Raw genomic sequence first — 72,089 nt, 5'->3', positions numbered from 1 at the left:
TATACTTACTTTATATCATGTAACCTGGTTTCGTTCCTTTATTAGTTCCTGCAGATTTTTGTAGTTTCTTAACTATGCAACTATGTAAAGGACACATAAAGGCCATTTTCTTTCTTCCTACATAGTCTTTATTTCTTACTGATTGCACTGGCTTAAACCATCCACAAATGTGGGAAAATATACTGAGAGCAGACATCACTAGCTCGTTCCTAAGTCTACGAAAAAGATGCTCAACCTCTCATCAAGTATAATAGTCACCTGGAGGTATTTCATAACAATTGCGATCGGATCGAGGAAGCTTCTTTCTACTCCTAGTTAGGTGAGATGTTGTATCAAGAATTGGTACTGAATTTTATCATAGAATTTTTGTCTATCTCTTAAGATTATCATGTCATTTTCCTATTTTAATCTGAATGTGGCAATTTATGTGAAATGATTTGTATTATGATACCAACCTTGCATTTCTAGGATGACTCCCTTTTGGTCATGCCTTAATTTTATTTTCAAATATCGCTCTTTGTTTTGTTAACATCTTGTCAATGATGTTTGTTCCTATGATCATGAGGGATACTGGTCTGCAATTCCCTTTTCTCATAATGTCTTTCTCAGGGTTTGATATGAATCGTACTGCCTTCAAGAAATAAGCTGGTAAATAATACTCCTCTTCTGTATTCTGAAATACATGACATATGGTTAATTTCGGTTCTCCAATAGTCCTTAAATATTTGGTAGAATTGACCAGTGAAGTCATCTGGGCATCAAGTTTTTCTGAAAGGCTTTTTATTCCAAATTCACTTTCTTTAAGAAATAGAAGTCCAGTCAGATGTTTTGTTTCTTCTTGGGTCAGTTTAGTATGTTTTGTCTTACAAAGAATTTACCCATTGATCTAATTGGCCAACTGATTAATTTTTTAACATTATTTTCAAGCCTCTAGTATGCTCCCTGTGCAATTCTTGATATTGGTTGTTTGTATTACATCTTTTTTATTTCTTGATCAAGGGATGATCGATTTTACTATATTTTTCCAAGACCCAAATTCACCTGTATTAATTTTCTCTATCATTTCTCTATCTGCTATTTCATTGACTTCTACTCTTTATTTCTTCTTGTTTTCTACTTTAATTTTCTCTTCGTTTTCATGGTTTTTAATGGGGTAGTTTAAGGCATTGATTTCAACCTTTCTTCTTTTCAAAGAAAGTTATAATGATATAAATTTCCTTTGAAATAGTCTTCACTATATTTAACAATTTTTATATGATGAGTGTTCATTATTATTTATTAAAAATAAATGCTCATTTCTCATGTGATTTCTTCAAGACCATGCATCAAAAATGCATTTCACTTTTTTTTAAGGAATACTTTAACTGGACATAAAATGATAGGTTGAGAGGGTTATTTTCTTTCAACACTTTAAAAATGTCATTCCATTGCCTTCTTGATGCAATGCTCAATTAGATATCAGACTTCCATGTTACATTTTTCTTCTCTATGGAATCTGCCTTTTTTCTTTAGCTACTTAAGATTTTATTATTATTATTATTATTGGTTTTTAGCAATCTGACTATGATGTGGTTGTGTATCATGTGTTTTTTCTTCAAACCTTTTGGCTATCTTTGACCTTTAGTACCTGATTGATATTTTCCACTATATTTGGAAACATGGGTGCTGTGAGTCCAAAGAATTCTTGAAAGAGTTTGGAGGTGAAGGAGAGATATCGTAGGAGAGCTGGAGCAGTATGTGAGAGCCAAGTACAGATATTTTTAATGGGAGAATCTTTAACATGTTTAAAATCTAAAGGGAAGATTCAGTGAGAGGTAGAGACTGAAGTTACAAACTAGTCTATTATTAATACAGAAATTTCTGGGACACCTTTTCCTACACCACTATGTTTTCTGGAAATGAACCTGCGCTTATACAGAGATTTAAAAATCAAGCGACATGCTGTTTCTAGTGCTCTGGACCATCTCTCAAAGAAAGAACAGAAAGATGGTATTCAAAATACAAGTGGAAGGATTGGCCATTGAGGAAAGGAAATATCTAAGCTGGAAATGATCAATGTAGAGGCCTATTGCACTGGGAGAAGAACAACATGAAGGGCCAGAATCCAACTGTCCCGGAAGCCAGGTGACCTGTGGATTATTCAGTTGAAGGAGAAATAAATTTCATCTTTGCTTTAAGTTCTTTGGAGCAGATATTCTAACATTTGTAAACTAATTCAGGAAAAAAATTATAGCAGAAATGCTTAATCTGATGCTATCTCATCATTCCCAGGCCTTGTCCCTAACTGACCTGGCAGGAGTCAGTCTCAGAGCTATAAAACTGACATGGAAAAATTTCACAAATTCAAATTGCTTTAAAATTCTCATCACAGAAAATGTGAGCTTAGAATGTGTATCCCAATTCCATTTTGTAGTCATTTTGAGAAATCCAGATTCCATTTATAGGATTACTAGAATAACCAGCAGGGGAGCAATTTGATGCAATCTGCTTTGATTATAGGTCTTGGCTAGCTGAACTCATAAATGCATTAGAAATCTGGTACAAACACGTATGGCCGTATCTGAAGAATGCGGCTGGGATTCTAGTCTTTACTGATTTTAGTGCCTGGCTTGGGAATAATTGGAGTCATCTTGCTCTTTCCTTTTTACGAAAGTGATGGGATTGTATGAGTAAAGGCTTGGTTTTGAATTTGAAACTTACTCGGTAATTGAATGTCTGTGAGCAAAATTACTGCAGCATCCACCTTATTCCGTAGAATCACTCCCCCCACATGGAAGTCTTGGCACAACCAATGCAAATCACAAATATGATTCCACCTGTGGATTCTTAGTGCAGTGACCCTAGTTCTATAGAGTGTATGTAACTCCATGTTTGAGGGAAGCTTATAATCAAACTTTATCCAACCGTTTATAATCTCGTAAAAAAGTGTAAAACCTCCAAAACAGCCATGTGCCAAACTTTTTTTAACTAGAAAATTGATGTTATCTTATGGTTATGGAGAAGGAAAAATAAAAATTCTATCTCACTTTTTGTATATATGAAAGAATCATTGTGAAAATCGGGCCCGCCTTCAACAATCCTTTTCCTCAGTGATCTGAAACAACCAAATAAGCCTCCTTATTCCTTCTTTACAATACTGTTAATGTGCAGGCACTTCCTTGACAATTAGACACGTGGTTTCAGCAGGAAGGTTTCAACTTCCTGAGAAAAGTGTTTCCATGATTATACTTGGTTTTCTGAATCAGAGGCAGATCTTAATATTCCGTCCTAAGGTAATGCATTCATGGGGAAAAAATGCTCTAAAACATGTTTTAGGCATTTACCTAGTAATCAGCAACTGTCTTTGAGAGATGGTCCAGAGCACTAGAAACAGCATGTCGCTTGATTTTTAAATCTCTGTATAAGCGCAGGTTCATTTCCAGAAAACATAGTGGTGTAGGAAAAGGTGTCCCAGAAATTTCTGGATTGATCAAAGAAATAAGATCAGCATGAGCCAAGATGTCATCCCGAATGGCCCACATTCTATAAACTAGACTGAGGCAAACCTCCAGGAGCTGACTCTCTGCCTCCTCGCTGTGAATACATGATGGTGCCGTGCAGAGCTGGAGCAGGTCTTCCTCTGGGCTACTGACTCCTCCAGGCACATCCACGGGCATTTCAGCTCCCGAAGATTAAAGGGATCTCCCCATAGGCGACACTATTTGGGTGATGGAAATGTATCCTACCAGATAGGACTTCTTAGTCTAAACTGGTATAGTCATTTTTAAAATTTACATTTAAACTTGATGTGATACTTTTAATAGGAAGCACTTACTTTCTTTGTAGGACTAAAACTAAATGTAGAAATTTGCACTATTTGACAGATGAAATTATCGATAGGAAGGATGGCAATAAAAATAGTGGAGGACTTGGAGGATGACTATGGAGTTGGCCAGAGCAAGGAGAGATAGAAAAAGATAAAGAAAAAGAAAAAACACGATTCGGGGAAGGTAGAGAAAAAGAGAGAGCAAGAAGGTATTACAGAAGCCTTGGGTAAAAGTGTGCAGTAAGTAAAATTCAACACTCATTCTTGACAAAACTCAGATAACTGGTATTTTGAGGAAAATTCCTTAACATAACTGTGGCAGACAGACCCAAGGATGACCTGATAATGTCTGCCTATGGGTGTTCTCCCCTTTCATAATCCCTTTCCCTTGAGAGTGGACAGGATTTGTCACTTGCTTGTAGCCATTAGAATATGACAGATGGAAAGGAATTTTGCAGATATCATTAATTCAGTTTGTTTTGAACTAATCAAAAGAATTGTTCTGGGTGAGCCTGATTGAATTAGGTGAAAACCCTTAAAAGTAGCCTGAGCCCTCTCTGGAGTGAGAGGTGCTGCTGGCTGGCTTTATGAAGCGAGCAGCGGTACTGAGTGGGCCCACACGGCCAAGTGCTGTGAATGGCCTTGCCATAGACTCAGTGCTTGTGCCTCCCTCACCCAAAGTCATGTTAAATGCTGATGTCCAGTGTGATGGTATTTGGAAGTGGGCCTTTGGATGATCATAGGTCATGAGGATGAAGCCCTCAGAAATGGGAATAGTGTCCTTATAAAAGAGGATTGAGAGCGATCTCTTGCCTCTCTGCCATGTGCCACAGGAAGAAGACCGGACTTCATAAACTGGGAAGTGGGCCGTCACCGTACACTTAGTCTACCACTGCCTTGATCTGAGGCTTCCTCGATGCTAGAACTGTGAGAACTAAATTTCTGTTGTATATGAGTCTATAAAATTTTGTTACAGCAGCTCGATCGGACTAAGATGAACCTCATAGGAACTGTAGGCCATCTCTAGGACCTGAGGGCAGCCTCCGACTGAGAGCCAACAAATTACTGGGAAAGTAAATACATGGTCATACAGTCACGAGGAAATAAATTCTGCAAACAAACTAAATGAGCTTCGAAGCAGATTCTTCCCCATTCGAGCCTCCAAACGACAATGCAGCCCAGCCGACACCTTGACAGCAGCTTTGTGAGACCCTGAGCAAAGGACCCAGCTAAGCCATGCCCAAATTCCTGATCCTGAGCAAAGGACCCAGCTAAGCCATGACCAAATTGTGACATAATGGGTGTGGTTTTAAGATGTTAATTTGGTGGGATTCTGTTACGCAGCAATAGAAAACTAATACACTAATCAAGGACATCTGCTTAAAAAAACACACACACTATTTACATAATTAGAAAAATATACTGCTTCCCCTTTGCAATTTCAACAAGACATGGATATCCACCATCCCTGCTAATATTCAATAACATTCTTGCAATAAGAAAGAAAAAGAAATGAAAACTCAAGGAATTGGAAAGTGGAAAACAAAATCATCACTATGTATAAATTATATGTATATACTGGTAAAAATTCCAAAAGAATCTGCAGATAAAACAATAGAGTAAGAAAAAATATGAGAGTTTATTAGGCAAGATACCGAATTCAAGCTCAAAATGCAAAATATCGATGTTATTTCTATAAGGTAGCAACAAGCAGGAAATGAAATTAATTTTAAAATTAACATTTATAATAAGATAAAAACATTTATAATAAGATCCTTGCCTATGAAGGATATTACTGAGACAACTAGAAAAATCTGAAGAAGGTTCATGGGTGAAATATGAATACTGAACCAATTTTCATTTCCTGATTTTGACAGTTATACTATAGTAATGTAAGATTTTCTTTTTCTTGGGAAATAAAAACTAAACTAAAGCATTTATGAGTAAAGAAGTATCACGTCTATAACTTATAAATGGTTCATATATAATATGTATGTATTATATACCTACACTCTATTTATCTAGAAAGAGAGAAGGACAAAAGCATAAAGAAAATATAGTAAAATGTTAACTTTTAGAGAATGAGATCCAGGAATTCCTCGTACCATTCTTGCAACTTTTCTGGAAGTCTGAAATTGCCGAAACAGTCTATTTGTAAAAGAAAAATAAACTTTTTTAAATGATATTAACAAATTATGATCCATTGGATAAAATAAACAATGAATCCATACTTATAAATAAGTAAATAAATCAAAAGATTGATGAGGAACGGAGATATTCAAATGTTCTCAAAGTACTTCCCTGTAAAACACTAATTAATTAAGCAGGGAAAAGGGCACATTACAGAGAGAAAACCAGCAGAAACTACCTTCAGTGGTCAAGGTTAACATCACCACTACTGGGTACACCTGAAACTGATATCATGTTGTACACCACCAGTACTTAAAAAATTTTTTTAATGTTAAAAAAAGAAAAAGAACATTACCAATAATGGGACATATCAAAATTGTTGGTCACATCACAGGCCCACTTCTGTGACACTGCTGCTAAAAACATGATCTGTATCTTATAAGTAAATGTCAGAAAAACCCACTTTGAAAGACATTCTACGTGACTGGAATTTACTCTTCAAGGTCAGGAAAGACTGAGAAACTGTCCCAGACTGAAGGAGACGAAGGGACACGACAACTACGTACAATCCATGGACTTGAGCAGGGTCTTTTGCTGTGAAAGATACTGTAGACAAGGAGAAAGACTTGGAAAAAACGTGAAGATTAAATGATGAAATGGTTTAGTGTTAATTTTCTGACTGTGTAGGTGGCATGGTAGTTAAGGGGAAGGTACTGACACATAGGAAATAAAACATTTAGGGATGATGGCGTAGTGTCAGCTATTTACTCTCAAGTGGTTCTGGGAGAAAAAGTTGTCTTAAAAGTGGAACTTTTCTCTCATCTTAAGACTGTTCTCAAAAAAATAAATCAAAAATTAATCAATATATAGAAAAGGTGAGAAGCCTCAGGCAAATCTTATTTTCCATGAGGATGGACCTATGAATCAGTGTTTAAAATTACATATAATACATTTTATGGTACTATAACAATTATAATACATCCAAACGTTGATGGTAGCCGTCGCTGCAGATATCAAAATGTTGTCTGTCTAAATCTTTAGTTTCACATATGGTGATAAAAATTGGAAAATACAAAAAAGCTGTCCATGTACGCCCCTAAAGTATTCATGGCAACTTGGTTGTTGGGTGTTGTTTAAACAGCTGGTATTTGGTAGTTTGAGCATGTAAAACTGAATAGTGCTCATTTTCATTCCCAAAATCTGCTGGATGGAGTTAGCTAGATGCTAAAAAAACATAATTAAAGTACCACATAAATTTGCATTATCCACATGTGATACACAAATAGTTTTCTTTAATAAAGATTTTTGCACGGTATGGGGTTAATGGGAAACAATTAAACAATATACAAACAGCCCAGTAAATAAATTTTTACTCTTTATGTTTCAGATCATATAATTTTTCTTCAAAATCTGTACATATTTTTGTGACATTTTCAAAACTAAATCTTGATACAGGCTTAAGTCATCAATAGATCATACAAGAGAAGAGAGTCTACAGGATTCAAATTCAAGTTCAGCTTCAGCTGGAAAGAAAAAAATTATATTCTTTATCTAAAATACAACTAAGTATACGTGTTAAGAAGAATGAAAAAGTTTATATGTGACCACAATACACAATATGGCGTTACTAAAATATAATTTCCCAAGATTGCACACTGAATTAATTGCAATCATGGCTCAGTGTCAGTTTTTGGTTTTCTCCATCTTCATTCATCTATCCCACAACCATGTGCTAAGTTAGTATGGCAAGCACTAGAGTAACAAAATGAAGATGACACAGTCCACTTCTGAATAATTACATAGTATAAATGAAAAAATAAAAACAGATAAACAGGTAATCTCCATTTAGAGTCATATATACCATGACAAATATAAAACAGGACAGTACTGAAACACACAGATGAGACATCCGAGTTTTGTGTCGATATTGTACACTTTTTGGTGGTGGTAATATTGAAGATGATACCTGAATGACAAGGAAGAATTATGCCAGATAAAGGGAAGGAAAGATGCAAAGACAAGAGATGAGGAAAAACATTTGTGGAATTAGAAGTAGTCTAGTTTGGCTAGACGCTAGAGCAAAGGGGCAGAATAGAGTAAGGAGCAAGAGATATGGCCGAATTATTAGGCAAGAACTAAATTGATCTGGGTGTTTTTATTCCTGCAAAGGAATTAGGAGTTTCCCTCCTCAGGGCAAAAGGTAGACCAAGGACAAAGTCAATGACTAGAGATGGAAATGTCACCCAGCAGGTGACAGCTTTAGGAACTGTAATGGCTTGGCTCAGCATTACTAGATGGGTCTGGTTAATGGGTGTTATATCACTAGCAAGAACACGAGGAGTCGATGAAGCCCAGTTTCTGACAATAGTTTCAGTGTGCAGGCTGACAGTTCCATAAGGATGGCGGAGGAAAGGAAGGGGGGAGCCGGAAATGAAGAGAGATATGTGGACCTCTGAGATTTTTAACAAGCTGTGGAATAAATGAGGAGTAAATATATACTTTATCACGAATGCTTATGCTTTCACAGTTTTCATTCGGTATGTACAAGAAAATATTCAATGCAGTATCTATTATCCAAATGTTAAAGGGATGTCATTTACTATTTACAGCTTATCTCAAAAATCAATGTTATCTAAATTGAACTAATAAAATTTGGAAACATACCTTCTTTTAGTTCTCTAAGAATATTTTTTTCCAACTCCCGCTGCATCTGAAATATATCAAATATTATTTATAGTATTAAAGTTAAACAAGAGACAGTATTATAGGAATGATATACAATTTATGAAATGTGGCCTTTAAATAATACTTTTAGAGACTAGACCTAACTTGTAGATTGCATAAATACAAAGATAATCACATGCATAAAATAAAGTTCTACAAATTATAATTTTAGATATTGAATATATGTAATATATATGACTATTTAGATTAATCTGATAAAAAGTACATCTGATATTGCATATTGAATAAACATAATTTCAGAAGGATGATGTTTGATCTGAAAGGTACAAAGACTTAAACAAGTCATGTTTTACACTGAATGCATAATTTTGCAATTTTTAGAAAAACTGCCCTTTATAAAAGCTTAATCAGTTTTTCTTTCCTTTAATAGATTTTTTCTTAAAACGAGCTTTCCATTCTTACATGTTTAGAAAATTAAAATCTTAATGTTCTAGGCTATTAATTTTTCAGCACAGAAACTTAAAATGATGAAAGTGGTACTGCATTGTTATGTGAAAATGCTACTGGCAACAAAAATTAAAATATTTTGCTGCCTATATTATGAATGAAACATTTCTTTATTCATATCAACACAAAGATTTCATAAAATCTGCCTGAATGAAGGAGAAATATGGGCCAGAGCAAGTTTTCAAACTTACTTTCTGATTCGTGACTTTCAAGAATTAGAAACAACGAACACCATGAATAATCCTTGCATTGTAACTTGGTTTCCTTTCTAGCTATTAGGGCCATTTTTGAAACATTCAGCTAATTGTACTTATAGTCTACTTAGTTATGGAATGTGCACGAATGTTTCAAACTGTATTACAAGTGTCCCCATCTACAGTGGTCTTCTTTAAACCTTTCTTCTAAAAGGGACTCTCTCACTAAATGCCCAAAACACGGTTTAAAATAATATACTGAACATAATAAACACTGTGGTGATAATGATGTGATATCCAAGCCTTTACGATGTGAACTGTGAAGAGAAATTTGTTAACTAACATGCTTCCCAACAATTTCAGAGACTGTTTTCCATACCACGTTTCTGATACTGGCGTGAGAGACAGGCTTATGAAGCTTGCACAGCTTCAGGCTTCATCTCTCCTGTAGCTGGGCAGCTCCGTTTGTCTTTGTTTTATATAGTACAGTTTCATGCAACTTTTTCTTAAAGAACAATTCTAGTGTTTGAAAAAACTTTGTTATGAAAGTCATTGATTTAATCAGCCCTGAATTTTACAACAAAGGCTCAGAGAGATTATAGGATTGCATAAGGTCACAAAAACAATTAGCTGCAGGCCAAGAATGGACTTTGAGTCTTCTTACTGAGCCTCGGGTTCTATGCCAGCTACTCCTTCCTATTCAGGAAAAATACATCCATTTTTAAGTAGAACTCAGAGAAAGCGAATATGGAAAACTTGGACATATAGCTGATTATGTTTAGTCATAAGACACGAAAAGTAACTTTCTAACTAAATTACAAACTTTAAAGTCGGAATAAAAATAAAGGACCAGAAATTAAGACCGTTAATCTATTAGGAGCAGGAACTGTGCTGAATTTAGAAAGCGCGCATTTTTTTAAACCATAAGACAGGGAATTTGAAGGAGAAAAATCTTTAATTAAACCAAACAGGCTGAAATGGAGGAAATTCTTTCTTAAAAGAACTCTTCTTTTCCTCCAAATAAAACTTGGTTTACCAAAAGCAATCAACTAATGAGCCATCCATGTTGTGGGGTATCTGTAGCAAACTTTAAAACACAAAACGGATTCCTCTTTACCATCTACCATATTTCTGTCCAAGCTCACATCATCACCACTGTGGAAGGGGACTTTCCAGGCGTTCTGTAGTGATGCTGGAGACCTGTCTCTGCATCTGGACAGAGTGCTGCTCTTTTCTCTCTCTGATTCAGCCGGGCACGACTCGGCAACCAGTGCCCCACAAGGGAACTACGCATCCCTTGGAACTACAACATGAAGTTAAAATAAACTATTTTTCAGTTCGTCTAGAAAGACTAAATCATAAACACCTCTTTCCTACCAAACAAATTAACCGAAGGAAAAATTTCCACAAAAATCTTCTCTTGCATGGCTTCTGCATGTACATACGCTTTCGTCTTCACCTTGCAAAATGATATGTTATCTGAATATTCTACTGTGAACTAACAAGAACATTTTAAATGTGCATCATGCTTAACAGTTCATAGAAGTGTTGACATTCATTTTCTTTGGTACCCAGTAGTCCAGTTGCACCACTTCAAAGCGCTTAGGCCCTATTCGCCGAAAGCCCGTCTCAAAATCTTTACTTTGCTCTCCTATCATTTATTATAATAAAGCCAATTGAAGAAACAAGGTTGAAGCCTCATTTTGCCCAAGCCTATGTGATTTATCTCTGCAATAAAATGACCATAGAAACACCATCAAAATCATAAACAAGGTGCATTGATCGAAATGGATATTTTAGGGACTGACGTGAGCACCATGGCAAGTGCGACAACACCTTTGCACCTCCCATTAAATCTACAACTAGTCAGACACCCATAACCCAGCAAAGGTTCCTCTGCTCAGCACGCTAGGACGCCTAAAAGATCCCCACATCAGTACGTGGGAAGGTGGGCTTCCTGGAATGCGTAGGGGAGGTGGGCTGGGGGGAAGGACAGGGACAGGCCCATAACTGCAGTTCCAGGCAGACAAGGCTGCGGTTCCAACCAAGTCAGAAGTGGCGGAGGGGTGGTGGGTGAGAGGGGCAGCTGCAGCATCCACCCACTTTCCTAAAAATCCAGATCCCTCCCCAGCTGCAGCAGTGCTCTCACCACTAGAGAGACCAGTAGCAGCAGCTGACAGGTCTCCAGCCTCCAGTCCCCAGCACAGCTCTGCCGGTGGCCTTAGAGAACCAGGTAGCAGCTCTGGGTGAGGCACTACGGGGTGCTCACTTACCAGCTCCCCTACCCTGGCTACATCCTCCACCCCACTACCCATGGTGGTCATGGTGGTGATGGTAGTGGTGTTGGTGCCCCGAGACCCCAGGGACCTGGATACAGTGGCGACACCCGTCACCCTGGTCACACAGGCCGGGAATCATAAGCCCACAGCTAAGCCCCAAACCTGGACCCAGGAGGTTCAAGGAGCACAGGTGAGAGAAAACACAAACTGCTGAATTACTCCAATCGAGTTACCTAAATAAGAAAAGTGTTCATTCCTCTAATAGCTAGGAAAGTTAAGCATCTTCTCTTTATCTGTTGGCCATTTGTATGTCTTCTTGGGAGACGTGTCTCTCTAGGTCCTCTGCCTATTTTTTAATTGGATTTTTGTTGTTGTTGAGTTGCATGATTTCTTTGTATATTTTGGATATTGGCCCCTTGTTGCTCAACTTCTCTAGCTATTAGGAAAACACAGATCCAAACCACAATAACATACCACTGCACACCTCCTATTAAAATGGCTATTATCAACAAGAAAAGTTACAACAGCGTTGGAGAGGTTGTGGAGAAATAGTAAACCTCGCACACTGCTGGTGGGAATGTCAGTTGGTACAGTCACTATGGAAAACAGTTTGGAGGTTCTGAGTATTTATCCCAAAATTTGAAAAGATTTGTAACAACATGTGCACCCCGATGTTCACAGCAGCGTTAGTCATGGTGGCCAAGACGTGGAAACAACCGAAGTGCCCTTTAAATGGTCTCGTATGTCATTTAAGGTTGATGTTTTCTTACTGATTTTCTGTTTGATCAATCCATAGCTGACAGTGAGATATTTAAGTTGCCCAAATGATAACTGGGTTCTAGTGAGTTTCTCCCTTTAGCTCTCTTACTGGTTGCTTTCTATATTTTGGTGCTCCTGATTGGGAACATATGCATTGTATTGATAAATGTTATGTCTTCTTGATGTATCGTCCTCTTTATCATTATGAAGTGTCCATTCCTGTCTGTCCTTACCTTTTTTATCTTAAAGTCTGAGAAATTAATCTTTTGAGTGTTATGAGGTGACCTAGCTCATAAAAAGTATTGATCTCAGATTCATTTAAATACGAAAATTCATATATGGTTAAGTGTTTAAATGTCTATCATTCGCTGATGCTTAAGGGTGAAAAAACTGATATTTAGCAAACCTTTAAAATTGTTATAAACTATCCCAAACTAAAATCAAACAGAAAGGAAGCCAAGCATCACAAAGTATACAACTGATTACTAGGCAATAATATTTGATTTCTAATATCAAAATTGAAGGTGGCTTTTCAAAAAATTTAAAAGGTGTCAGTTTAGCTACAGTTATTCAATAATGTTAATGAGCAGTAGCATCTCTTGAACATGAGAGATTTAGGGATTTTATTCAATTCAAGGAAAAAAATTGAAAATTTTGTCTTATTTCTATATGAACACATGTAATTATGACTTTTACTTGGTGTGCATTAGTCAATGAAACAGCTCAAAATTTCAACAAATTAGAAACAAGAATTATAACAGAAAATCGAAACCCAAGGGAAAAAAGATAATAACTAACCTTGAACAAGTAAGTCTCCATGCTGTTATTTGAAGTCCATGGGATTGAAGTTGAAATTTCCAAGTTTTCTCTTTGAGCAGGATTTCTATTGAGCATGAAACTCTGAGTTGCAGGACAAGGTGGCTCCCGGGCCGGCCTCGTATTAAGAATGCTGAGTAAAGATTTGTACTGTTGTTCCATCACACGAAATTTGGTGCTCACCTCTGCTAGCCTTTCATTAGCCCTGTGAAGATGGTCAAAAAGCACATGCTCAGTGTTTCATTTTTCCCTACGTGACTTGCATTTTTGAGCTTGCCATAATTCCCCCATTAAACAGCATTTTATCAGTGAAAATATGTCGGAGCAGACCTACTATATACCAATGTAGGTTTACAAGTGTTCTAAAGAAGTACAATGTTTCTAGAGGGGATTCCTAACTAACAATCAATTCAAAGTAAGGAGGGGAGAGAAACAGTTCTCAGTGATGAGGACGGCTTATCAGGTGATACTTGGTGCCTTCAGGAACAGCTGTACTTAAAACACTCTTGAGGGCGCCATTAGGCATATTTAGTAAACCAGTTTAGAGTTTAAAAAAAAAATTCCTCAAAGACATTTCCAAGCACGTGCTTTCCTCACCCTTGTACCATACACTTGTTACCTTGAAGAAATTAACCTTTTGGCACTGGACATAATTTAGAGCAGCAACCTCTTGGGGAGACCAGATAGCCTAGCTGTTGATCAAAATGAACCAAAACAGCTCCAGAGGCAATTTGTTTATAATATTGTTACCAGGGCATTGCAAGTGGGATCTGCCTGTTCTGGCCTGCACACACCCCCTCAGGCAGATCACCTTGTTATTTTTTTGCCACTTTGTCGATTATAGGGCTCTTCACCCCCATCTTAATCTTTCCCAAATTAACATGAATGCGTTTATGTAGTTTAGAAAAACTGTAAAAAGGATTCATTTCTATGTGATTTTGGAAAAACCGTAAAAAGGATCAGTTGTCTCAAGGCGCCCCCTAGTGATAGTAACAAAGATCACAATCCAAAAAGTACATGTGTCAAGGGTCAGAAAGTGCAGAGCACTTTTAACCCTTTGAGTTTGAGTCGTTATCTTCAAAAATATAGTTTAACTCGTTAATATTTCTGTTTAGCAGAATACTGACAGAAAATTGTATACTGATATTGCCATCTAGATTATAAAGCTTTAAAACCACTTAGCTTAAATAATAGTAGGTCAAGTTAACTACATGAAAATATTAAGTGAGAAAAAATACAGTCATGCCAAACCAAAAATGAAGGAGAGATGCAAACTGTTCTGGACTAACATTGTAAAGGAAAGTTCATTTCCTGACATCATTTGGCAAAATTATACTGTTTCGTTAGCTTTCACTTCCTACTAATCTCATGAACCTTGCTTGATCAAAATTATTTTAATATTTGCCTTTAGAGGCAAATTCATGAGCTAAATCAATTTTCACTGATTGCATGTTTTGGCTTACTTGTTTAGCTTCTGTGTCAATGACGTTCTAACTTGTAATTCCTCTAGGTAGAGTTGTTTATATTTTTCCAAGTCTGTTTTATTAGAATCTACTTGAGAAGCTTTCACTTTGGAGAGTTCAGATTCCAGATCTTCAATTCTGAGTTCTATGTGACTTCTTATTGAAGCATTATCATTCTCTCGGAAATGCGGTAAGTTTTCCTGAGATGCTGCTTGTGCCTAAAGCAAATACAAAGGATACATTTTTGAGATAATTATAGCCTGAATAATTACACTATGTTTGTTTTCTTCAGTTATGAGTCAATGATACCATGAGAAACTATAAAATTTTAAAATTTTAAAAATTGAACAATAAAACATAATAATCTGAGAGGATGGTACAACTTTTAAATCACAAATGTTCCTTTCTTCCTAATAGTCTTGTTTTACATAGCTAGGTCTTAAAAATAAAATGATTCTCTAGGAAGAATCATTCTCAGGGAACCATTTGGTGTAATATGATGAAAACTGAAACATTTAAAAGAACAAGCAGATGCCATTTTCCTTCCTGAAATCTACAAAACAAATTACTAGTAAGGGAAGTAGACGAAACACATACAATGTACATATCCAGAATGTCATTTGCTGTGAAATGAATTAAAGAATATTAAAGATCAATAAATTAACCTGTAAAAATAGGTCTACTTCTTTTAACTTTTTGACTATTTCCTGTCTTCCTCTCTCTTCAGTCTCATGTTTATACTGCTCGACTTCATTGTATTCTACCATATTCATTTCTATGTGATTTTGGAGAATTACTAATTTTCCTTCCAAATTTTTATTTTTATTCTTCAGTTCATCACATTTTGCTTGTATTCCTTTCAAAGACAATAGCTGCTGTCGAAGAAACTGATTTTCTTCTTCCAGACGTAGACATTTGGAAGATACAGTTTCCAGTTTTGCCTTAGAATCAGTAATCTGCATGAAAAGAGAATAGAGTTTGGTGAAGAAGGAAGTCGACTGAGAAGAGCCTAACTCAAAACCAGTATCGACTTCTAAAATAAATTCAGTTGCAATAAAATGTTATCTGTACTGTGGTGGAGTCTTAGGATGTGGAAGCTCAAATTACCCAGAATCAAGAACACGGTTAAAACCACCAGGAGTCGCAAAAAGACATTCTCTGCCGTCATTGTCTTTGCCACAAACATCTGCATTGGATTCTATACACTTTCTTGTTTGACTATTTTATGTCTTTCCTCCATGAAATGATGATAAGTTACCTCCGAGTAGAAAGTCTCTAACCTCTTCCCCCATCTTAACTCTCCATAACATTTTTAAAAAGTTTTACGGATCTCATGTTGAGTTATTTAGGCCTCAGTTGATAAATGCCTCTCAAATAGGACTCTGAAACTGAGGTTCTAACTAATGAATCTTATAAATATGGCTTCTACTGCCATAAGCCCTTTACCAAACTACAAGTGTTTTAATGTAATTTGAATTGCATCCCACAAAGAAATCATTCCCAGAGTTAAGGAGAAATTACATCTCCCATTACAAAAGTTTAGTAAAAAGATTCCTACATATTGTTGAACACAAAAATGACTAAATTTAATCATGGTAAGTCAGAATCCTTTATTACATTCCACAAAATAAGAGAACATTCTAAAGAACAAAACCAACACCAACAAAAATCTTGTAGGGATTTCAATGATATGAGTTGAGAAGAACTACTTTCCTTTAGATACAATGATTATTTGAGAAGACAAGGTGAGTGAATGTGGTATTTTAAAAATATGTCTACAAATTCTTTATTTCTTCTCCATGACTTTCCCTCTCCTCAAATATGTGCTGGCTTTAGTAAGTAACTGGTTTCTAGAAACTAGAATTATGGCAGAACTGCTGTATGACTTCAATGTCTGGCTCAGAAAATGTGATACAGCTTCCATTTGCCTTTCTCTGACTAGGGAAGCTCAGCCTGAGAACCCAGCCACCATACTGTGAAGAATGAAGCAGCCCAAGACACACAGTACGTCCTCATTTAGACTTTCCAGCTCAGACGGCCTCAGCAAATGTCCTGATCAGAAGCCAGCTTCGGCTGCCAAACATGTGCATGACAAGACCTTAGGTGATCGTAGGTCCCAGCTCTAAGTCATCCCAGCTGATGCCAAGTGAGAAACAAATGAGCCGGCCTTACTGAGCCTCGCCTAACTGCAGGTTTGCGAAAAAAATAAATGCTGTTTTGAGCCGCTAGGTTATGAGGTGTGTTTTTCTCCTCTGAGCAGCAAGAAATGACATAGATACTAATATTAAATATGGAATTCTGCCACTTAGAAAAGAGAACTAAATTTGTAGGAGTGACTTTGAATTGGGAGGTAAGTGGAACCTGGAAAAACATAGAAAAGTGTGAGAATGCAAACCAAAAGGGCATCTGAGACAGGTATAGGAGGCCCAATGGACCCTGAAGAGGCTGACCGCAAGGGCTTCTGGGCAATTGAAGAAAATGACACCGGAACCTGGATGAGAGGGAACTCTTGCTATGAAGCAGCTAAAAGTCAAATTCAGGAGAAAGGTAAGTTTAAGAAAGACCATGAACTATTAAGGAACCAGGACTTATTGGGTTCTGATATCTGTTTCCTGTTTATAGCATCTCCCACATGTCCAATTGTCAAATCATGCTAAAGTAAAGAAATGGCTTCTGGGCTAAGAGCAAATCCACAATGCCACTAGGAAGATATGGTCTAAGGATGGAGACAAGACTGTGAAACCCTCTGTTAAGACCTTGGAAAGAGACAAGATGGTGCCTCAAATTCCTTTCAGGATCCGAAGACTATACGAATTTTTAAGGCATTGTCCTACAATAGCTCCAAGGAAACCCAAGGTGAAAAGAATATCTCACGATGAAATGCGGTGGTGGCTCTAGTACTGGCACGAACCCCAATAAAATTCACAGGCAACACAATGTTTTGAAGAGAATTGCAGTAGCAAAAAACCTGCTTCCGAGCTTGGACTAAAGGAGACTAAGACAGTACAAAAAGTGGCCTGTACGTCTTACACATTCCACACAAAAGAAGCTGACTGAAAATAGAGCTGCAAGTGCAGGGTATTTTTTTATCAAAAGAGCAGAGCAAAGTGCTCAGAGGGTACAGCAAAGGGCCATGGGGAAGCGTTCCCAAAGTTAGGACTTGGTCCTCACCAAAGCACTGGCAGCGCGCACCAGGCTGCATTTCAGGACTGCTGTGGACGCGTGTGCCTCCCGGTCCCCATTTCTGAATGCAAGTCTTTAGCCATTTAGCACAATGTTGGAAGTGTAAGTGATCAATAAACTTGTCTCTTTGCTTCTCAAGTCTTTGTATTGAAAGGAATTGTCCTCAAGGGGCTCGACTCCAGCAATCACACTCCAGGCACCTCATGTGCATCTACACCTGATTAAAATGGTAAAATCTTGGACTCAATCTTGACTTCATAGTAATTGAGACTTCTGGGGGTATTAGGTAGGGATCGGTGTATTTTTTTACGTGGGAGAAATATAAACAATTATGGCCAGAGGGTAGATGAAGCTGGTTGTTAAATGTGTCTGTATGTTTTGAAATATTCCTTCCATATACAAGGGAGAATATGGGTTAACCTTAGTGACTTGCTCCTAATGAAGAGAAGATGATGGAAGTGATGCTGTGTGAATTCCGAGGCTAGTTCAGGAAAAGCAACACTGCCCCAAGTGAAACAGGAGAACAGAGACAAGCTGGCCTAAATTTTCCTAAATTTTCCTAACTTTCAATTTGTGAACAAATGTCATTTACATAAACCACTAAACTTCGGGGAGTTCTTTAGGGAACAACAGGTAAACCTCTGGATTAAAAAAGAGATAATAAGAAACATAACTCATACTGCAGAAATTATTGACATACCTTGTTGTATTGCACTGTGCTTTATTGTGCTTCACACATATTGTGTGTTTTTACAAACTGAAGGCTTATGAAAACTTTGCATTCAGCAAATCTATTGGGGAACAATTTTTCCAACAGGCTCAGATGATGGTTAGCATTTTTGATCCATAAAGTGTGTTTAATTAAGGTATGTGCATTGTGTTTTTTAGACATAATGCTATTGCACACTTAACAGACTACAGTATAGTATACACATAACTTGTATATAGGCACTGGGCAACAAAAAATTCTTGCGACACGCTTTCTTGTGAAACTTGTTTTATGTCGACAGTCTGGATCCACACCCGCAATACCTTCGAGGTATGCTTTGCTTGTAAGTCTCCTTTAAAGTGGGATCTAATAAACGTTGAGATTAATTTATTGATAACAAACAATTCTAGTAGAAAGAATCAGATAACTGGAAGAAAGACATAAAAAGCTTTTCTAGGGTTCCCTTCTGTTACATCCAGGCAGGTATGTATTTTTAGAATTTTTCCTCAACTTAAGGAATAAGGAAGAGTGGCAAGGAGACATATGATTTAAAGAAGCAATCTCCAACCTTTTTGGCACTAGAGACCGGTGCTCCTATGAGAATCGAATGCCTGATGAGCTGAGGTAGAGCTGAGATGGTGATGCTAGCGCTGGGGAGCGGCTGCAAATACAGATGAAACTTTGCTCCCTGGCCCACCGCTCACCTCCCGCTGTGCAGCCTGATTCCTAACAGGCCATGGTCTGGTACCAGTCTGTGAGCTGGGGCTGGGGATCCCTGATTTAAAGTATAGTGGTTGAAAAGCTAGAAATAGTCAGTTTAACAACACAAATGAGACTTTTTACCTGATTTCAAGTCACTGAAATGCCTAAAGAGTTAGGAAGCTGTGAATATTTATTTATCAATCTAGTACTCAATCTGCATTTTCTTTTCCTCACAGAGGAAATAGCATTATAGAATCATTTTCATTCTCAGCAGTAAAAGTCATGTAAGGTTTTTAGACACTATTTAAATCCAATTTCTCCTTTTCCATACTTCCAGCTTGCTTGTATGAGAAGGTAAGACCATCTCATCTTTATGTCATACCACAATGCTTCACATCACATCAATTGGCTTTGAAATTTTGAAATTCAAATTACTAATCTATTATTTGTGTCTGATAAATTGAGTGAATACTACCTGGTTTTTAACAGCTATAATTTTGACTTTTTTTTTTCTTTAAATGGGATGAAACATTGATTCTGTAACTATGTATTAAGCTACAAAGTACAGCTGCATATCTCTATTAAAGTAAACTAAGTCGATACAGGGAACTGTGGTTTCTGAGAATGTAGGATCAATGCCAAGGGCAAGACTGGCACCAGTGTTACACTAAAGACCCAGGTCAAAAGCAGATCTACTTGCGAATTGCAAGATGATGGATTATAGAGATTTCTAAACAGGAAAGCGGACAGTCCAGATTTAATCTTCTCCTTCCCAGAAAGTGAAGTCTATGGAGGACTCTGCGGATTATGAGTGAAAAGCAATGAAGATATGGCCAACTAAGTCAGCAGATCCTGTTGCCAACACAGGATGGAAATGAGAGTGAAGTGGGAGGCGCAGGTTAGGAGACTAAATGTCTGAATGAAAGGTCTGACTGAAGGAAAATAGAAGGAGGAAGCTTCTTTGTAAGCCTACTTATTCTATCATGTCACAGAGTCAGCAAGGCATCAACTGGTCACAGACTCCTTCAAGAAGCAAATCAATTCTACAGAAGTGGAGTTAAAGACATTCCACTATACCAAATTTTTTTGATTACACAAAACAACTGGTAATATGCAAGATGACAGAGAAAGTGTTCTCATAAAATTTGATTTGGTATGAGCATAAGGACAGACATAGGGCAATAAATTAGAATTGAAAATCCAAAAATTAACCCTCAAATTTATGGCCAAGTGATTTTCAACAAGGATGCCGAACGGTTCAATAGGACATGAATAGTCTTTTTTAACCAATGATAATGGGACAACTGAATAGCCACATGCAAAAAAGTAAAATTAGACTTCTACCTCATACCATATATAAAAATTGACTCAAAATGCATAAGCTAAAACTATAAATCTTTTAGAAGACAACATAGGTGTATATCTTTATGACAGGATTCAGCAATTGTTTCTTAGATATGGCATCAAAAGATAAAAATTGATGAACTGGACTTGATTGAAATTAAAAAGTTCTGTGCTTTAAAAGACATCATCAAGACATAGACTAGGCAAGCTAATAAATGGGAGAAATATTTGAAAATCCTCTACCTGATAATGGAGTAGTATCTATGATATATAAAGAACACTGACAATTCAAATATAAAAGGATGATCCAATTTTGAATGGGCAAAGGAACTGAATAGACAGTTCTTCAAAGAAGATATACAAATGGCTAACACATACAAATGTGAAAAGATGTACAACATCATTAGTCATTAGAAAAATGCAAATCAAAACCACAATAAGATGCCACTACATATCACTAGGAAGGTTATAATCAAAAGTCAGGTAATAGCAAGTGGTAGTAACGGCCAGTGGAAAATTGTTAACACTCATATATTATGGACAGAAATGTAAAAATGGTGCAGCCACTTCTGAAAACAGTCTGGTAGTTTTTCAAAAGGTTAAAGATGTAATCCAGCAATTCTATTCATAAGTATATTCCATTCATAAGAAAAAACACACATGGCCACGCAAAAACATGGACATAAATGTTCATAGCAGCATTATTAATAACAGCCACAAAGTGGAAACAACCCAGAGGTTCATCAAATGATGAATAAAATTTTTAAAACTATAGTCTGGCCATACAGTGGAATGTCATTCAGTGATAAAGAGAAATGAAGAACTGATAGTACATGCTATAAAATAGATTTACCATAAAAACTTTATGCTAAATAAAAGAAGACAATCACAAAAGGCTGTCACATGTTGTGCAGTTCTATTGATATGAAATATCAGAATAGGCAACTCTAAAGACACTGAGAGTACAGCAGTGGTTCCCTATGGCTCATAAGAGAGGAGAAGGGAAACTGATACATGGGGAAGGCAAAACGGTATGGGGTTACTTTTTAGGGTGATGAAAATATTCTAAGATTGATTGTGATGACTATATAACTCCCTGAATAGAGTAAAAGCCACTGATTTGTGTAATTTAAATGAGCAAAATACATGGCTTCTTCATTATATCTCAGTAAATCTATTGCAAAAACATCAATTTGGTGCTACTCCTTGGGTCATATAATGGTGTGCTTCTTGGCTTTAGATGATCAGCCAGGGTTTAAGATAGAGGTATGCCTACTTTATAGAAAAATGATATAAAAAAGGCTGTCTTTCTCACGGTTATCAAGTCTATAAAATTGGAGAATAATCTATATTACACGGCTCAAATCATTGAGTGGTTTGTAGTTCCTCAAATTAAGTGATTTTGGGGTCCCAAAATGCAAATCAAAATCACTTCACACCTGTTAAAATGACTATCATCAGTGGGACAATAATAACAAGAGTTGGAGTGGATGGAGGAAGAAAGGAACCCTCATACACTGCTGCAGCGATATCAATAGGGATGAAAAACAATATGGCAGTTCCTCAAAAAATTAAGAATAGAATTACCATATCCTTCCTCTGGGTATTTACCCCCAGTATCTGAAAAACATTATTCATAAAGATATATAGACCCTGATGTTCATAGCAGCATTATTCACATGAAACTGTGGAAACAACTGAAGTGTCCTTTGATAGATGACTGGATAAAGAAGATGTGGTGCATATACACAGTGGAATATTACTCAGCCATAAGAAAAGATAAAATACTGCCATTTGTGACAAATGGATGGATCTTGAGATTATCATGCTAACTGAAATAAGTCCGACAGAAAACATTGAGAACCATATGATTTCACTCATATGTGGCATATAAAACTGAAAGCAACAAATGTACAGGAAAAACAAACAGAGACTCATGGACACGAGCAACAGCTGAATGGTTACCAGAAGGAAGTCGGGGAAGGGGAAGTAGAAATTTGTTAAAGGGGGTCAAATATATGGTGATGGAAGGAAACTTAACTTTGGGTGGTGAACACACAATGCAGTATCCATATGACGTATTATTGAACTGTATACTTGAAACCTATATCATTTTATGAAACAATGTCTCCCCAATAAATTTAATAAAAAATTACCTTCTGTTTTAATTTAGTAATCGGAACATCCATTTCAGTGAGATTGGGTTTTAAATCTCCAGGCAAATGAAGCTCTCCCTTTTCATATTCATTTAATTTCCTTCCTGTAATTTTTAAGAGTTCCTTAAGTCTGCAGTAAAGTACAAAATGAGGAAATCAATTCATTAAGAATAAATATTTGATTCTTATTTAAACTGATATTATGTTCTTGTATATAAAATATGCAAATCTGTAAATTAGGATCCTCTTTCATTCGTTCCAGTCAAATATTGTGTGAAAGCATATTAACTAAAGTATAGTCTTAGATAAATAATATGAAAAATAATTTTATGACATATATGAAACAGATAATATTATAACTATATAGAGTTCTTATAAATGAGTTATTATTAATATGTTTTCCAATGTTAATATAAAACCTTAACGTCTTTGTAAATATCAGCTATACACCAGACATCAATATCCAAGGTGAAAAAGAAAACCATAATTATACATGAATGTTTTGAAAAAAACACAAAAATACCTCTTGATACTCACTTCATGACAGTCTACAAGAAGAAAAGAAAGTATCAGTAAGAGATTATTCAAAATAGAAAGAGAAACAGAAAAAGAACTCTTCGGAAGAAAGAAATAATCAGAGAGATAATGTGTAATAGTCTCTTCAAACCTGTAGAACAAGAGATGTCGATAGCACGATGTTAGCGAAATTAAAGGGATACAAAACAACGTAGAGAAAGACAGTTAAATGAGAGAAAAAAAAGATTGATGAGAATCAGAGAACAAACTTATTTTTTCAGCAGATAAACAGACAGGAAGCCATGTGGGTGCTTCTCAGACATCGGGAACGATTTCATTATTTTTTGTTCTAAGTCATAAAACAGGATCACTCATCTTATTTTTCTTTTAGTCATACACACATTTTGGCATGTGGAATATATTTTACAACTGAAAAAAGTAGAAAGAAAACCTGGCCAAATCAAGATAATTGTTGATCTTGTTAAACCATGACACAGATCTGTTTTTAGATGTTCAACTGTTGCAATGCTGAAAGGAAGAACGCTACTAAAAGAAGGAAAGATTACCAGAGAGGGCAAAGACGTCTCACAGAAATAAAAATTCGAGGTAGACAAAGAGAATGCAGTCACAGTATATGCAAAAGGAACTGTCTTTATTGTTTTAGGAATCATTAAAGAGTAGGTATTCTATTTGGCATTCAAAAAGGTTTGTGCTGTGAGTTTCTAAAGAAATTTTTTAAACAAGATTCTTTGTTTACTTATACAAATTAGAGATATGAAATAACATTGTATTTAGGTTTTCATAAACTAAAATTATAGCTAACCCTTAATTAATGGTTAAAATGATCTGAAATAATAAAATCTTACCTGGTAATCTCTTTTTCTAATTCACCATTTTTCCTCTTTTCTTCATCCAAACGATATTCCAGAGATTGTTTTAGTAGCTCCTATTCATTCTCAGACTGTGAAAAACATTTTTAAACAAAATGAATTTTAAACATCTAGAGACTTACCCTTCTTTCTTTAAAATATTATTCCTCATTATTTCATGAAATATGTGATGCCAATAAGGACAGATTTTAAAAACAATGACTTTTCTTAAAACAGTTCACATTGATTTTACATTATCATCGATTTTTTTCTAGAATTTGAATTGCCAAAATTTGTTAAAAAACCGATGTTTTTCCATGGAAAATGCTGTTAAAATCTTTTATAAAGAGTGCCTATATTTACCTTTTAGTTTCTAATGATGCCCTACAAATATTTTCATTAATAATTCAAGATATTCCAGGTTTGATTAAATCACATCTTACTGAGATAATCTTTAAAAAGTTCCCATGCAATTCTCATGACATTATGAGAATAATCTGACTTTAGGATAAGATAGATTCTCCTCCTCTGTAAGCATTCTTCCATAGATTCCAATTTCTCCTTTTCTATTAACGTCTTCTCTATGTTATATAAATACATAACTTTTCCTTGACTCTTGTAGCTTTATCTATCATCCTGTTTCTCCCCTTCCATTGGACTCTAACATTCTGCCATGCATGGTCTCATCCACATATTCAGATTTCACCACTTATTCTCCTCTTTTACATAAGAATCTGACTCTCAATCCTGTAACTGCACTAAAATTTTTTTGAGGATTCTTTTTTTCTTTAGTCCTTATCCTGCTTTACTTCTGAGGAGCAACTGACAGCCCTTCCCCCACCCGCCCTGCTCCTCTAAACCCAAGTCATTTCTAAGCAACAGCAGCCCTGATATTCAGTCCTGGACCCTTTCTATTCTTCCTTTACATTCTCTCAGAATTCTTTACATCTCAAGGCATCAAACCAGATTCCTTAAACTACATGTCAGCCTTGACCCCCTCAATGAGGTCATCTGTTCTTTTCTTTCTTCTAATTCCTCACAGATAATATCCTCACACTCATAGACCACACACTCATAGACCATTACTTGGTGTGGATTAGCTAATATTGTATATTTTGTTGTACATTTTATCGGTGTTGCTTTGGGAGTAGTGTTATTTTCTGATCTTGAAGGTCCCTTCCCTCTCAGGACGTTGACCAGCATACTTCGCCCTGTTTTTCTCTTAGAATGCAAAAACTTTGCACAAGCATCAGACTAGCCATTATTGGCTTTTTTATTAAATCACATTCTATTCCATAAACACCTGACCTGACCTATCAAAGTCTTCCTCCCAAGTTCCATTCAGGTGCACACTCAATTACGTTGTTTGAAGGCGGAGTCAGCTAGAGCTCTCTCTTCTTCCCAATCCAGATTCCCCGCCTCAACATTGTGGATCAAATACCTTAACCCAGGTAGGATCTGGCCTGCAGATTCATGAGATTAGACCCTACTAGAGATGATAGACTATTGACTGAGTTTGTTGAAATCTGTCTGTTATTAAACTTTTTATTCACAGAGTAAGTAGACCATACAGTGATCAATAATTCCATATCATAACTCATTTCTACAGAAGTCTACAAAAAAAAAAAATCACTCGATATTTTTGTATAAGCTCAATCAGTACTGGGTTTGCTTACAAATTTTTTCAAGTTTTGATACCTTAATAGATTTCTGTCTAAAACTTTAAAGTGACAACTCCAGGCACTCTTATTCAAGGAAGACTCTTTATCAATATATTGTCATGTCACTTGTATGAAAAGTATGCTAACACAATGTGTCCAATTTATACGAAGTTGAGAAAAACTATAATTTTCAATATTTCTTTGGCCACAGGAAGGGCGAGCAACACAATCTTGCATTTCCCCTGATAGGTATATCTGTGTAATGAAATTGCATGGACCCAGCTACAGCGACAGAAGGAAGCTAGTTGATAGGTGTGTCTACCTCACTGATCCAATGTAGGGTGCACAATGCACCCTTCTGGTCTTAAATCATAGGTCACCTCTCCCACAGAGGAGGGCAGGAGTGACAGAAGAATTCTGTCCTGCTTAGTAGTTAATGTGGCTTTCTCTTTATGTCAATAAATTGGAGTCCTGGAGCTCCCATCAATCTTTTCTGAGATTGGATTGTGAAACTTTTGAAAGGCTGATTAACTCAAGTTAAGGAAAAAATAATAATTTCCAAACTTGCAATGCTAGGAGCACGATGTTACTATGTAAGGCCATAATTGAGCAGCCATTTCTACATTTTCATTGGCATCTCTCTCTTTTTCTCTAACAAAGAAGAAAATGCATTCCTTTAGGGAAAGGCTTGCATAATGACCTAGTATGCATTCATGATGAAAAGAACAAAGAACAAATTAGAACATTAAAAAGAATTAATTCTTAAAATCTCACTGAAGGGTTTAGATTACAAGAGCAATTCAGAATTCCAGATCAAATCAATGATCAAACGTCTGGACTCAGAGATATTTGTAGTCCCACATTTATAATGGCATTATGAAAAACAGTCAAAAGCTCGAAAAACCAAAATGAATGCTATACAAAATGTGGTATATATCAAATATTGCTTTCAGACTATGATAATCTTTTTTATTAAAATATTACTACAAAAATTATTAATCTTTTGAATTCACAGCTCCCTCTATAAAAAGAAGTTACATGACTACTAGCAAGTACTGTCAATGAGTACAATACATACTTTTGTCAACGAAACTTTTCATATTGTCCAAATATTCTTTATACTACTACAAGAGAAATAAAAATTCTTTTGCAGTATGACAGAAATTGAGACATTGACTTACCAAACTTGTCCCTAACAGGTTTCTCTGAAGCTGTTCACTTCTGCTGGCTTGCTTTTTGATTGTGTCTTTTAACTCAGCACATTCAGTTTCAAGCCTAAAACGTGTATTAAAATAATTATTCTCACACATAGTTTTAAAACATATCGCATAATTTCTGCACAGACATCTGAAGATGCCATTGCCAAAAATCTCAAGATTTCAAAAGTAGATGACTTGGCAATTGTGTAATTTTTATAGTTGTGTTTTCTAGGTAATGTGCAAGATTGTAGAGATAATGTACATAAATTATGCATTTCAAAATATCTCAAAGCTGAAATTTTTATCTACTTTCACACTGGCGTATTTATTATCATAGCTGATCTAACTCTCTTACTGCTCATCTGCTTTATAAATACTCTTTATTTTCTGTGCTGCTTTCAATTTTTAACCAATGTCACCCCAATCAGTTTTTTTTTAATCCCTAAGGAGAAAATAAATAAACAAACAAATAATACTTTTGCATTTGATCTTGCATCTTCTCTGCACATTTTATGGCCTTTACATGTTCATTGCTTGCTTCTTGCACCTAAAATTAAAAAAAGAACTTTAACTACTGATAATCTCATACAATATATCTGTATTTGTAACTAAAATTTTATTGGAACAAAGCCACACTCTTTCATCTGCATTTCGTTTATGGCTACTTTGTGTCATAACAGCAGAGATAAGGTGTGACGACAGAGACCGTATGGCCCACAGAGCCTAAAATATTTACTCTCTTGGCCCTTTACAGAGAAGTTTACTAACCTTCTTCCTAGTACCAAAACAAAAACGTTATTCATGTTGTCAAATTTTATTTTATCAGATAAATATGCAAATTTATATATTGGTCAACTGGAGAAAAATAGCAAGTTAACTTATGATAAACGTTTACATTTTTGTATGCCAAGCAATATACCAACTATCATTTTTAAATAGTCATACATGTGGATATCCATGGTCATTCCAGTGATTATGAAAGTTAATAGCAGGCTTTCAGTGACAACCAGATGCTTCATGGAATAGTTTGAGAGGCAGTACCTACATAGGAGCCAGAATGCCTGAGTTTGAATCCCAGGTCCACCAGTTATTAGCAGTGTGACCTTGAGCAAAGTACTTTCAAAGCACTTTCTTCTGTCTCTTTTCATCAGTAAAATGGAAATAATAATGGGGTCTACCTCACTGGGATGTTGGGAAGTTTAAATTAGGGAATATACTAAAGTGCTCAGAAGAGTATGTGCAGCATAGCAAGCTCTTAGTGTCTTCAATTAGTATCATTATTGTTGCTAATAAAGTTATGTTCTAATAAAGTTACATGTTTTATGCAGATGGCATGCCAATGGAAGTGGTTTCTTATGCAAGTTGCTCTCTAATCATTCTTCATACCACTGAAAATTGAAGCAAATGGGGAGCGTGAAGCCGAGAATATACCGCGGTCCTTCAAAAACTTTTCACCATTTCCACTAGCCAACAGTACTTTTTGCTGCTTGTAATGATTTATAACGTACTTCCTCTCTGTGCTACTCAGTGAGCAATGATTGTGGACTACAAGGCAAAGAGCATCTCCTGCACTGAGTATGTAACTTACAGGACCGGGAGAGGCGGGGTAAAGCCACTGATGTGAAAATAATGGACTCTATGGCTAAATAAACATTCCAAAATCAATTCCTTCCCAGAAACTATTCACGTTGGGGTGTGTTAGCAAGTTTTTTGATGAGCAGATTCTGGCAATGTGGCATGACATATCAGAAAAGCCATCACCAGAGTTTTACATGGGGAAAGTGCTATAAATCTATAAATCTCAATTCTAGCTGCATAGTGAAGGAAGACTGATTTTGACTTTTTTTTTTTTGACACTGAAAGGGAAAAAAACAAGCATTCAATTAAATAATTTTCTATTTCAAATTAAAATACATTTAGAATAAAAGCTTCGTTATATGAGTGTCTCCAAGTAGAAAGTATTTGTGTGGTATAAAATATAGATTTTATCCTAACAAATGTTCAGATAAAATATTTTCAATTGATACAAGGACAGGTAACAACATATCAAATGGTGTTTCCCCTTAGATAAATTTAAACTTAGAAAGACATGATTATTTTATATGAAAAAAAAATTATAACAAAGTAAAAGTGAGGGCTAAATTGTTCTGCACAGGCTAGATGAAGAGAATGATCTCAATCAGAGTTAGAACAGTCAGAGAAAGCTTCGTGGAGAAGGAGAGATTGGGATCCGGGTCTGAATTGATGTAGGATTAGGCAAGAGAAATAGAAACTGAAAGACAGAAAGGATGGCATGAGTAAAGGCTGAGAGATGGTGAAACTAGCCTAAGTCGCTCAGAGGACAAAATCCAATGGCAGAGAAATAAAAATATATGTTCACAGAATAATTTGTAAACTAATGTTTGTAGTAGAATTGTTAACAGCAAAAAAGTGGAAACAGCAGTAAATTCCATCAACTGATGAAAAGGTAAGTGGTTTAGCCACATGATGAAGTGTTGTTCAGCAATAAAAAGAAAGAAAATATTAATATATGCTATAACACTGTTGAACCTTGCGGACGTGATGTTAAATGAGAGAAACTAGTCAAAAAAGGACCACTTGTTGTTTGATTCCATTAACATGAAATATCCAGAATAGGCAAATCTATAGAGACGGTGAGGAGAATGGTGGTTGATTGGGTTGGGAAGGTGAGAAGCTGGGAGTGACAGCTAAGAGATGTGGGGTTGCATTTTGGGGTGATGAAAACATACTATAGCTGATGGTGGTAATAGTTTCCCAATTCTATGAAGATATTAAGCTATACTGAATTCTACATTCTAAATGGGGGAATTCTATGATATGTGAATTATATACCAGTAAAGTTCTTTTTCAAATCCAATAGTGGATCTATACAATTTCTTAATTCTCTCTTGTAGGAGTACATACCATAATGATCTGAATATTTCCATGCTTTTACAATATTTCTAAAATGGAAAGAAAATGAGGGAAATCCCTATTCAACTGATTTGTATAATGACATTCAGTACAAGTTACTGGAAATCTATAAATTATATGTACAGATTATATATCCTTGTACAGTGCCAAGATAAAAAATAAGATAACTTTCTATAATGTTCCATTAACCATATGTTTTGATTTTAAAGTATGCTTTCCTCACAATAAGGGAGATATTACTAAAAATATATGGTTTAATAGAAAAAAGTCTCTCAGCTCTAATGAAAAATGTTCCATAATTCTCAATTTCCCAAAATATGATTAATGAGAAATAGCTGCCTTTAGAGTGTTCAGAGGTCCTAAGAATACACTATTTAAGACTGAAATGTTTCCAAATTTCATTCAAATTGCCATGAATAAAAATAAAATTATACCAACAGTAATGTATTAGAAGCTACTGAAAGGAAGGTACTTTGAGATACAGCATCTACAGCTCAGTTCATCTGGGAAATCTGGAATTAACTGTCAAAGGAGTCCACTCACCTGAACCTGAATTTCATAATGCCCATTCCCAGTATGAGCATTTCTGTTTATCTGCTTCATAATGGCATTGCAATATGGTGACAGGAAGATTTAAATTATGATTTTAGCATTATAAGACTATAGTATTGATATCAATCTATATCTACTACCAATTCGAACCTAAAATTTCATAAACAACACAACGTTTTCCTCAAAGAAAAGCAATCTCAGGTTAATTTATTTGCTGTATGTATCCTTTTAAACTGACAGAACAAATGCATTTATAGTCTGTATACTTGAAATATGCAACTAGATCCACTATTTAGCCATAATCAAATATTACTTTGAGTTTTCTTTCAGAAATTTGAAAAATATTTATCTTTCTGGATACTTACTTCTCTTTCTTCTTTATCCAATTTATACCGACACACTCTCTCTTTTAAATGAGGACATTCATTGATTAACTTCTGATTTTTTTCTTGCAGTATATGGCCTTGTTTTTCACTTTCGGCCTTAAGTCTTTTTATCACATCTTGAAGTTGTTCTTGCATGTTAATGACTGCTCTTTCTTGACTGTCAGCTTTGTGGTCAGCATGATCCAGTTGCTGTCGAAGCAACGCATTTTCACTTTGTAGATGAGATAACCTCTCCTCCAAGGATTTTTGCTTTCCAGTGCATTTATTCACTTTATCTTGTTCATGTTGATACTTATATTCAATTTCCTTCTTTTGACACTGGGTCTGGCTTAGGTCTGTTTGGACATGTTCTAAAACTAAAGTCCTTTCTCTGAGAGCATCTCCTATCTGATGAAGCTCAGTTTCTAGGCTGTTCAATTTACTTTCAGCTTTACACAGTTGTTGAGAAAGAATCTCTTTGTTCCCTTTCAGGTTATACAGATCAAAATTCTTTTTGTCCCGTAAATGAAACCATTCATCTCTTGCTCTCTGGAAAGAAAGTTCTAGGTCTTTTTTTGACGTCTGACCTTGCTCATGATCATGTGTAGCAGTAGCCAGTCTAGAACAGTATGATTCAACTTCTGTTTCCAGTCTTTCTTTGTTTTCTTTTTCATTCTCCAGTTGAGATTTGAGCATTGTATTCTCAGCTGTCAGAATGTTAAGCTGTGCAGTATATTGAAATATTTTTTTTGTTAATGTTTCCTCGTTCAATTTTATTGTCTTTTGATGACAGTCATTTTTGTCTTGTACAGTTGCAATGTCCTCCAAATATTTTTTTTCCATTTCTTGCTTCTGATATTTTACTGTGTCTATTTCCAGTCTTAGCATGGCAATTTCATCCTGCAACATGTGGTTTTTATGTAGCAGACTTTTTTCTTTTTTATGACTCTCAGAAATCTAAATAAATAAAAGAGACTTATAGCTAACATTCAATAAAATGATATCATGACATTTTCTGAAGTAATGAAGGACTTCTTTGTTTATATTATGAAGTGTTTGCAATGAGTTCATATTGAAATGGAAAATATATGGAGTTGGTTCTAAACCACCAACTTTATATAAGCATAACATTCTCTCGAATTCAAAATGCAACATAATATGCTGAATTCATGAAAGTAAAAGATGAAGCATAAGAGAATTTAAGAGTCTCAGAATTAGGAAGGCAACAAACCAGGGAGGCATAATATAAAAGATTAATAAATGTGATTATACTTAAAAATGAAGTTTACAGTTTGAATATACAGCTACCCTCATAAGAGTATTAACTGCATATATCTGGCCAGATTACATTTCCTAAAATTTTTAGTTCCCCAAAATATTCCATAGACATTCTACTTTTCTAATATTTACATACTCAGTTATAAAAATTACATCTAGTAAGAACTAAATAGAGAAATCTAAGCATTGCATAAGCACTCTATACATATGAATGAAGTCATTTAGTGACCACAATCTGGAACGGAAAGGTTAAAAAGATAAAGAATTCAGGATTTTAGCCAGGTCTTCTGACTCTACAGTTTTTGTTTGTGTACTAAACCACAGCTACTTCTGTCATACAAAGATTGAAATGTAAAAGAAGCCTTATATTTTAAAAAAAGAAAACTCATGGTAAATAAAGAGAAATTTTAGAGCACTCTTCTTAGAAAATCATGAGATTATTTGCTACTGTAATAATTTATTTCCTCTTCAAAATGATTAAAGTAGTAAAAATTATGAAATAGGAGAAAATGACTGACCTATTATACTAGAAATAAAATACTTATCAATGAATTATTACTAAGTAATGTTGTGGCATACCATCATCTTAAAAGCTTCTTGTACTGAAATAGGATGCTACTTTGAGCAAATTGTTGTTTTTATCAAAAGGAGATTGACATCTAAAATGTGCTGTCTGAACTGGCTGTAGTTATCCTCCTTACCATCATTAAAAGTAAAAACTAACCTCTGTGTTAAAATAGCACGGGGATATAAGCACTGCCAAAGCCTGGAGTGTCTGTTGTTAATAGTAATAACCTTGAGATTATAGACATCTCATCAATTCCTGTGAAAGATAGTAAGAGTCTCCCCTTAGGATGAGGCCATTGTGAACGCCACTACTAGACTGTTGGAGATAAATTGATTTGAATCAAGAATATTATTTCATCTAGTGGACCACAAACGTCAACCCCTAAGATACATACACATACACACATCTTTAAAATCCTCTATATTTCTCATATGTAGTGTTGATTTTTTAAGATATATACACACAAATAAATGCAAACATGCATTTGAAAATGACTAAACAAAATACCTCAGAATTCATTTCCTTAAGATTTATTTCTATCTTTTGTTTGCAAAGGTGATTGGTTGGGATTGTATCTTGTGACATTCTAGCATTCAGTTCTTGAGAAAGTTGCCTCTGACTGTCATTTCGCTCTTCTATAACCTAGAGAATCAAGTGTAAACAAAGAAAAATGAGAATATAATTAAAATTTAACTTCTTAATCTAGGGATTTGGGGAGTTTATCTACTCCCAAATCACTGAATTATAACTAATTATAACATCTTAGTCTAAAATTAAAAGAAAAACATGAACCTGCAAACCTACTCTTTTCACCGTTTGAACTAAATAATTTGTTGTATGTTAATCTACCAAAAATGAATTGGTAGACGATTTTTTATGTTACAAAGGCTTCCTCACTTAAAATAGTTCACCTCACCTTATCTTACGTATTGAGCTGCTACCTACACCGTATTTAAGAATTTTTAAAAAATTGATAACTGGACAAGAGGTAGGCTTTACATTTTTAGGAGCCAAAATCATTAACATCAGTCAGAAAGAAAAGCAAAATCCTAAATTTTGATTCAAATTACACACACTGACAGTGTCCTGCATAGATATAGTTATCTGTCACATCCAATTCTAATTTATTCTAATATCCATTAATCAGAGTGGATACAGATTTTAATAATATTTACTAATTTCCTACTCTGAAATGAAATAAATTAGACAGTTATTGTTTGGACCCTAACGATGAAAGAGTTCATCCTGGAAGCTGTGATTCTCTTTAAGAGGCAGTGGAGTTGATTTTATGACCCCATTCCCTCCCTGAATGTAGACTCTGAAGTCAATTGCAGAGAGATGACAAGGAAGAATAAATCTGTAACCTTTATATTATTGACTAGCAATATCAAACTGCAAATTTTGAACCACTGAGAATGAATACTCCTTTCACATGAATCCAACTCAGTGACCATCACTTTTATATTGTTCATAATTTCAACTGTTTAATCATATAATACAATATTTGATGTTACTTTATCATGTAAGGAAGTTATAAAACTGAAAGAAGCAAACAATACTCAGAAAGGCTTTTTCTTTTTGCCTCAAGGCCAAGAATAAATTTAGCTATAAGTGACTATAGATTCTAACAATATTTTAGTTTTTAACTTCTTAAGAATAATATTCAATTATGATCAATAGACTCTAAAAGGCTAGCTTGAAAGGTAATTACAAATGGACTATGTTTCCTTACTAAAGCATACAAATTAATAGTATACCAGAGATTTAAATTTAAATTTTTACATACCCATGGGTGGTTCTTTTCACTTCCACGAAGCCTTTCTTGCTTTTCCTCTGATGCCAATCCTAAGACTAGTTCTGCTGAGAAATCTGTATATTAGGTAAAATGAACTCCTTAGAACGATTAGATATAAGCTATTTTTATAAAAAAAAAAACAAGAGATAACGTTTTATCAATTGAGAGTTTAAATTAAGCTTAATCTTTAGCTGACTATTTAGATCCTTAAGAAATACTTCTAATTATCTAAAACTTCAACAAACCATTTGTCAAATAATAGATGTTAGTTACAAAGTTTAAGGCATAAAAACATCTCAAAAATTCATTCAGAAATTCATTCACCAATATCAATGAAAAAACTATGAGAAACAAAACAAAATTTAGAAATACAGTACAACATATAAAACCATACTGTACTCCATATATACCTTTTTAACAGCATCGTAAGCTTCAACTGCATCACTAGTCACAGTTTCCAAAATTAGTTTCTTTTTATGCCTTTATCAGTTTACACCCATCCTTATATCTGAAATGTTTTCCCCTACTATTCTGACAAATTTCTTTTAATCTTTCAGGACTCATCACTGGGGTTAAAATAACACAGATGAAGGGTCAGGAATGGCTTTACTGGAGAGAAGGCCTGAGCTGAGACTCGCAGGGAAGTTAGCCAGAATCAAAGGGGTAAAGGGTGGGAAAGAGGGAGAGCATGCAAGGCTGCATCAAGACAGGGAGAGAAGCACACAATAGGGTACATTTTGTCTAACACATAGGAACGGTGAGGAGGGCATCACTTGCAGTTCAGTAATGCCAGAGGAAAGAGTGGATAGTAGAAAGAGTTCAAGGTGAAGGTTTGGAAGAAGTCAGATTATAAAAGCTTTATGTATACTTTAAGATAGCAGGAGAGCGATATGGTTTAATGAGTGTTTCCTCGTCCTATTTTCATTTGAGATCCATCACTCTAAATGATGTGGTAGTGATGAATGTGAGGGTATATGAATGGAGGGAGAGGAATTAAAAGGCAATATGCAAAATAAAGATAGTCCAGAACTGAACTGAGGAAATTTTTCCAGAAATATTTAAGATACTTTATGTTTCCTCTGTTTATATAATGTATATATTTATACATTATATTTATTTTATACTGGGCCAGTATAGAATAAATCTTTAGTCAATGAAAAATGCACAAATCCTGGATTCTTGGAGAACTAGACACTACTCATTGCTTTGTAAAAGGTATCAAATACAAAGTGGAATGAACTGCGTGAACTCTTTTAATTTGCTTGAACTTGTTTTGTAGTTTTTTCTGTTTCACATATTCCTGTGTTGGTGTTTTAAAAGTCCTGCTTCTTGCATCTCCTGGGCTCATGAAGAAGAGGGTTGTATAGATATGTAAATAACTTTGAATTCATAGCTTGAAGTCACTACTCTAGGAGATAACTGAAAATCTCTTAGAAACACAATGTTAATTGTACAGGTAAGGAATGGAAGGAAAATAAAACTATAGGGGTGAAAAAAGTACTGTATGTTTTATTTACTTAAGACCTTATCATACAACTGATAAAGGGCACTAAATGAATGACACAGAAAATCAAACACGTATTAGATGTAGTCAGTCAATAGAATGAGTATCCTAGTAGAATTAAAATTGGTTATCCATATATTTTTAAATGATACAGCATGCCATAAAACCAGTATTCCTTGTGAACTATTTATTCATTAAAAATAAAGTTTCACATATAATTTCATTCCTATGTGGGATATAAAAATGAAAGCAATAAATGCACAAGACACAAACAAACAAAGAAAAACTCATAGACACAGAAAAGGGTTTATTGGTTACCAGAGGAAAAGTGGGGATGAAGGGAGGTAGAAAAGGTAAAGGGGGTCAAGCATATAGTGACAGAAGGAGATCTGACTTTGGATGAACACACGATGCAGTATACAGATGACGTATTATGGAATTGTATACTTTAAGCCTATACAATTTTATTAACCAAAGTCACCCCAATAAATATAGTGAAAAATAAATTTGAAAAAAGGTTACAAAGTATGTGGATACAGTTGAGAGGAAGGACTATGTAGCAAATGCTCGATGATTCCCATTCCTGCTGAAAAAGCAACTTCTAAAATATATAAAGGCATCAAAAATACAAAAAGGTGCTTTTTCGGTTACACTGAGCATAGTTCCAACTAATGCTTGTGGATTTAGTGCTATAAAAATAAAGCCAAAAAAAACCACATTTTGTTTCAGTAGGCAATCTTTAGATCCCTATCCAGTTTTCCCATCTAGTTCCAAAGTTCTAAAAGAAAATCCTGCTACCCACTCCCAAGTGAATGCTAAGTACTAATCTAAATGAAAATCATCTTTCTTCTAATTCTTTCTTATTCATATATATGTTACTTTGTTTAGATTACGAAAGCAAATGTCTTCTTAAAAGGTATTCTGTTTGGTTGTACATTATATAAACAGAGGAAACATAAAGTAGATTTTGCCACAAAAGGATTTTTGAAAACTCAGAAGTGTGGTGAAGCCACCCGGAGGTGGTCTAGGGTTAAACTCTTTTTGTGTCTTTATTACCTTCTTTGCTCTCTCCTTTTTCTGGTAGCCGTGATTCACGCAGGTTGTGGAGCCTAGGAGACCCTATTAGAAACACAGCTCCAATATTCGTCGTTTCTTTATCTTCTAAGGTCATGTGTCCAAAGTCTGTAGAAGCTGATTGATTTGGTGTCATCGACTGTGATACAAACGGACATTTATCATCAACTTTCAAATCCCCAGTTCTTTGACGAGTCTCATGATTGCTGGGCAAACCGGTAGAATCCCAGTCTGAAGAATCTGAAAATAAAGTTTTCATTTATTACAATGTAAATAATAACACAAATTTGACTAACTTGTAAAAATTCTGTCTTCTGAGATGTGGTCCCATGTCATTCTGTCTCCCCAAACACACCACTCCTTCACAGTCCGTTTTATTTGATGTGTCCTATACTTAACCGTTCACATAGGTTTAATCATCGTCTCTCAGCAATTTCTATTACATAGTCTTTTTCTGTAAAAGCTTTGCTTAATAATAAAGATTCTTTGGGGCATGAATTTTTTGTTATTATCAAAATTTATGTCTAACTATTTATTCTAAGTTTAAGTATACATGACAAACATTCACAGTTTAAAAAGACTTTTAATGAAAGGTATTAGTTCAAATAAGAGACTACTTAATTACAGTAAGATGGTCTTTTCTGAATGCACCAAAATCTTCAGAATTTATTTTTTTATGCCTTAGATAAACAAATTTATATGAGAAATGACAGCCTTGGGTGACCTCATTGTTTCTGTGGAAAAATAGGCTCAGGCTAAGTCCACACTAGCTCCAAAGAGTACAGTGTACCATGAGACAGGAGATAAATGTACAACAAAAATACTTTCCTGTTTTTAAAACAAAATTCTCAGATTTATACTTTTTAAAACAAGTGAATGAAAAAAGCAACAAATGTAGAAGTGAACCTTTAAAGCATGTTTCCCTTTATCATTTCACACGTATGACCTGTGATTCTCAAGTGTCATCTGAGAATCACTGGAGTCCCAAAGTCCCTTAGCTCAGGGGACCCAAGAGGTCAAAACTATTTTGACAGGAATACTAAATGTCATTGGCCATTTTCACTTTCATTCTCTTATAATTGTACAGTGGAGTTTTGTACAGACATGATATGTGGTAACATTATAACTCTAATAATGAACTGTGTGACTGTGTGTGCTTGTAATTACATTCTTTGGTTTTAGTTCCTAATATTTTACATATCAATAGATACTACCCACTTCAACAAAATTCTTTGGAATTCTCAATAACGTTTAATAGTATGAAAGAATCCTAAGCCAAAAAGTTTTAAAATTATTGTTTTAAAAGATTATGTCTACCAAATATGCATTATGCTTAACTACTTCTCTCATTTTTAATAAACAAAGATACTGTACAACACACACACACACACACACACACACACAGTCTGCTAATCAGAACATCTGGTTGGCTTAAGATTATCAGTGTAACAGCATTGAGTAGGCGAGCTTCTTATAAGACTATATGAGTATCAGTGTTTTAAGTCAACATTCTGTCACATGACTTTTTTAAAAAAATGAAGTTCTTACCTTCTACTTGTCCATTTGGTATATTTTTTCCACTTTCTTCTGCAGCTTCAGGTAAATAAACAATGTAATTTCCTGGAACACTTGCAGCGAAACTCTGTTAAAATTTATATTAATAATGAGATGCATTAATATTTCGTATATCTTTCTAAGAAAATATCTGAATTTCCTACTTTAAAAGCCATAAGACTTAAAAATAAGTTAAGCTTGTATTGAAAACAGAAACATTTAAATAGAAAAACTCATAGCATGCTATCTAGATCAAGACTATCTTGGTCTTCATTTGGCTACTGACTAAAAATTTGAGCATGGAAGGCTAGAGTAAATACTTTCCTAGACAAATGACTGATTTATATGCACATTTTAACCAAGAACTAAGATACTTGACATGATAAGAAACCTTGGAGTATGTCATGTTGAATATAAACAGAACATTGTAGAATCTGTTTCACGTAGGTAAATGAGGGCTTGAAAAAAGCTAACAATTATTTGACAAAATTTTGATAGAAAAAAATGATTGAATGAAATGGCAAAGCGGTAAGTAAAACTTTTCTTGAAATTATGTTTAAATAGCAGCAAAAAAGTTTACATACAGTTACGGAACTCTTCAAAAAAGTACAGTAAGCTTTAATAGGGGAAGAATAGCAGCATTTATTTATTAACAATTCAAAATGTGCCAGGCACTTATTATGCATATTTTATTTCTTTTCTACATGCAAAAACACTAATAAAAATGTTATGATAATGGTTACCCACTTCCCGTTTCCTGGTCCTTCTAAGATAACAGAGTAAAATGCAGAGCAGATGTGATCCATTGTTCCCTCTGCAGCATGTCCTTCTCTGAGACCTTCACGTGACTGGAGCCTTCTCATGCTTCACTTGGCAGCTTTTGTCACCCTCAGAAACATCTTTTTTGACCACCTCAATTCCACTCCCAGCCCTACTCCAACTATAAACTTCCCCAATATTCTGTAACCTAACATTCTCTACATTTGTTTTATATGAAACACGTAGAGTGACATAAAATGGATTATTTGTGATTTTGCTCCTACTTCTACTGCCTAACCCCTCAATTTCTAGATTCCAGGTCTCACTGCCCAGCACATAGTGGGTCTTCCAGAACAGACAATTAGTTCGGATCACACATTTATGATCTTACCAAGAAAGCCTCAAATACTAAAGTACTATGTACCCACAGGATATATCCCATAAATGTCTACTGAAACTTAACATCCTCCAGATTCAAAATCCACATGCCTGTTCTAACATTCCCATTCTTTTATTGACATTACTGACATTTTATTGTCCTTTAGGTTTACAAAAAAGTCCTCAATAGTTAGTAAGCCACTAAATACACTGTGATCATTGTCTTACATTTCCATAGCACACTTTACCGTTTACATGTTTTCACATCGGTTACCACATTGGTTCATTACACACACCTAAAAGGTAAGATTAGTATCCTTATTATGAATGAGGTCACTGACATTCCAACAGGTTAAAAATAAGTTTTCCCAAATCCAGCAGCTAGTGAGTGAGTGATCAAGGATGCTACCATGTCTTGGACTTCAAATACAGTGTTTGACCCTTGAGGCGGCCGATGCCTGTAGCTAAGAGATCACGCCCTTCTTCTCTTTCTATAACTGTCGCCTTAGATTAGCTCATCATTACTTTATGCCTACCTTACAACAAGTATGATTGCCATAAAGGTACTCAATGCATGCTGTCCCAAACTCGTCACTTATCGAAATTCAACTAACCAAATTGTTGTTAGTATAATCCTACATATTATCACCATTCACCACGCTTTCCCTTCTCTGCAAATGGTCTTTGCGAACAACATGACCATCCGAATATAATAAAACTTCAAAGTCCCTGGCATTACCTTTTCAAATTCCAAGATACTAAAAAAAACTACAATCCAAACTGTTTTGTTTTGTTTTTTCTTTTTCAGAAACTCATTGGAAGATTCACACATCCATGTACACCATAGAATCATACATTTGGCCATAGGTTGAGCTGGAATAATTCTCCTCTTTTTAGATAAACTTCAGAACCCAAACTAATTTCTTATAACTTTGAAGCCTCAGTATTTTATACTACACTGTACTAATTTCATTAAGCAAATCTTACAAGTTAGCAAAATTGCACTATGCAGTATTATTCTATTTAGCAATTGGTAATTTTATTAATTATAGGTCAAAAAACATGAGAAAATAATTCGTATGGGAAATGCAGAGGTGAGAAAGTAAAGTCAAAGCATACTTTTTGTGTTCGAACATCACTCAATGCTGATATTTAAAATAATAAAAGACAATACCTCAGAATCCCAAGGTGATTCTTCATCTTCCTTTTTTCCCAAACCTAATGCTGACATTTAATAATAAAATGTAGTTATAGATACATTCATGTGAGCATTTATTACTATATAAATTTTAAATATATATACAAGACTATCTCCAATCATAAATATTTCAATAAAATTAAAGTAAAAAAGAGCAGAAAAGAATTTCAGAGGGGTGAAGCATTTACAAGAAGAAAAAGTTGTAGTAGTTGGGATACTTTTGAAGAAAAACAGCAAAAAGAAATGCTTAAAGAAATAGATACAATATTTGGATTTACACACTTTAGATTTGTTTATATCAGCATTTAAGCATAGAACAAATTGATAGATCATCACCAAATTACCATTTGTATCATTTTCATGTGTTCCATCAGCACAAATCAAAATGTCATTATTTGTTTGCTTTTGTGGAGCACTTTCGATAATATTAATACCATTTTCTTCATTTCCAGTTGCTGGCTTTGTTTCTTCTTCCTATGAAAATAAAAGAAAACAAAACCAAAACCCAACATCAGAACACATCGTATTCATTCACTAGCTCGCTCACTCACTCACTCAGGAAGACAATAAACTTTTTCTCTATCAAATTATAGGAACTAGCCTGGGAAAAACAAGAAATAGAAATAAAATTTGTGTCCTATCTTCTAGTAGGGTAGAGATACATGAAAACGGTAAGAACAGAAAATATCCTTTGCTACGTCTACAACTGAAGTAAGGAAAGTACAGTAAGGGAGACAGCAGTTAGCTATAACTGACATACTCAGGAAATGCACAAAGATAGGGGCTGTACCTTGAAAGATAACCTAAGTACAGAGGGTGGTCAGGAAGGGCATTCTAGAAAGGGCAGCATGAGCAAAACATGAGGTAAGTCAGTGTACCCAAGTAATATGGTAAAATTGGAACATTGAGAATGAAATGGAGAGGTAAAACTGAAGAAGCAGAGTCAGACCAAACAAGGCAAGAGTCATGCTGGCTCATGAATTTTACATTCGTGTAATGGGAAGCCATTAAATAAACACAGGAGTTACATTGTCTCGAATATATTTTAGAAGAATCCTTCTGGCAGCAATGTAAACATGAATATAAGAAAACAAAATAAGAAAAAGAATTATATGATCATATCCATAGATGCAGAAAAAGCATTTGATAATACGGCATCCATTTCTGAATAAAACATTTAATAAAATGGGTGTAGAAGGAAAGTACCCCAACATCATAAAGGCCATATATGACAAACCCTCAGCTAACATCATACTTAACGGTCCAGATAAGGAACAAGACATGGTTTCCCATTTTCACCACTTTTATTCAATATGGTGTTGAGAGCCCTAGCTAGAGAAATCAGGCAAGAGAAAGGAATAAAAGGCATCCAAATTGGGCATGAAGAAGTCAAATTCTCACCTTTTGAAAAGCCTCTTCAATAAATGGTGCTTGGAAAATTGGAAAGTCACATGCAAAAGAGCAAAAATAGACTGCTATCTGTAACAATATACCAGAACGAACCCAAAATAGATCGAAGATCTAAATATAAGACCTGAAACAATATATTGCATAGAACAAAACATACATACTGAACTCATGGACCTTGGATTTAGAGAGGATTTTATGAATTTGATATCAAAGGCAAGAAAAGTAAAAGCAAAAACAAATGAATGGGAAAATATCAAACTAGAAAGCATTTGCACAGCAAAAGAAACCACCAAAACAACAGGCAACCAATTGAATGAATGAAGCTATTTGCAACAAACTCCTCTGATAAGAGGCTATTCAAAATGTATAGAGAACTCATAAAACTCAATAATAATAAAAAAAAAATCCAGTGAAAAATGGGCAGAGGACCTGAACAGACACTTCTCCCAAGAAGACCTACAAATGGCCAAAAAACATATGAAAAGATGCTGAACATCGCTAGCTATTAGGGAGATTGAAATCAAAACCACAATGAATAACAACCACAGAACTAGTAATAGCAGATGTTGGAGAGGTTGTGGGGAAAAAGGAACCCTTAAGACACAGCTCCTGGCATGTAAGTTGGTAAAGCCACTATGGGAAACAGGATGGAGATTTCTCAAAAAATTACGAATAGAACTAGAATATGACCGAGCAATCCCTCTTCCGGGTATCTACCCCCCAAATTTGCAAACATCCATAAAGATAGATGCACCCCGATGTTCACAGCAGCCTTATTCATGATGGCCAAGATGTGGAAACAAACGAAATGCACCTTGATACATAATTGGATAAAGAAGGTACGGTACACATATACAATGGAATGTTACTAGACCATGAGATGAAATAATGTCATTTTTGACAAGACGGATGGATCTTGAGATTATCTTGATAAGTAAAATAAGTCAGACAGAAAACATTGAGAACCATATGATTTCACTCACATGTGGGATATAAAACTGACAGCAACAAATGAACAAGATGAACAGGGACCCATAGACAGACAACAGTTCAGTAGTTACCACAGGGGAAGAGGGAAGAGGGGAGGCAGATAAGGGTAAAGGGAGTCAAATATAAGGTGATGGAAGTAAATTTAACTTTGGGTAGTGAACACACAATGCAGAATACATATGATGTATTATTGACTTGTATCCTGGAAATTTGTATAATTGTTTTATCCAGGTCACCCTAATAAATTTAATTTTAAAAAGTGTTTTTCAAGAGATGGAAAAGCTGCGGTGGTATTAGGTTAAAGGGAAAGAATGTTACATTTGAATGTTGGATGAGCAGACAAACAGATTCAGTGTGTACCTAACAGACCACGGAACTCTCAAATTGGCTTGAAGAAGGTCAAAGAGAAAGAATAGGAATGAACTTGAGCTTATAAGTGAGGATAAAAAAAAAATTTTTCAAATTAAAACTTCAACTACCAAAAAATATGAGAATGAAATATTCCTTCAGTTCCTCATAAAAATCAGCTATAAGTCATTGAGAAAAGTCTGAGCATTTTTTTTTTCATTACTTGGCTTTCTTTCTTTAATTTGCTTTTAAAATAATTGTTATCATATTTTATAATCTGGCAGGTTCTGGCTCTCCCTTAACCCCCTATTTCTGTTGCATCTTTATAATAATCTTTCATCTTGACTTTCTAATTAAATCTTGATTTTCATTCTGCCTTTCTCAAATGAATTTTTCTCCTTCACCCCACTCCTCATCTACTTTCTAGTGCTTTCTAATTCTTTCCTTCTGTAACGGCATAAATAAGAATTGTTTACTTTCAAGAACTTTTATAAGTCCCAATCTTGTATATATCTCTCTCTCTCTCTTGTTATTACGCTTGTTTTCTATTATCATTTTGAGCACTTTCATTTCTTGCTAGGATACTTTTCATTATATGGAAAATCATGAGGCGAACAAACCTGTACTGCAGTTGATGGTTTGGGAAGGGTTGCACTCCCATCTTCATTTTCACGATGAGCTTGATCGTCCTCAGATGAGGTCTCCTTCACGTTCCTCAAAGTGCCATATTTTTCTTCTACTACAGTAAAAACAAAGTAAAGAGTACGTGAAAATATCTGTAACTTCGAGTCAGTGAATGACGTAAGAAACAGTCAGTCATCAAATAACTTACTGTTTTTCAGTGCTTGCTGAACAACAGACATTATCTTTGCTACGCTTGGATTCACGACATTCTAGAAGAAAATTCATAGCTTTAAGTATCACATTTGCTAACAAGAATGATAATAGTCACCATTACTGTGTGATCTCACAGAAAGAACACAGGCTTTGGGCTCATGTAGGTATCCCAGTTCTGCCCCACAGAAACCTACATCTTCTCATGGGTTGAGGATTATGACAGAGGACATAGTAACCCAAATATATTACTTTCCTGACCACTAAATGATTATTATCCAAGTACCATGATATCCATTAAACTATGAAACTTACCCCGAGGCAGTTTAGAGTACTACAGAACAAAAACTAACATTAAGAAATTGAAATTAATTATTTGTTATCTTTTGAAATGTGTTTGCATGATTTTTATTGACATGAACTAATTCTTGTGGGGGAAAATACGAGAGTTTAGGTGTTAGTAGTATCCTATGTAGATGGGTTGGATTAGCAAACATTCTGTTTGTCAAAACCATAGATTGTTCAAATTCAGCTCCTTCTAATAAAGAGAAAAAAAAAGAATAAACCTGTGAGGCAATAATTAATGAATGTAAGCCAATAATAATAAACAGGAAACCAGGGCCACATAGGTTGAAAATTGAGGCAGAGAGAGACGTACCAAAGAAAAACAGACACTGAAGAAATTTCTTCTGCAAATAAAAAATTATTCTAGAGATAAATCAGAAAAAAAAGGTAGAGAATGAAGAAGAAGGAGAAAAATGAGATATGGCCAGTCAATCAAGTATAAAACTAAGCATGGGAAAAAAACAGAAGCATAAGTACAATAAGGTATGTGGAGAAATATATACATATATATAATGTCAGTATATATATGTATACATATTATTAACATCAATACATATGGGAATATACTAAGAACAAAAGCCTCTGCTTTATATATTTTTACTATATTACATATTAAATATATACTATTTTATAAAAATATATAAATTATATATAAACTATATATGTTATATATAAACAGAAAATTTGATAAAATATGTACATATATTACATGTAAAAATATATATAAAATTTATAAACATATATAAATATGTAAAACAAGGCTTCTGTTCATAGGAGATTCTGTAATAATACTTATATTGCTCTATGATTATTTGTTTATAAATACTACAGTAATAAAAAGTTTAATTGTGTCAGTATAAAATAAGTCATTCAATTATTTGAACATGGTCATCTATGATGATCTGAAAGCTATAAATTACCACTAAAGAGATAAAAAACTAGAAAAAGAAATGTTCCTAACACATCTACTTTCCACTTGAGGAAGTACTTGGTAATCAAAATTCTAAGAAGACATGTATGGCTTGAAAATATGTATTTAATGCAATTTGAGATGGGGTTAAGTAAAGGCTGACAATTTTAATCCAGAATCTTAAATTCACGTTTGAAGGACACTAAAATATATCCTACTTTCTTACCTTATCACTTATTATTTATTTTCCTCTTATTTATGCCATATTTCCTAAATATAACTCAATTGAATTTATAAGTCTTACACATTAAAAGGGAATATAAGTTTAAGCCTTATTTCTAGGTATTCAAATAGATTTTATTTTGATATTTTATACCTTATATATGACTTGTAACATTTTATTATGCAAAACACTATTTCCTTTGTTCATTTTTTTACATTTAAACTATTCAAATGCTTCTTCCATACAAGACCTTATCCTAGGTCCTCCAGGATATGCACGATTATGTTTCCTAACCTCTAGTAGCTTATAGTGATGCAAGGATTTTTAAATGAGTATTTGAATAACTATAAAAAAACATCTGAAATTTCAGAATGTGATATACGGACTCCGGGTAGATCATTTTTAACACCTACAGTACAAAAATATCTGGTTTCTGTCATGCTTGTGGAATAAGTAAATGCTATGATTGATTCTTTCCACAACCACATCAAAATTACAATGAAATTATGGAACAACCAGCCTTGAGAACCACCTGAGGACTAGCTGAACAGAACCCATATCTAAGGATATACAGAAAAACCAGGTCAAGACTGGTAAAAGGCTGAAGACTTTGGAATGGGCTGGACCCACACGCACGTGTGGTGGTTAAAAACAAGGAGGGATAGCTCAGCTGTGGAGGTCCACACTGAGGAGCGAGGAGTCCTAGCCCCACACCAGACTCCCAGGTGGGAGCATCAGTACTGGGAAGAGAAGTATCCACAAAATCTGCCTGTAAAACTCAGCAGGGATTCAGTCCAGGTGAGAAGGGTGGCCGCTAGAGTGCCAGGAGTTTATCATGAAGCGCCCACGCACAGACTTACTCCCTAACAGAGGCACAAGCTCTGAGCTCCGATGCTGGGCAGCAGCTCGAAAGACATCAGGTATATTTGGAAGGGAACTGAATTGCCCAGCTTCAGGGCAAGGGCTGAAAAGGCGGCTCTCTCCCTCTTTTTGTTCCTTCATTGAGCCCTAACTCCTCAGACCAATAGGTGGGCGACATTGTTTCATTGTGTAGACCCCTTCCCACACCGCCAGCAGGCTGGCACCACTGCTGCTTTGCTGAGCCCTCACCAACCCAGCCTGCAGGTGTGGCCAGGCTCCAAATCTGAGTGTCCATCAAACTCGCCCCACCCTGGTGATTCTCTCAGAACTGGTTCCACTCAACTTACAAACAGGTCTTAAACAGGGCCAATGGCTTTTACTCACAGGTGGCTGGCCTCTCTCAAAGGTCTACAAATCCCAAAATGTAGGACCTGGCCTCTGTGTGCTCTGTACCTCTTGCTTAACAGCCACCAGCCCAGCAGTGTTGGAAGTGGCCTCCGTTTGCAGCACAGCTCAAGAGCCTCCAAGCCCAGCACAGGCAGCTACTAACCACGGATCACTTTGTAGCTTCTACAAGGTAACCCTAGGTTGGGCACCAGCAGTAGCTGACCTGGGCCTGCACAGGGACCTATCCCAAGAGGCTCAAGAACCAACACATCTAGTCACCAGCATTAGACCACACCAGAGCAACGTACAGCTAGCTCCACACATGACACGCCCAAAGAATGGACTCAGCAGACACCAGAGACCTGTCCTAGCCAATCCCACACAAAACAACTCATCCACTATAATCACGGCCATTCCTCACATTTAGTAGCAGAAAGTCAATTCCACACACTGACATACCAAAAGCAATCAAGGCTCAACTACAACAGAAGGGCACAGACAACCCACACAAGAGGCATTTCCAGAGCACTGGGCTTAGGTGACAAAGAGATGTTGCCACTGAGCCCCACGGGACACCAACTATATAAGGCCACTCTGCCAAAACTGGGTGACTTAACAGACCTACCTAATATGTAGAAACAAACACAGGGAGACAGCAAAAATGAGGAGATAAAGAAACATGTTTCTAATGAAAGCACAGGAAAAAAAACTCTGAAAAATAACTAAACATAATAGAGGTCAACAATCTACCAGAGTTCAAAATACTATTTGTAAGGATGCTCAATCAACTTAGGGGTAGAAGAGATGAACTAGGTGAGAACTTCAGCAAAGGGATAGAAACATAAAAAGGACATAGATACCACAAAAAAGAACCAGTCAGAAATGAAGAAGACAATAACCAAAATGAAGAATTTGTTCAAGGAAATCAATATCAGATTAGATGAAGCAGAGGATCACATCAGCGATTTAGAAGACAAGGTAGTGGAAAATACCCAATAAGAACAGCAAAATGAAAAAAACAAGAGAGAGATTAGTTTAAGGGATCTCTGGGATAAATCAAGCATACCAATATTTGCATCAAATCGGTACCAGGAGGAGAGAGAGAGCAAGGAATTGAAAATATATTTGAAGAAACAATGACAAGAAAACTTCCCTAACCTGAAGAAGGAAATAGACAAACAAACCCAGGGATCACAAGAGAGTCCCAAACCAAAGAGGTCCACACCAAGGCACATGAAAATTAAAATGCCAATGGGCAAAGACGAGAGAGATTCTTAAAAGCAGCAAAAGAAAAGCATTTAGTTATGTGCAAGGGAGTGCCCATTAGACTGTCAGCTGATCTCTCAACAGAAACTTTGCAGGCCAGAAGCAATTGGCAGTAAGTAGTCAAAGTGATGAAAAGCAAGACCCTACAACCAAGAGTACTGTATCCGGCAAGGTTATCACTTAGTATGGAAGGAGAGATAAAGAAGTACCCAGAAAAGAAAAAGCTACAGGAGTTTATCACTAGCAAACAAGTATTACAAGAAATGTCAAAGGGACATCTTGAAGAAGAGGGAAAAAAGATCAAATATACAAATAATAAAATCGAAATAACTACAAAGCTAATAATAATTACTTTAAATGCAAACGAATGATATGCTCCAATCCAAAGACATAGGGTGGCTGAAGAGATAAGAGAACAAAACCCATACATGTGACACCAAACCAAAGTGTTTTTGCACAGCAAAGGAAACCATCAACAAAACAAAAAGACACCCTAAGGAATGGGAGAAGATATTCACCAATGACACATCTGATAAGGGCTTAACACCCAAACTATATAAGGAACCCATACAACTTAACATCAAAAATGATCCAATTAAACGATGAGCAGAGAACCTGAGAAGACACTTCTCCAAAGAGGTCATACAGATGGACAAGAGACATATGAAAAGAGGCTCATCATCACTAATCATCAGAGAAATGCAAATTCAAGCCGCAATGAGGCATCACCTTACAAATGCCAGAATGGCTACCAATAAATCAACAAATCACAAGTGTTAGTGAGGGTGTGAAAAATAGGGAACCTTTGTGCACTGTTGGTAGGACTGCAAATTGGTGCAGCCGTGATGGAAAACAGCATGAAGTTTTCTCAAAAAATTAAAAATAGAACTATTACATGACCCTGCAATATCACTCCTCGGTATTTATCCAATTAATCCAAAACACTAATTCAAAAAGATATATGCATTCCTATGTCCCCTGCAGTATTATTTACAATAGCCAAGATAGAGAAGCAGCCTAAGAGTCCATTGATAGATAACTGGATAAAGAAGAGGTGGTACAAATAAAATAAAATATGACCTGGCCATAAAAAATGAAATCTTATTCTTTGCGACAGCATGGATGAACCTAGAGACTATTAGGCTAAGTGAAATAAGTCCAAGAGAGAAAGACAAATACCATATGATTTCACTTATTTGTAGAATCTAAAAAACAACATAAACCAACAAACGAAAGAGAAATAAGCTCATAGGTACAGAGAACAAACTGATAGTGCCAGGTAGGAGGAGGTCGGGAACTGTATGAAAAATTTAAAGTGGTTCAAAAGTACAAATTGGCAGTTACAAAACTAGTCATGAAGTATAGTAAAATCAATATAGCATAGGCAATATAGTCAATAATATTGCCTTAACAGTGTATGGAGTCAGGCGTAACTAGGCTTATCAGGGAGATCACTGTGTAAGTTCTATAGTTCAGCAGTCCCCAATCTTTTTGGCACCACGGACCAGTGCTCCTATGAGAATCTAATGCCTGATGATCTGAGGTGGAGCTGAGGCGGTGATGCTAGCGCTGAGGAGTGGCTACAAATATGGATGAAGCTTCACTTGCTGATCCGTCGCTCACGTCCTGCTAGACAGCCCAGTTCCTCACAGGCCACGGACCGGTACCAGTTCACGGTCCAGGGGTTAGGGATCCCTGCTATAAATGCCTAAACACTAGGCTACACAACTTAAACTAACACAATATTGAAAGTCAAATGTAATTGAAATTGAATATTTTTTTAAACAACAAAAATGAAATGTAAAATATTAACATATGGTTATTAAGTATCTCTGCTTCCAGAAATGGTTATCATTTTAAGCAAAACATGTATTTTTCGATTACATGAAGACTTTTAAATATATTCTTAATGCAATGACTTAGAACATAGTGGAATCCCTTTGTGATATGAGTTTTCATACATTTCTAAATCTCCACAATTTCTAACTTTATTTTAGAGTACAAAAACCCAAGAGAGAAACAAACAAAAAAACTCCCTCTTAACAACTATATCTTACCAAAATAAAAACTGTAAAAAAAACCTTTATATTACATGCTGTATAATATTGGAACTGAAAGGCACAATGAACTTCATGATTATTACAGTAAGTAATTAGATCCATTAAAGATTTCATTTAGGCATGAATAAAAGTCATGTTGGTATAATTTAAGCCACGTTAAGAATCATTATCCTTCACAAAATTCTATTTCTCCTCCATTGAGAGAAACGTTTTTCCAATATAATTTTCCTATCCCATTCTTTTTCTCAGCCTCCACCTTCAGTAATTACTAAAGGAAAAAAAGAAAAAAAACTCAAATATTCATATTTCTATAAAACTGTTTGTTCTGACCAATTTTCCATTACAAACACAAACAATGATAAGCAGACCACGGCTATATTTTCAAGTAAGTCCTACACAAAAACTAAATTCAGAACAGCAAAATTAATTTTATGCAAGAGCATTTTACCTTCGTCTCAAAACAGAAGTCGTCATCGTCTGATTCAGGCCACGAATCATCCACGTCAGGTTTTATTAAACAACTTGAGAGTAAAAATATATGACAAAAATAAGAAAATTCATGTCTTTAAAGGAACAACAAAAAAGGAGGAGTGAATAGTCAGCTAGCTGTATAATAAATAAAGTTTCTTGATATAATTAAATTGAACCTGTTTTAAGTAAAGCTTTTACTTATCAGTTTCTGCCTCCCTTCTCCTAACCTACAAAATACTTGATGAAGACACAAAATTCCCGTAACAAAAAATGACATCCGAGCCTGAGAGTACATTGTTTTCACCAAAAGTCCTGCAGACAGAATTGAAATTTTAAATTATGGTTGATGTAACTTTTGTAACCTGAACTACAACAAATCTGACGACCTAAATCAAGGTAGGAAGATACACTGTCCCTTCTCCATGGTCTCTCCCTGGTTCAAACTATTCTGTGTTAGTCAAAAATGGCAGTCTTGGTTCTTTCCCATGGAAACCACTGCTTAAGGTGACCCCTTTCCTTCTTTTTACCCTCAAACAGTACATGGAGTTCGATGTAATAGCTGAAATGTCTGAAAGTTGAATGTACAAAAGTCAAAGAACAAATGTGCATGCTGCTGTGATCCTTCTCACTCCCAGGTCCCTCTCCGCAGAGCTCCACGGCAGTCCCCAACCCTTAAATCTTCCGCCTCTGAAGGCACAGACGCCTGAAACTAGGATGGGTTCGAGTGACCAAGAGTAGGAGCTCTCCATTTCCTTGCTCCTGGAAAACAAGTTAAATGAGTCGCTCCGTGCTTTCCCTCTTGAAACTTGGATTCTCCTGCTAATTCCATTCCTACCCTGGTCCACTGCGTTCACCAGACCGACTGTCCCCACCTTCCTAAAATTAAAACATTCACCTGCAGGATAATAAAGAAAAAGAATCCTGGGCTTAGAAACCTGAATTTAAATCCCACTTTCATCATTTATTCTATACGCAAAACTAATTCTAATGTGTTTGGGTTTCAAACTCTCCATGTGAATAACCACTGGACAGTATGTTAAACTCCTGTTGAAGTACGAGAGGGTTCTTTGACTAATTAATTGCTAAAATTCCTTAAACCCCTGAAATTCTATGTGCTTTTGATTCGGTCTATCGAAAAAAGGAGAATACATTTGGCAAAAGTGGAAAAAAATAACAGAACAATTGAAACACCAAGAAAAGTAGAGAAGAAAGTAAAAAATTAAGAAAATGCATGGAAGAATAAAAACATTCTCCAGGAAAAAAATAAAAAATCTCCATACTTTTGCAAAGAAGTAGGAAAGGTACTACTAGCCTGAAGGAAAACCTGGACTGGGAAGTCAGTAAGTAGAGAAAATCAATTAGAAATAACCTCTAAATAGATGCTGAATTTAGTTAACATAACATTGTCTACATTGAGATATTCTTCATTTACAGAAAAGTAATTCATCTCAAGAAGAGTAGATATCATTACACCTAAAAACAGTGGCCTGATTAGGCCTTGCCCATGGAAGACCAGGGCTCTGTGGTAAAACAAGGTGCTAAGTTACTGCTGCAATTGTCAAGGATACTAAGACAAATTCTTGGAATAACTGGGCTTTTTAGAAAAACTTTAAATCAGGAGTAACAAATAACTAAATGGGACTCTGAGTTGATCTGATTGCAACCATATTATGATGCAAGTGATATGCAGGAACTTATCAGTATAGGCTGAGAAACAAGACAATGGATTTGGGAGTCAAGCTGACTGAAGGTCAAATCATGGGTCAGACACTTGTGAAGTATACAATCGTGTGTCAATTCATTGACCTCCCTGAACCACAGTTGCCTAATTAATAAAAAGTAGGCTATAATAGCAAAGCTGCTTTGCAAAGCTATTATGATGACACTAGGAGAGAACAAATGTTAGGCACATAATGCAGTGTCTTGCCCAGAGCAGAACCCTCAACAAGTGTTAGTTCCTTTACTTTGTATTCCTTTAGTTAACACATAATTTTTAAAAATCCATAAAATCCTACCTGCGTACAGAATCTCCTTCAGAATGCTCACTCACTATTAAAGAAAAAAGTAAAATATTTTTGAAGTCAAGAATCGAAAAATACAGAACTTTAAACATATTAGACTGACACTATGTTCAAAAGTATTCCTTTGGGACTAGACCTGAGGACTATACTAGAGTGAATATTAAGGATACTAGAGGTAGGCAATTAATACGTTAATAACTTTCACTTACCCACCTATGTGTGTGTATAATGCAAGAAAAAAAGAATAGAATTTATCGAAATTTCATACCTGCAGGTGAATTGCTAATTACAGAGATTTTATAATTCTAACCAAACCCTATCAAGCTGACAGAAAATGTATCATTAGTAGAATCAGTATCATAAGCTAACTATGTCAAACATAAATAGCATAACTTTTCAGGACATCCACCATTAAGAGCAGTTAGAGAGTACACTTATTTAGCTGTAACACATGCAACTTCTCTAGCTCTTCGGTCAAGGACGAAACACCCTATCCTCAGGAAGCTTGGTCTCTAGGCATTATCCTTTGTAGCATGGCAAAACGTGGGAAACAGACGCCTTCTGGCTCTATTTCCAATGTACAATAAGTAAAATCTTATTTGTGATTCCAGTTCTATAAAGTAAAAACTCTTGGGACTCTGTCTTTACGTTGCTAGAGAGTCTGTCTGGACCCACCTCACGGAGCAGGAGGGTCCAAACGGTTAGTGCTGCGCAGTAGTGTGTGATGTCATTTTTCTCAGCTACCCCATTATGTGGCAAATGTTTATAAAAATAATGATTTTTCAGTTAGTAAGGCATATGTCATCAGATCTTAGACTGATGAACAACAACAAGCAAACGAACAAAAACCCACAAAAGACAAAGAACAACTGGAATAACTACATTCAATCATCTTGGGATTTTAATTTTTCAACAATCAAAAAGATACGCACTGTAGGGTTCCAACTATATGACATTAAGGGAAAGGCAAAACTATGAAGACAATAAAAAGATCAGTGGTTTCCAGGTGTTAGGGGGGAAGGGAGGGCTGAATAAGCAGAGCATAGAAGATTTCTAGGGCAGTGAAACTATTCTACATGATACTGTATTGGCGGATACAGGACATTATACATTTGTCAAAACCCATAGACTCTACGACACCAGGAGTGAACTCTAACGCAAGCTACGGGCTCTGGGTGATGATGACGAGTCAGTGCAGGTTCATCGACTGTGATGCATGTACCTCACCGGTGCGGGCTGTCCACAATGAGGGAGACTGGGTTGTGGTGAGATGGTTTATGGGCACTCTCTGTCCTTTCTGCTCAGTTTAGCTGTGGACCTAACTACTCTAAAAAATAAGGCTTATCATTATTTTTAAGTTCAAGGAATCCACTGGACCATATTTTAACATATTAGTGCTGTTTTCAAGACATAGTCACCTTGAAATTTAAGAAAAAGATCTAAGTATCAGAATGTGGGTATGATCTCCACAACTGAAGGAGGCATATGAAAATAGATTAATAAAACAACTTTAATTGCATACATGGGAGAGAAAATAATTGATAAATATGATTGAGCATCTTCCGTTACCATCGCAACAGGGATTTAGTACAACATGAATCAAAACTGAATCATCTCTATAAATTAAAAGACAATTTTTATTCTAATTTTAAATCAGAAATCATTACGCCCATTTTATTTTTAAATTTTATGGGAAAATTCATCAGATAAAATGGAGAGATTTTAATTACCATAGTAATTGCCATAGTGATTTTTGTAAGAATATCTGTTCAATATTCACCAAAAGTCAAAAAAGGAAAAAGCACAGCAATTTATTATGGATGATGCAACTGAAACCAGTACCATGTGAAATCGTCATACTACAGCTATTAAAATAAAATGTTAAAACAACCCCCAAAATTAAGTTAGGGCTGTAATTACTGTACAGAAAAGATTTCGCACAGCAGGCCTACTATCCTCAGCAAGTCCAGCTTGAATGGCTCGCCCTTGGTTGGTGTCTGGGAACCTGGTTGGGGGAGGGTCCCACCATTCCCTAACTGACAAGAGGGGCTCACTGGGCCTCGACTGTCTGTAGAAACAAGGTGGTTCATGCTGAGCACTTGCTTTCCTTCTAGGAGTCTGGAGTTTTGGTCCATGTCAGGGGGAGGATACCTATGTGACTAGCGTGCCAGAAAAACCTCAGGCACTGAGCCCAGTGAGACTGGTCCTGGTAGACAACAGTCTCACATGTGGTGTCAGAACTGGACACGGGAGGAACCAAGCGCATCCTGGGAACTCCAGAGGGAGACCACTCTTAGAAACTTGCACCTGGTTTCCTCCACACTGTGTCCCAGGCCCCTTCTCTCTTTCTGGACTTTGCTTTGATCCTTTCACTGTACTAAACCACAGGCATGAGCACAATGTTGCTGAGTGCTGTCAACTTTTCTAGTGGTTTTAGGAACCTCTAACAAAATTGCATTACATCAAAGTTTTATTATCCGGGTTGACGTGTTATACAAGATGACAGTCAAAAGGTTATTTCAGAGAATACCTGTTGTTGAATTTGTTTTTCTCGATACTTCTTTTGGAGATTCTTGCAAACCTGTATCTGTTTGAATAAAGTTTTGAAGGGATAAATAAAACAATGATGTCAGTAAATAACATGAAATAAGCAACAATATTGTTAATCAGAATCAAGTAGAAAATCCTAATGACAATATGTTTTGTAAGTTCCTATTAAAATGACGAGATCCCACTGTTAATTTTCTCCAACTAAACAGGATTTCACTTTTTTAAAATAGTTATGAATCAATCAAGTCACTGATCACCACAGGAAAACATAACTGCCATATACTTTAATAATTCACTACAGATTATTAAGATTTTTCTTTATCATTTTTTAATATCTTATAAAACTAAAAACATGCCTCACCTATTGAAAGGTAGTGCTTCACAGACAAGTCAAACAGTCAAAAAATTATATCGAAAATCTAGAATGAGTTATCCACGGGTAGTCACTCAAAGTCGCCATGTGGAGGAAAAACTGGGCTCCCCTGTGGCCCTGCAGCTCTTCTCTGTGCATCTGACACAGTCTCATTCATTCTTCGTGTCCAGGTCAAAGGCTCGTGCACAACCTGAACGCCTATGATTTATCTTACATCTCCTCTCCTCCCTAACCTTTCATATTCATCATCATCCGTAAGTCATATTAACTGTCCTTCTTTTCTGTCTCTGCTTTATTTGGCCATAGCCACTGCCTTAGTCAAACATGAGCTCTTAACAGACAACTTTCACAGGGGGGTAAAAACAAACAAAAAAGCACCACTGACTATTATTATTTCTTACATGAATAAGATTAATTCAGCAACACAAATGAGAAAGACCTAAGTCTAGAAAATGTCCAGCATTTTAAATTGAATAAACTGAGATTCTCGATCTTTTTTCATATCAGCATTGGTGGGTGACAACTTGATAATGCACCGATACTAGTCCACAAAAGCAAAAGCTCCCTTAGTCTTCCTGCCTCTATATGTGTTTTTCCCTCAATCTAGCTTCTCTGTGAGAGGTCAGCAAACTACGGCCCACAGGCCAAATCCAACCTGCCATCTTGTTTTGTAAATACAGTCTTACTAAAGCACAGGCTTGCCTATTCACTTACATATTGTCTACGGCTGCTTTCACACTATAATGGGAAGTCTGAGTAGATATGACAGACACCTGAGGGCCTAAAATCGGGCCCTTTACACATAAAGCTTGCTGATCCATGCTTTACACTCTACCAGAGTGTCCTATCAAATCTAATCTTCTTACGCTTCAGCTCAAAACTCTCCTGCAGTAAATATGCTTGGCTCCCTACCCACTAGACATCCCTTAGTCCTCATTCTCACTGCAGAACTACAGTCGTGTTTGGATATTTATTGTCCCAATCCACAAAGAAGGTGGCTTCCCCCCAGCTTGACAATCAGAAATGATTATATGAGCTAATTACATTAACTGGTTTTCCTCTAACTGGTGTGGGAGTGAACATGTGCTATAACCTACCTTATGAAATGTTAGAGGGAGGCTACTGCACGCCTCTCAGATGTCTTCCTATTCAAAGAAACACATTGCTCGAAACATATCACTAATCATTAGAGAAACACAAACCAGAACCACAATGAAATACGTCCTCAAGCCTCAGCATGGCTATCATTAAAATGTCAACAACAAAAAAACAAGATTGGTGACGATGTGGAGAAAAGGGCACTCTCATGCACTGTTTGTGGGGTTGTAAATTGGTACAGTCAAATGGAAAACAGTAGGGAGATTCCTCAAAAAATTAAAAATAGAACTACCACAAAGACCAGCAATTCTACTGAGTATTTATCCCAAGAAAACAAAAACACTAATTCAAAAGGATATCTGCACCCCTATGATCACTGCAGCAGTATTTACAACAGCCAGTATATGGAAGCAAAGTAGCTGTCCTTTGATAGATGAATGGATAAAGAGGATGCAGTTGATATACCTACACAATGGAATATTACTCAGCCATAAAAAAAGGATAAAATTGTGCCACCTGTGACAACGTGGATATGTTAGGTAGGTAGTCAGGCATGAGCGACAGGAGCTAAGGCCCAACTCTGTGACCATAAAAACTTCCCTTGAAGACTTTCCTTAAGGACCTCCCAGAAACACCTCCCTTTTAGGGTTATAAATTACCCCAAATCCTAGAGCACAAAAGCCACAAAAGATGCTGGCTAAACCAGCAACAAACGCATGCACAGAAAGTACTACCCTAATTTGCCCACAATTTAAGTCTCATTATAATACTATGTTTATGCCTGTAAGTTTATGAATCTAATTGTAAATTCTGGACTAAATTCTGGGTAAACACATGCACGACAGGCAAACTGTTACATAGCAGCCCATGGTCAGTCAAGGTGACGTCACATATGGATCATCTAAGACTTCCTATTATGGCCCAAATATAGACAGACCATTCCACTTCTGTGTTTTTACAGCTCTCTATGCTGAAAACCTGCTCCTCCCTTGGGGCGTACTCTGTCTTATTTCTTCACCTCCCAAATTACACAGGGCTGCAGCCTACCTTAGCGCGGTCTGTTCCCTTCTAAAATGTGTTTTCAATAAATCTTACTTTTTCTAAACCTCGCCGACCTATAATTCTTTGCTGATTGGCAGGCAAGAACTGAGGGACCACACACCACAGCACCATCCACCCCCCCATGCCACTGGGGCCACACCAATGTCACTAAAATATATAGGCCCCAGGGATGTAGTGTACAGCAAAGGGAATATGTCAATAATACAGTAATAACTTTGCACGGTGATAGATGGTTACTAGACTTCTCATGTTGACCACATCGTAAGACATATAAATGTCCAATCTCTACATTGTATACCTGAAATTAATATAATATTGTATGACAAATATACTTTCCAAAACTTTAGAAAGAAAAATGAAACACCTAAAGAAAAGCGGTCCTTCCTGCCTTTGGATATTGTCACATAAGAATATGATGCTTGGAGTCGTTGCTAATGAGCAGACCAGGACAGGAGACATAAACAAAACACTGATAACCTCACATATGAAATGGGGACAACGGGGATCCTGATGGCATCACTGAACCACCAGAACAGTGCTGCTTCCTCTTGTTTTAGCTACTGTTCACTCGGTCACCTATTTTGTGCAGCTAAAAGCATTCTATGTGATGCATTCCCCAAAGCCTACAGAATAAGACCTCTTCCTTTCTTTGGTACTAAAAACTCCCATAAGCATCCCTTAGCTGGGCCGTCACCTCATTCCCGACCACTCCCACAGCACATGTTCTGTACCATCAAAACTGAACGGCTCATAAATCCTGTAAAGTTCACTTGCGCATCTTAGCCTCGGCACTGTCGTTGCTTCTGCCAAACGTGTGATCCTGATAGATGTTCCTGCTGCCACATGTCGTCCTTCTGCCTCTTTACCTGGCAAACTTCTGCTCCCGCTGCATGCTTACCTGAAACCTTGCCACATTTTCAAACTCTAAGTTCTCATCATGGACTTAAAGTGAGTGGCACACATTACAGTCCATAAAAAAAATAATAAATAACGAGAATTATAAGCTCCCAGTGGACTTTGGCACCTGAATAAATTATAGTAAATAATAAAAATGACAATGATAATAAGCTCTTGGAGAGTGGAGACTGAGATTTTAAAATGTTTATATTCTGCAGTGTCAGAATAACACTTAGTACCTAACAGACACTTGATACTTAATAGCAAACCTTTAATCAGAAAATGTAAATGTATAAAAAGGCTTTGAAATTCTGTTTTAAAAAACCACAGAAATAAACCAGAGACAGCAAACACGATATTTTGAGCACCTTCAAGACCAAATCTCTACTTCAACTTTGTATTCCTATAACTTATAAACCAACCTACAGAAGTTCTTTCATCAGATCCTCTAATTTAAAGTGTCCTCATATGGTTCAGATTGCACAATGCACTGGTGCCACATCCGGGTAGTACAGTAGCATTTTTGTGATTTTAGAAATTTTTTGTACTTTTATTATAAGTTGTAACTCGACTGAGGCGATGTGAATATTTATTATGATTATCTTCTGCCTAATGGTGACAGAGCCTCTTGTTCTAAAGAAATTACAGTGTCACAACAATTATCCAAACGACACAAGGAAACAACTTGTTCTACGAATGATGTCAGCATCTCATTCTCTTCTGACTTATGTGGAATGAAGGTGATAATAGTGAGACCTCGTTGTTATAACAATAAATACAATAACACGCTTTTCAACAAGGCGTTGCTTTTCTGAATTTCGTACTATCAGTGGATGTCTTCAAAAAACAGTCTCATCGGGATTGCTGCTCATGTTACTGACAATGTTTCAAAGTTCTCACTGTTTGCCATTTGATTGTGGTACCAGGAAGTTGTTCTTGAGTTTCTAGTTTTAGTGACATTTTTAGTGAGACAAATCACTCTGTAAAAACAACTATTCACTTCTAAATGGAATCCATTTGCTGTAAAACTCAACAAAAATCGATATTTTACAACAACTTCAATTTGTTACAAGGTGATTATAGAGGAAACATGTAACACACACATTTAAAGTTTTTTTCTTTTTGCACGAAAATGTATGGGATTTTAGGTGTCATGTCTAATTAAATGAAGTTCTTTTCAGACAATATTGTCTCACATTTTTAATTACCTATGATTAATTTATACAATATTCTCAATACTAGACTATTAAGAAAGAAATTCAAAGAAAATATATATACAATTTACACATCATTTTTTTTCACTGCTTTTTTATTAGCAAAATTTTCTTTCTTTAATTTTATGTATAGTAGGGCCAACAAGAGTAATTCACTATCAGAAGCCTTACCTTGATTTCTATTCTGAGACAACTGTTTACAAATCTCTCCTACTTTATAATCATGAATTAGTTTGTAATTGCTGTGTACAAAAAAGGTGATAAATAACGTTACTATCTTTCTATTGAAATGAAAATCATTTACCAAATATATGAAATTATTAGAGCATTTGTAAGTTCTACAAACTTTTTATTAAGCATGTGATTAAGGAAGGAAAAAAAAGTAAGGTCGACCAGTCATGAATTGAGGGCAGTAGAGTTCAGTCAATTAATTCAACATAGCTTGACGTAAAGGCAAGTGTCTTGAACCCAGAGGTTAGTTTTCAGAAAATGGGATTAATTTTGGTCATCGGCTGTTCTTTTTTGGGGGGTTGTAATTCAAAGTATCTCCACTATTATATAATCTGTAACTAAATGTATTTATAAATATATTACCTCATTAAATCATATAATATAAGTGTCCCTTATTATTGTAGATCTTCACACCAAGGGCAGAAACCTAATAAAGGTCAAGACCAGGCTTAAACTACTATTGTCTCTTCTCTGACGACTCCAGTGCTGAACTAGCTGATCTTTATTAGAACTATGCTTAATCTCCCAGTCTGTCCCCAACTGACCTGGAAGATATGACCTTAATTATACACATGAGTACTGATGAGTTATGGATGGGACTGAGATATCTTAATGCCAAATGACCTCCTTAAGATTCAGAGCTTTCTGTTGACTGGCTTCCATGGGAGGCATAAGTATAAATATTTTGAACCCTGAGGTAGATTCGAGTCACTTGGGAGATTTTCATTATTCTGGAAAACTGATCACTTGAGGTGCCAAACTTAATTATGGAATCTTGGACAAGTTGGTGCCTACTACTCTGGGAGGGTGACGTGGGACCTTCTACAACCTAAGAGGTGCTCTACAGGACTTCAAGTGGCCTTTTGTGCATATCTGGTAACAAAAGAGAGAAAAAGCTGACCTTTTCCTGCAGCATTATTTGAACCTCTTAGACATCTTAGAATGGTGCCAACTAGCATCTGCTAGCAGAAAACGCACAGAGTCTACTCAAAGGGTAACGCATCCTGAAGGTCTGCGTTCAGATGTGGCTCCACGCAGGTTTCGAGTGTAGGGCGAAGGGTTGTGTGCCCAAGCTGGGGACCAGCTGCCAGAACAGTGTGCTGGTGCTTTGGAACAGTGGCTGAGCCAAAAAGCATACATGTGTAAACTGAAAAATATTGTAATATTGAACTCCAAGTGTGTGTGAATCACCATGCAGACTAAGGCATCTGGATCAGCAAGGGCAACCTGGGAGCAAAGGTCACTCATGACCCCAGAACCAGTTTCAAAGAGCCACTGTGAAGCAATACAATCAATAGACACAACACACTGATTAAAGTGTCTTTCTTTACATCTCCATCTGACAAGTGACAGAGGATTGTCTCCCTTGGATTTAGGGAATCCTAAGTGCTTAAAAAATTCAAGGGGGAGAATATAGGAGATCGCCCCCAGAAAACACAGAATTTTCTGCTAAACTCACATTTCAAGACCCCAAATAACAAGCTAGAGAAGAGACATTATTGTATCCCATGCACAGGGCTTATACTTGGAACGAATAGATCATGTTAGGATCCCGAAGGATAAAGGATTCAAAGTCCTGAGATAAGGAATCTGTACCCACTGCTGCTTCTAACTTGTCCAGCCTTTAACTGGTCTCTGTCTGAGGAGGGACCCTAACCCGCTGCCATTCCCAAACTGCCTGAACGAAACTGTGACATCTCACCTGTTATGTAAGAAGTAACTGTAAATTATTTTAAACCTGTTTTGTGATAACTAACAATTTAATGTAAACACTTACAAGTTAAGGCCTCTCTTAAAAGCATGTTCTTCTGCAATCCATCCACAGTTATCTTGAGAAAAGACGTCGACACCTTGCTGAAGAAGAAGCCTGACTATGTCTGAGGTTGAATCATTTACAGCAAGCATGAGGGAAGTTCTAAAATAACAAAGAGATAATTCACCTTTTGGAATAATAATTTATTTAAACAGCTAATTTGATATACTTTATCAAATTTATATCTCACTTGTCTGTGTAGAAGTGACCATTTACATGTTAAAGTGTTCATCTCTGTAAATAACCTCCAAGTATAAGGAAGGAACAAAAAAGAAGCCTGTTCTACACTTGGGGTATACACAGAAAGAAACTATGGTGGGATCTTATCTGAATTAGGTGAACAATTTAAATGAACAATTTTCTGTTCGTCCTTAGTCTCATATATGGTACCTCAAAGTCAGCTAGAAGTCAGGTGACTGAAAGGTGTTTTGTAGATTCTAGACAATAATATTAATAATAATTATAATAATAATTGTCCTAGAGTTAACGATACTGATAAGCGTGTGCTAGGCACTGAAGTAAATGCTGAATAATCTAACACAGACCATTCTTGTGGATATGTTCTTATCCTCCTTCTCATTTCAAGAGACATATTTGGTGATGATGAGTAGTGTTCCCAAGGTCCCACTCCTGGCGTGTGGGAAGGCTAGGCATCGATCCCAGTCTTCTGTGAACTGGAAGCCCATCTTTTTTAGCACTCACCTAGGACTTGTCTTTATTAAAGAGAACGTTGATTCAAGTAAAATTATCTTTCTTCAGTCTACCCATGCCAATTAAAAATAAAAACATCAAAGTATACTAGAAATGATAAGGATAAAAACTAATGAACCCATTGTATTTGGGAGTAGTAATTCATAGTCACTTAGGAATAACTTAATAACACCGGTTATTAACTTAAAGCAAAAAATTTTTCAAAAGACAAAATCAAGTCCTATTTGTTTCATATGCATCTTTTAAGTAAAACTGTGCTTGAAGTAGAGGTTAAAAAAACTGTAAGAGAGACTAAGTTCCATATTGTAGTATACAGTAAAAGTTAAGAGTCCATACAATATAAAACTTATAAAACTCTTTTGAAATCCTTTGAGCTAATATAAAATCAAAAGACCAAAAATATTAGGTTACAAATGACATCAGCCAACATTATAAATAAATATGAATATGAATACTGCAGTATCCTGTTCTTCCTGTTGGCCGGTCAGAATGACTTTGCCACCTAATGAATGACGTCCTAATATCTTTCACTACATAAGAATAAGTTAATCCTCTTCTTATTAATTTTATCTTCCTGACCTGAGTGATTGTTACCACTCTAGAACAATGTTAAGGTTAAAAAAAAAGAATGCACAACTGTACCTTTTCATCTTATCGACTGCATGTACATTCGCATTTCTCTTTACTAAAAATTCCACCATTTGCTGTTTCTTTTCAGTCACAGCAAGTAAAAGTGGTGTGAGTTCATCCTGTAAAACAGCAAAAACCATTTATAACTTATGAGATTACGTATCTCGAAACTGAATTTTAAAGCTTGTAAAAGATCCTCAGAACGTAAACATATAATATAGCAAGTAGAGAACAAGTAGCCCTCTGGGCTGTCTCCTGCTGCTCCTTCTCTTTAAAATACCCTCCTCGACCCTTCAACACATTTACTGCAACATCCTTCTCCAACACTCTCTTCAAACACTGACAGCACTGCTTCCAAAATCCTGGCTCCTCTCACACTTTATCTATCATAGTATTCGGTAGTTATCGTATGGCTCCCCATTTAAACAAAGAGCTTTTGGAGGGCAGAGGCCGGTTTTTTTACCTCTGTATCTCCAAACTCTAAAACGTAACAGTAAACACTTGAAGTATTTTTATTGAATTAATAACCTAAATGATTATCACTGGAGCAGTGTTTCTTAAATCATATTCCAAAGAATATCTACTTGACTAGAAGTTAAGTACTGTGCCCCAGGAGGAAGACTCCAGAGAGATCGCCTGGGTTTGAGAAGGATGACAGAATATGCTTTGTATGCTTAGTACTAAAGAAATGTTTAACATGGCTTAATCCCAATCTGATAATATTATTTTTATGGCAAATATTAACACTTCAGAAATTATAGAGTCTCAGGGATACAGTTTTGAGAGCTTTCCAACAGACGTGAAGGTTTCTCCAGCTTATACAAACTTGCTGGATTCTCTTCTATCAATGCTATCAAGACAACTGGTGTCAGCTTCAGGCACCCCTGCTCTGAAAGGGTCACTAAGGAAATGGACTCTAAAGTAAAAAGACATTTTTAGTGATTGCTTCAATTAAACGGCTCATGGGTTTTCTCCGTTTAGAGGATGATAGATTTTTATCTTGGCTGTTAGAAAGCACAATATGAAATTTTATTCTCAATTATAATGATAATCCTGGGACCCAAATGCATATCTGCCTTTTTGAAAATCACTAAATGGCTGGCAAGGTGGCTATGAGCACTGTGGATGCTTTTGCTGACGGTTCAGACATGACCTGACCAACTTGCTCCAATCCTCAGAACCTTGGTGTTCTGCAGTGTTCACACCCCGTGGCCTGTAGCTTCTCTTTCCCACAGGCACTCATCCAGCTCCCCCTGCTGGGGACTAGGTCTCCATTCCTTCTCTCCCCATCGCCAGAGGAACCCACTTCCTAAGCCCCTTCCTGCCTCCACCATCCCTTCACTCCCCCGAGGCCCTCAGTCCTTTGCTGGCTCTGAGGCTGTCACACACTCCTAGGCACTAACAGTAAGTCTTTCCTTCTGGGGAAGAAGGGCAGGAGCTGGGAAACAGAGCTTGGCCCTTTCCGTGGACGTCACCTTTCTCATGCCCTCCCTTACTTGGCTTTGGAGTTCTTTCCGTGGTGAAAGGGTCTGATGTATAATATGGAGTATATGTATTAGAAATACAATGCTCGTAGCTAAAAAAGTATAAACGAAAAACAAAACAAAAAAATGTATTTCCAATCTTTTGTAAATACAGTTACTTGATCCATGCCTTGTTCCTTGCTTCAATATTGGCCTTGTATGAAAGCAGCTTCGCTGCCATGTCCATATTCTGAGCAGCGACAGCGTAGTGCAGAGCCGAGTTGCCATCGATGTCCATTATATTTGGATCGGCACCACGTTCGAGCAGAATAGTTGCACATTCCTCCTCCTGGCATTGTACGGCCTATTGACATTATGACAAAAAGTAGACTGTAAATGTTAGAAATTCAAGGAAACATTGCATGAGTTTCTCCTATTAATTATAGTTAATGAGATAAACTCATATTCGTTCTCTATAATTGAATCAAACCCATCGCATGTTGACAAAGTTGGGTCTCTGTACCTTAATCAGAGCTGTCCTGTTTTCATTGTCACAGAGGTTAAGCTGGCATTTTCAGTCTGCCAGGAGGGTTACCACTTCCGGATGGCCATTGGCACAGGCCAAATGTAGAGCAGTCCTGTGAAAGTGAGCAGACGTTTTAGGAAATTGGAGGGCACTATCTCCAAACACGTAATTGTAAACATTAAATGCTATTATTATTATTCATGTAATTGTAAACATTAAATGCTATTCCTTTGCCTTCAAAACAAATATTTAGTTTTTATCTGGAGGAAGTACAATATTTATTAGCTCCTGTTACTCACCTCATTAATGAAAGTGGCGCCCCTGTGAATAGAGACAGCATGACCTGGGGATTCAGCTCAACTTGGCTGTGATTCTATTTTTACTCTGTCACTTATGCGCCATCACTCAGCCTTTCTGTGCCTCAATCTCCTCATCAACAAAATGGAGGTTAAAACAGTGATTTTTTCTCACAGGACACTGTTGTTTGCTTAAATGAGAACCTATGCAGAGTGTTTGCTACAGTGCCTAGTACAAAAAAACAGCTCAATATTGTTAGCTAAAATTATTATAATTATTACCATTATGACTACTTTACAAAGACAACATTCTAATAGTAACATGATATTACACCTTTTTTTGCAGATATGTCTTAAGGATTAGAAAGAACATATTATTTCAATGTTCTCACACTTTAACACCTCTGACACTAAAATGCAGTTTATAATTCAGGATGCCTTTCACCTATAATTGTCTGCGTGTTTAAGTTTCTTATAGGTACATAAAACAGTGGGCATCATACCGTCACCCACGCTGCCTTACATTAAGTGAAATAATGGATAATATAACAGACTATTGCAGTTTTGGACATCTGGTTGGCATTGAAGTAAATTTTAGTTTTTAAAAGCATTATGAGAAAAGAAGACTAAAATAACAAAACAAAACAGGAAAAGAACTGTTTTCAAGTAACTCTCACTTTGCTTTTCCAGAAATTTTAAATGAAAGGGAACTCAGGATTCAAATGAATACAAATGGCTCATTTGATTCTATATTTAGACTTTCAAATTATATAGAAATCAGATATTTTCAATAACCAATATTAGAATTTAAAATATGATACACTTGCAAAGGGGCTAGTATAGGTTCTCTTTCACAAGGTCCTACCTTCAGAAATACTTTTCAAAGGAGGTGGAAAAGGCTCTAATTGAGATTAGGGCCTAAAACTTCAATTTTGAATTTCTCATTTGGCTCATACTGGACAACATGAAGTTTTGAAGGATGAAAAGGGCCTGAGAGACACACTGAAAGTCTTCTGAGAAGACTATGACTGCTACGAAATAGGTATTCAGATTAGATTTGACGAACAAAAGGATCAAAAATATGGATAGATATAGTTGCAGAGTTCAATAAATGAAACTTTTATAAAGTAAAACAACACTTCTGCAATAGTAGTAATCATTTACATTTGCTTTTTTTTATTTCATAAGGACACAACTGACGTGATTAATCCATAATTGTTTACATGTCGTATGTAATAAAGCTGTACGTGTAATTAAAACATAAGTCAATAATGAAATATATACATAAACTCCACAGGCACAGATAAAAAGTTTCCCTTCTGAAGATTCTAAAAGTAGTCAGAAGATACTAATTTTCAAAAACATTCCAAAAAATAGACAGAAATTATTTTTGTGTGTGCAAGATTCATGTTCCAGCTCTTACTCAGGATTATTTCTTTAATAGTCAAATTTTCCTAGGATGGCTTTCATGTTCATTGTAGAAATTAAATTTTTAGAAAAGGAAAAGAGAATTTCACTTATAATACAAATGCTCAGAAACAAATTTTATTACATTTTCCACGTATTTTTGGCTAACTGTTTGTGTGTATGTGTAATAAAAGCGATTGTTTCTCCTTTTCTGATCTACCAGAGCACACGTTTGCTTGTCAATTTACTTATACTTTGTCTAATTTCAAATGAGAGGTTTTTTCCCTCGTTGATTTCAAAGACCCTCTGTAAAAATGAAGATGCACTTTTTCTCTGATATTCATACATTTTTAATATTTTGCAAGAACATTTTCTTTTATTTCATTAATATTATTTTCAGATACACAGAGGGTTTTGACTTTTTATATTGCTCAACCAACCTCCAGAATTCTTTTTTAGAAGTCTTTCTCACACACAAAAAAAAAAAATGTAAAAATAGGCACTTGAGTTTTATTCTGGTACTTTTCTCACTTCGCATATTTCAAATTTTTAACCTATACTTTATCTGGAACCTATACTTGTGATAAAAAATACATATATAGCTTGCTTTCTCCGAATCCTTCACAGCTATTACTTTACCATTTATGAATAATTTCATCTTTTCTATTAACAGGAAATGTCATCAGTAACAAGTTCTAAAGTCGTACATATATTCGGGTATTTGGACATTTTCTGTTTTGTTCCAATCACTTATCTGTGTTTCCTCCACATAGTAAACAAATAAGTTGTGTAATTTTATAGCCCATGTTGACCTCTATGTGGGCCAGTCTTTTTCTACTATACAAAACTATCCTTCATTTCATCGCAACAATAAAAGACAGCATTTGTACTCAAAAATATTAAACCATGATAGTTTTAGTTGGTTCATGTAAAATTGATATATATAGGAAGAGTGCACATATTGAGAAAATGAGTCTTCCTATTCCAGACCACAGCCATCTGCCATTTCCAAGTGCACATCTAAGGTCTCTCAGTAAAGACCCTACATCCATAGGTGTACACTGGTATAAAATGGATATTAGATGTTATCTGAAGAATGTTTAGCATGCAAGTTGATCTATTGTAGGAATTATTTTTCTCATTATTCATTTTTCTATAGTATATAACATTATGGTAAAAATGTGAACATCAAAATTAATTGTTTCTCTTTCTGATATTTAGTTAAATTGTAAAGTATTCTATAGGGGCAGGTAAGGTGCCCAGGTAAGGTCCCACCACAGAGGTGCTGCAGAGCCGGGCCTCGGGAGAGGAGACAGCCCAGTGCCCACTGTGACGGGAGGGCTGGGCTCTACCAGGCTGTGCCCTGGCAGGTGAGCCTTTCTCCCAGGTCCCCCCGACCCTGGGCCCGCCCATGGCCACTGGTCTCACAGTCCCTATTACCTGCTCTTCCTGTCTTTGTCATTCAGGCCATTTTCTTGGAGCAATAGAATCTTCTGCACTTTCTGGACGTTGCCCGTGCTGGCAGCTTTGTGGATTTTTCCAAGATCTTTGTCTCCGATGTGATACCTAGGCCCTGAGGTGACTCTATTACCACTTTCAGACACCATGTCAAAACCATTGCCCTGCTGGATGGTTGAGGAGCCCAAGGACGACTTGCCCTTCTGACTCCCAAAGCCAAAAAACTTTCTCATGGCCGATACTATGCAGAGCCCTGGGCTTCAGAGACCCCTCAGCACCCTCTCTGCTTTCCGCCTCCTCCTGGGTGGGCTTCTAGCCTCCAGATAAGCCAACCGCCTCTCACCACGACAGCCCAGCAGGGCAACTAGGCAGTTAGGCACTTTAGAATCTTTCAGCCACAATAACGGCTACCAAGCTACACAAGTGTGCCTGGGAGTAGGTGATGTCACTGCCTGTGTGCACCTGAGAGGCACAGGCCCAACGGACAAGGGGACCCAGAGCACCTGAGAGGCACAGGTGTCCAGTCCCAGAGGCAGCACTGGTTCCCTTCAGATGTTCGTGGGAACTGGCCAGTGTTTTGCTCATTCACATGAGCCCTGAAATAGAAGAGCAGATATGAAAGAGGCAGAACACTGAAGCAAAAACCTAAATGAGAAAGGAAAAACTATTGCTGTATCTTAAAAATGTGAAATCTATTCATTTCTATTTATAAACTATAAAAACATTTAAAAGCATGCTTCACAAAGATAACTTCATACTTTCAAATGTTCTAGTTTTAACTTCAAAATCAATCGTATACAACAAAGACTTCCATTGACTCAAAGCAACTTGAGAATGTTACAATGCACTTGGTACTTATCTGATTTTTAAATAAGGCCTATGAACATAGAAAACTATTTTTCTACTTATTATATATGTTAAAAAAGACACAAAGTTTGCTCCTTTTGCCCCTTGATTTCACCAATTAATTCAATCTAGACCAGCTAGGCAAGATCTATCCTCCCATTACTTTACTCGGTAATTTGGTCAATTTGTGAGAACTGGAAAGTATTATTACAATGAATCCTTCAATTTCACACAATTTTTTTATTGCAACCCACCTCAAACTTGTCGCTTAATCCTTCAATTGTCTTTCCCAGTGTGAATTCAGATTAAGTGGATCATCAGTCCATGAATCACAGCACTATTAACAGTTCATTTTGGGGCAGTGTCACAGCATTTGTCTGGACACTGATTTTGAGCATATTTGAGTATTGAATCATTTTTGCCCTTATAAAGCATGGTGGAAAATATAAAAATGAACTTACCAGCACCAAGAAGCATAGATCGTATAAGCATAATACAATTATTCAACATAGACATCATTAGACATTCTGAAGAAAATTCTTATGTCGAGTGAAACAAATTAAAGGATATCTATAAAATATTAGAAGTTAATGATGGGAGATGGTAACTAAATATTAAGAATCAATTAGTAATACCTTTGAAAACTTCCTTGGGATGAAATCCTTACACCGTAACATGTTAAGATTATCATTAGGATTTTATGCGTTTCAGATTCATGTACATTTGAACCCAAACTGCCACTAACTAGGAATCATGTCCCCTTAATAAGAGTGGAAGCTTGCCGTCTAGTGGAAAGAGCACCCACTGCCTTTCCAATCTCTCATTTGAGAAGGAAAAAATCCAATTGTTGCTCCTGTTTTCTGAGTTTTCAGACATGTATAACAGCAAAGAAAGAGTGTTTCTGATGCCCTAGGAGACCATTTTGGCCCTTTGCTCACAAGCACCGAGTCCAAGTGTTTGCAGGTGCTTCTAAGCATCTCATACGGCCTCAGCAGTGTATCTGGGTGTTTCCAAGGGTAGGAAGGTTTAGAACTTTGAAATGTGGCAAGTGACGATCCCTCCATGACACCATATTTTAACATTGATAAAGACTATTTTTCAGATTATGGTCCCCAGGGCTATGGTTATCGTTACTGAAACTCTTCACTATTGGGATAAAAATGCTAGTCAAACACTGGAAAAACGTGTCAGACTATGGAGATACACATCTTACAGAGTTTTGGTTCTAAGAATACGTGCAATACGTGGCAGGTAAGAGACCAGATGGACATGACAAGAATGCTTTTATAAACAGTATTTCCATGCGCTACACATTTCCCCCTTTTTATGCATGGCATTAGTATTTCATCACACAGGAGGAAATCATTTCTTCCTGGCCTTTCATTCAGACTATGGATCTTATTTTTAACCCATAAGAAGATGATGTGCTTACGTTTACGAGACTTGGCCAGAAAGTGTGACATTATCCTGATGATATGAACAGGTATCCCTATATTTTGATCACTACACTGCATTATTAGAAAACATTATTCAAAAATATCATTGTTGCATTAACAGATATGTTCATCATTTTCTTACTGTTAAATTTTCTTCCACTTTGTTCTTTGTGGGTAAATTTTGCTGTTGTGCCTGTGACTGTAAGAGTAATGGTTTTCATGGCATTCGAAAAAGTCCATTTTGTTTCCATATCCCTGATTCATCTTGTCATTTGTAGAGAATTTTCTTTCTATTTTTCTGCACACATTTCTTATGCATTTGTTTTCAGTTCTAAGCCCCCGGTCAACCAAATAACAGCTGAGGCATGGTATCTAGGCTACCCAGGGTTACAAAGTGCAACTTCAACAATAATAGAGATGTATGTTTTCTCTGCAGCAAAAGCATGCCTCTTCAGGATGCTTTTAAAGATTATGTGTCTCGTTATGTTTTGCGGGGCTGCTCATGGCCTAATTTGTATTCCAGTATTCTTAACCTTTTTTTTTGAAGGTTTGCCTGACTATCCACTAGCAAATCAAAGACCAGTTATAAAATTTCTGATGGCCCCAATTCAATCTCATAAAAATGCATGATTAAAAAGCATCAATAAACTAAACACAAAGTCATGTTTCCATGCCTTGAAAATCTCATTTTAAAATGTTATATAAAATATCCTGAGAAAAATTCATTATTCTTACATTAAAATATCTTTACTAAATTAGGAAGTTTTGTCATCTTTATTATGGTACATGATCAAGCATAAAGTATAATTTTTCAGTTCTTTTTTCCTTTTTATTTCATCATTACACATTATTGTATGGAATTCAAGTATTTCATATATTACACTATAAATGAATATTATTCTCATTGTACTTTCTATATGCATTATTTTGTAAAATGGCAGCTTACTTAGTCTCCCAATATGGGGCTTTTGTGTGCATTTCTTAATGGTGTATGTATATGGACTGAAGTTTATAGA

General features: G+C 36.0%; 1 protein-coding gene across 1 annotated transcript; it reads right to left on the bottom strand.

Annotated features, from left to right (window-relative positions):
* Positions 1 to 14,736: 14,736 nt before the first annotated feature.
* LOC120613061 (ankyrin repeat domain-containing protein 26-like) lies at positions 14,737 to 65,745 on the bottom strand. The gene is made up of 19 exons (XM_039875700.1): positions 65,628 to 65,745; positions 65,295 to 65,468; positions 63,654 to 63,760; positions 62,265 to 62,402; positions 55,593 to 55,649; positions 51,019 to 51,091; positions 44,517 to 44,577; positions 44,305 to 44,423; positions 41,281 to 41,410; positions 40,913 to 40,962; positions 38,596 to 38,689; positions 37,030 to 37,287; positions 34,461 to 34,543; positions 33,182 to 33,316; positions 27,454 to 27,524; positions 26,960 to 27,053; positions 24,115 to 24,209; positions 22,733 to 22,862; positions 14,737 to 14,856 (listed from the first exon to the last, which is right to left on the bottom strand). Exons 2-17 carry the CDS (start codon positions 65,400 to 65,402, stop codon positions 24,195 to 24,197), a joined length of 1,593 nt encoding a protein of 530 aa, XP_039731634.1. The 5' UTR covers positions 65,403 to 65,468; positions 65,628 to 65,745; the 3' UTR covers positions 14,737 to 14,856; positions 22,733 to 22,862; positions 24,115 to 24,194.
* Positions 65,746 to 72,089: the final 6,344 nt, after the last annotated feature.

This window comes from Pteropus medius, unplaced genomic scaffold (assembly GCF_902729225.1).
Source record: "Pteropus medius unplaced genomic scaffold, Ma_sr-lr_union100, whole genome shotgun sequence".
Lineage (NCBI taxonomy): Eukaryota > Metazoa > Chordata > Mammalia > Chiroptera > Pteropodidae > Pteropus > Pteropus medius.
The sequence above is the reverse complement of the archived record's forward strand: the minus strand, read 5'-3'. Positions and strand labels throughout refer to the sequence as shown.

What these genes read in the sequence shown, in the direction of transcription:
- LOC120613061 (XM_039875700.1), bottom strand. Translation starts at nt 65,402, where the DNA reads ATGGACATCGATGGCAACTCGGCTCTGCACTACGCTGTCGCTGCTCAG. An exon ending in GCAGTCGATAAGATGAAAAG is followed by an intron (nt 62,403 to 63,653) that starts GTACAGTTGTGC and finishes TTGTTATTTTAG; the next exon opens with AACTTCCCTCATGCTTGCTG. An exon ending in ACTTCTGTTTTGAGACGAAG is followed by an intron (nt 44,578 to 51,018) that starts GTAAAATGCTCT and finishes ATTTTCTTCTAG; the next exon opens with AATGTCGTGAATCCAAGCGT.